The sequence below is a fragment of the Ammospiza caudacuta genome, chromosome Z (genome assembly GCF_027887145.1).
Source record: "Ammospiza caudacuta isolate bAmmCau1 chromosome Z, bAmmCau1.pri, whole genome shotgun sequence".
NCBI classification, from domain to species: domain Eukaryota; kingdom Metazoa; phylum Chordata; class Aves; order Passeriformes; family Passerellidae; genus Ammospiza; species Ammospiza caudacuta.
In genome coordinates this window covers 23,655,388-23,726,381 of record NC_080632.1, presented here as the reverse complement: position 1 = coordinate 23,726,381, position 70,994 = coordinate 23,655,388, and the positions used below count along the sequence as shown (strand labels likewise).

At 42.3% G+C, this 70,994-nt stretch overlaps 3 protein-coding genes across 3 annotated transcripts; 1 reads left to right on the top strand and 2 right to left on the bottom strand.

Moving 5' to 3' along the window:
* Positions 1-13,285: 13,285 nt before the first annotated feature.
* Positions 13,286-34,566, top strand: PDE6B (phosphodiesterase 6B). Its single transcript, XM_058823960.1, has 22 exons — positions 13,286-13,696; positions 15,604-15,756; positions 16,090-16,179; positions 18,424-18,564; positions 19,717-19,791; positions 19,881-19,945; positions 20,910-20,976; positions 21,118-21,165; positions 21,367-21,516; positions 22,509-22,652; positions 23,221-23,286; positions 23,814-23,960; positions 25,489-25,596; positions 26,429-26,538; positions 27,569-27,656; positions 28,223-28,323; positions 29,726-29,833; positions 31,159-31,222; positions 31,978-32,052; positions 32,865-32,948; positions 33,221-33,377; positions 34,508-34,566. Exons 1-22 carry the CDS (start codon positions 13,286-13,288, stop codon positions 34,564-34,566), a joined length of 2,511 nt encoding a protein of 836 aa, XP_058679943.1.
* Positions 34,567-40,421: 5,855 nt separating this feature from the next.
* On the bottom strand, positions 40,422-42,768 carry ATP5ME (ATP synthase membrane subunit e). The gene is made up of 4 exons (XM_058824241.1): positions 42,632-42,768; positions 42,434-42,488; positions 42,068-42,166; positions 40,422-40,561 (listed from the first exon to the last, which is right to left on the bottom strand). The coding sequence occupies exons 1-4, from the start codon at positions 42,665-42,667 to the stop codon at positions 40,536-40,538; spliced, it is 216 nt and encodes a 71-aa protein (XP_058680224.1). The 5' UTR covers positions 42,668-42,768; the 3' UTR covers positions 40,422-40,535.
* Positions 42,769-44,194: 1,426 nt separating this feature from the next.
* On the bottom strand, positions 44,195-56,374 carry TMEM175 (transmembrane protein 175). Its single transcript, XM_058823627.1, has 10 exons — positions 56,208-56,374; positions 55,840-55,878; positions 54,819-54,916; positions 53,680-53,731; positions 52,806-52,841; positions 51,325-51,408; positions 50,549-50,713; positions 48,714-48,792; positions 46,908-47,049; positions 44,195-46,375 (listed from the first exon to the last, which is right to left on the bottom strand). Exons 1-10 carry the CDS (start codon positions 56,337-56,339, stop codon positions 45,712-45,714), a joined length of 1,491 nt encoding a protein of 496 aa, XP_058679610.1. The 5' UTR covers positions 56,340-56,374; the 3' UTR covers positions 44,195-45,711.
* Between the last annotated feature and the right edge of the window lie 14,620 nt (positions 56,375-70,994).

Here is a 70,994-nt window from a genome sequence, read left to right as displayed (position 1 = left end):
TAAAGATGTTGTTTCTAATTATTTCACAGTGAGTGTCCACTTTGCTTTCAAGCCAGCAAAGCCATGTTCCTTATCTCCAGTTCTGCTCACCAAAACAGGCCTCTCCTGGGTGCCCACTCTAATGGCATAACACATCTTGGTATTGGCTGCCCTCTGACCATTCCTTCAACAAACATGACAAATAATATTAATTTTCTAGAGGCTTGATCTGTCATTGCACCACAACCACTAGGTGATCATGGCTGTTTTTCTCCTGGGGTATCCCACCTCATCCATATGCCAGCATATTTGTTTCTCAGACTTCAGGAAGAGAGAACCTTCATTACACATTCTTGCAGAGTATTTGACACTGAATACCTGTCCTAATGCCAAGATAAAACAGTTATCTAACACTTGTCAGCACCATTCAAGCTGAGCTCCCAACCCAGAGCCCAAACACCCATGCAGAAACACTAGGTTGTTCCTAGCTGCTGCCATGCAAGCTGCATTTCCCTGCTGCAAGATATGCCAGTCTCATCCACCTCTGCTGAAGAGAGACCTACCTGCTGAGTGGAGATGTTGGAGATCCTTGAGACTACTCTGCTTCAGTCTTTGGACTGCAGGTAGCAGGAGGGTTTTGTGTCAATTGCCCTCCAGCTCCCTTTAAATAAGGAATCTACAAAGTCACTAATTGGTTATTTTTGCTCGTGTGCCTGAATAAAACACTTAATCTTGGATAATCCATTATGTAAAAACCAACTGTAATCCTCACACTGGTGGGTCTGACTGCTATACTAATACAAACACAGCTTTTACATAATGGGAAAAGCTGCCCAGAAAGCTAATAAATCTCATGATTTGATTGTGCCACTGCTTTGTCTCATTGAAGTCTTTCTGCCTCTAACACATGTTAGGAGAATAAGAACAGAGCATTAATTAGAGAAACACTTGGCCTACACACATGCATCTGCATAGGCACGTGTTTTAACAGCTTGCATGGAGCAGGTACATAATTAGCTTTTCTCATACCTGCATCATCAAATCAAGGTGATCCTTTCAAGAGCAGGAAGACATTATGCATTACCTACATGGGGGAGGGGACAAAAAAGTGCAAAAATACAGTTTAGCCTTCATGTTCATATTTGAATCTTGAGACTCCTCCGTTCTCCTGTGCAGTGAAACATTTTTATGTAAATTCTTCCTAGCTAATTTTGTCAACATTTCCAGTTACAGAAATATTACAGCTCTCTCCTTCCCAAAATGTTCCTTCTAGTAGCCTCTCATGGGAATACAATACATCAGAAAAAGACAAGAAGGCAGAGATCACTAGAAGAGTACTTTTGACAGCAAATCATGCCTACCATTCTCAAGTGCCCACATAACTTCTTTAACTGCAAAGGTTGCTCCTGAACTCTTTCTCCCAGGCTCACCTGGGAGGTCTAAGACTTCAGACATTCAAGTAGGAGTTGATGGTACTAGCAGCTATTCCTCACACTGGGTGCTAAGTGCTGGGGAGCCTTGGGCATAACCACTAGGGACAACCCTATAATTCCTATGGAGTCAGCCCAGGAAGTCCTGAAGCTTTTGATTCTGATCCAACAGCCTGGACTTCTAGAGTGAGACCAAAGCCTGCTGGATGTTTTGGGCTTGCTCCAGTGACCACTTACTGCCTCTTGCCCAGGACTTCTTGAGCAGAAGTGCACAACTTTGCCCTGTAGGTTCTGTGAACTCTGTTGCTTTCCAGGCAGCTTGTCTAGGGCTGCCCATTGCCTGGAAAAAGCTGTCCTTGCTTGCTGCCAGGGGCAACTTTGATTTGGCCTCTGTGCAGCTTCCATTTACACTTCAGAGGGAGGCAGTGGTACTTTGCATGTAGAGCAGTGACTGAACCTATCCTGTTCACTGTCCTCAGAGGCAGCCTGGGCAAGCCCACACAGGAATGAGCTCATGGCACCTGGGACTGCTTGGCCACTTAAAGAGTTGCATAAAAAGTAATGTCTTAAACTGCACCTCAGGGCTAGATGCCCGGTAGGTTTTAAAGGGACTGACACTGAATATAAAATACACTCTTTCACCCTGACATGGGGATTTGACAGAGAACAAACTGCAGTGTTTTCTGTAAATTAGGAGCCTTCCAAACACTTATCAGTTCATCTGTTTCCAACAAAAGAGATTAGTTTATGTCCATGTGAGACATAGGTGACACCTGAAGCCATGCTTAGATGGACCTCTTAATCCCCTGGGGATTAGACACATGCTAATAATAGCTAATCACAGCACAAGATTTTGGTTGGTGAGCATAACATCTGTCACTACATTACTTGCTGTTTAGAGCAAGAAGAAAACAAAATGAAATTTACCTTCATTTCTGCAGTATTATGGCCATTTGTACTGGGCATAGGGGAAAAAAAAAGGAGGAATCAAAACATTGAAACATATTCCTGGGTTTGTTGAATTTGATGTAACATGAAACAGATTTTATAAAACAAAGATGTGTTTGGCTGTCAAAGAAGATACCCAAGAGCCTGTTACAGACTTGCTCACCAAAACCAGCTGGTTTTTAGTAGAAGAGATGGCCTGACTGTTCAGTGTACTGAACTCAGCACAAGGATAGCTTTTAATGCTAGTTTTAATGACATGTAGCAAAACAGGTATGCAAATGAGATGATTAATCTTATCTTCTTCCCTATCCTGTGAAATACGTCACCAGCAGTTTCAGATTTCCTGCACCTAGCAGATCCTCCTTTTGCCTTATTATTGGAATAAGCATTGGGTAAACTGCTCTGGGAATTGCTGCAATTGCACTGCAATCTCAGATTTAGTAATTTGTGCTGCTAGCTCAGCAGCCGATGCCACAGGATGAGAGCTCTGAACATGCTCCTGCATCAGGCGCTAAGTTCCCTGCTGTCCAGCAGGTGATCAAATTGTGGGTTTGTTTGCCAAGGCACTGGAGAACAGCAGGTGCATTCTGAGTTGCCCCTGACAGCTTCTGCAGTGGTTATTGCCCCATGACCTGTGGGAACTTCATCCTCCCGTTTTCCATTTAATTAATGCTGCTGATGCCGGGCTTTTTTTCAGGGGTGTCGCATGGCAGTGCCTGCATTGCTGAGAACACACATCCCAGTCCCAGGTTTTCCAGGGGCTGGGAGGGCAGTGGTAGTCTGCTCCACTCCTTCGTTGGGGCAGGACACAGGAGAAATAAGGCTTCCCTGCAGTGGGACACCACGTCAAGGCTGCGGACACAGAGGTTTTCAGTTTCTGTGACTTCTGCTCAGAAATGTGGACCTTTTCCAAGGAAGTGAGTGGTGCAATAAAGGTGAAGAGGAAATTGTTTGAAGTTTGTTCTTCTATGGTTCAAGGGTAAGATTTGTGGGTGTGTTATATAATTAGGTTAAAAAGGCATCATAAATCACTGCATTAGGACTTTCAAGTCAATATTCAAATACCTCACAGTTTTAAATGACAGGAACTGAGATACACGTTTCCCTTCTGAAAAATGATAGTGTAATTCTTGCTGACTGTATTGACTGACAATTGGCAGAGCAGGGCCTCACATGCGCCTGTGCACACAACACATCTCAGAAAAAGGCACACACTTTTCACTATGTTTCTAAGTGAAACAGGGGGGCTGCTCAAAACAAGAGAAGTCAAGAAGCCTCAGCTTCTCTGCCATGATGGGCAGTCAGCCCGGAGGGAATGGTTTTCTCAGAGCCTTGACAAAAGCGTGCAAGAAAAATTAAGTTCCAGCCTCTCTTCCAAACCCTTCCATATCTTGCTGCCTTGGTAGAACAGGGTGAATGCAGAGCTGGCTAAAATCTCTCCTTCAGTGGGATTTTACCACGCAGTGATCTGCTGGCCAAAGAAGCAATTTAAGGTTTTGTGCCATCTGCTGGTTTCTGCACAACTGTGCAGATGGTGGTTGCAGCTTGATCAGTGAGCTGCTGGATTTCCTCCCAAGTTGTGGCAGTTCCCCAAATGGCCTGCTGCTAATCTCTACCAAAAGACAGCTCAGGCCTAAGGCAACCTCATGAAAAAGAGTCTATTTGGGGCCCTCAGATAAAAATATGAACTTTTTGTTTGTAATTTTCTAGTACTTACTATGAGGTATACTGTTGACATATCTCTATACCTATCTAATATTTACTACTGCTGAACTGATCCATTTCCAGACATTGGCAGGTTTATTCTCTTTAACTGCAGCATTTGTTTAAAGATACAATGTTTGCCTTTTTCATGCCTGGCTGCCAGGCCCTGGAGGGCAAAGACCAGCTTTTTCAGCCCAAGAGGACTGTAGAGCTTGCCATTTCATCGTGGACAAGGAGGCAGGTGTGGTCATCACAGGGAGGCATCTGCAAAGAGGAAAGGAGCTCACTTCTCTGGAGATAAGGTCTTTACACTTGAAAAGATCTCTGATATATCTCTATGGCCTGATCCTATTCTTCTCTTGGGGGAAGGCAAGGGGAAGGCGAGAGGAAGGAGATTGTTTCCTTCAGACAGGACTAGCCTCTCCCACATTTCTAAATGAGCTAACAGACCCAAGTTAATTTAATTCCTGGTGTTATTCCCAGGATGCCTGCCAAAAAGAAGGAGGAACAGAGATCATGTGAATATCCCTGAAGGTATAAGCCATGTGTGTAGTATTTTCTTTCCTTTTCTGTTCCTGCAACAGAAACAGTGTAACACAAAAAAATGCAGGAATAAATCTGTAGGCTCTAACTGGTTGCAAAGCATGATGTAACAAGAGACCACGTGTCCACATGTTTCAGACAGTAAATTCTGCCTTCAGATTATTGCATCAGATTACTCCAATGGGATATATACAGCTCTTTTGTAGCACGCACCTCAAGGTGTGTTACAAAAGTGATACTCCTGGCACAGAGCTTGAGTAGTTATGGGTAAGCCAGGATGTCCATGCCAGCCCTGATGATGGATTTAAAAGCTAAAACCAGAAGCACAAATTACAAAAGCCAAGGAAATCTGTATGGGCACGCAGTCAAAAGCCATTGGCCGGGCACCTGGCCTTAGTGGGTGTTAGAGGACACAGTTTCCTTGTGCCACAGAAGGTGCAAGGAGGGAAAGTTTAGGTCAGAGCACCTTTCTGCACTCCAAAGGGAGGGCAGCTGTGAACACAAGGCTGATTAGTGAGGCACAGAGCAAAGAGAATAAGCAAAGGCTTTCACATACAACTGCACTTCAGATTTCTACATCTGCTTCTTCTGCAGGAGAAACGGATGGAAATATGGAGCAAGGGGAAAGAGAGGAGTTCTCTAAACTGTCAAAAATGATAGAATGACTTTTTTCATGGAGGATTTGTTTGCTTTATGTTTTCAGCAGCTGGTCTTTAAAGCTGAAAGACCTCAGAGAGCCTAAGCCTTCCATGGACATGTTTTCACCACGGCACACTTCTCATCACTTACACACAAAAAATATTTATTTTACAGACAAGCCCAGAAGTTCCAGTCAAATCTCAGAGTCCCATGGTGTTACCACCTCTGTAAATTTGCAACTGGAGTACTCAGCCTGAAGACCAAGCTTACATCTGCTTCAGACAGGGTGGTGGTGTTCACAGGGCTCCCAGGAAGAGGGAAGAGATGAGAATCTTGACTTCATGTTTCAGAAGTCTTGATTTATTATTTTATGATATATATTATATTAAAACTATACTAAAAGAATAGAAGGAAGGATTTCATCAGAAGGCTAGCTAAGAATAGAAAAGGAATGATAACAAAGGCTTGTGAATGACTGAGACAGTCTGGACAGCTGGACTGCGATTGGCCGTTAATTAGAAACAACCACATGAGACCAATCACAGATGCACCTGTTGCATTCCACAGCAGCAGATAATCGTTGTTTACATTTTGCTTCTGAGGCCTCTCAGCTTCTCGGGAGAAAAAATCCTAAGGAAAGGATTTTTCATAAAACATGTCTGCGACAAGACAGAGCCACAAACCGGAAACACTGAAAATTTCAGGGCTGCCTCAAAGAGAGAGGCCCATTAAAAATACCACCACAGCAGCCGCCTCTGCCATAGTGACTGGACACTAAGCATCCCTCTGCCCACAAGAAGAGAAGGAAGAGGGGGCAGACCACAGTGTGGCCTAACATCGCCAAAATCTCTGCAGGACTCCCTGCAATCCTGTGCCTGGCAGCCTAGCATGGGGAGCCACGGCTGCTCCTGTGAGGGCCAGCGAAGTTCCTGTAGGACCATTCCTGCTGCTGGTCACTGGAATGACCTCTCTGCTGCAGCCTTGTGTCTGCCAGTGCTGAAAACCTCTTTATACTGTTCTGACAGGTGCACGGATATTACACAGACTCTTCCAGCTTCTTCTTGTGATTTTTTGGTTTGAATTCTTCTTACTCATGGTGGCTATGCTTGTTCCCACCCTTCTGGTTTCACAGCTTTTTATAGACTCAGTAGCCTTTTTTAATTCCTCATTACTTGCTCTTCCATTACTCTTGAAGTTAGAGTAATTTTCTGCACTTCCTTCCTTGTCTCCTGACCATCGTGCTGTCTGTCTTTTCCCCCCAGTTGTGGCCTTGTTTCCCACAAATAATTTCTCTCATCTGTCATGCTGTCTTCTTGTTCTGCGAACTTCTGCAAATCTTTCCTTAGAGTGTCTTCTCCTTTTTTCATTGCTTCCTCATGAGACTGCATAAGCAAACTTACTTCTGGGTACATCTGAGCACATATTTTGTGTCATTTGTGTTCCTCATAAGAGTTTTCATATGTCCTACACCACTGTGCTTTCCTTAATTCCATGCCCAGATCATTTTGGGAAGAAACTTAAGAAGGAAGTATTTTGTGCACATGGCTTAGTTTGACAAGGGTTTAAAGATGATTTTAGTCCTTCATCTTCATAGTACATTTGATGAATGAAGTAATCTTCTTATTCAAGGTCCAGCGATTTGTGCTAAGAGCTTTGGATACAATCTGTCAATAGAAACACAATAAACTCATGTACACTTAGGGCAGAAATTGCCACTGCTACGGTATGGTTATATTTTTTAACAGAGCCACCTCTCCATCAAATTAAGAATAAGATAATCTGTGCATATTTACAGCATGTAGAAGGAGGAGGAAGGCATGAAGGCACATGCAGGCTGTGGTGACTTACAGGCTCAGTAACATTTCCAGTCTTCTGGCAGAGATACATTTCCTCATAAATATCTCTCACAATAGTAACAATCAGACTTGACAAACACCAAACTGACCTGTATGCTCTCCTGTCCCTTCTACAAGAACCTCCAGATGGAAATCCCTAATTCCTGCAATCCACCAATGTAATACGAAAAGTTGTATGCCACTTTTAAAAGAATTCTCCAAAGTAATTAATAAATTGAGGGCTGATGTTCTTTTGTCATGACAAGGTGGAGTCAACATTATTGCAAACATTTCATGCTCTGGCTACAACTCAACTGTCCACTGTCCTGCAAGCAGGGAAATACAGCTCTAGCAAAACCAGCTACTGCTGAACTGCATTTTCTGCAGAGCTAGGGTCTGCTGCTGTGCTTCTGTGTGTGAGTCAGGCTGCTGTGTTTCTGTGTGATAGTCAGATTGCACTACAAGTACATCTCAAGCTATGCTCATGCATGTGTCCCAGCTGACACTTGTTCCCATGGCTGGCAACCTGCACCTCTGGCGGGCTCCAAGTGGCTCCGGGGGCAGCACTTGGTGCCTGCCCAGGCTGGAGGAGGTTCCTGTGATGAAGAGTGGCCCCAATCTCTGCAGCCCCAGCCTGGTGCCATCCCCAGCCTGGTGCCACCCCCACGGCCCAGGTGCACTCTGTCCCGGTCTGGCCCCAGCCAGCTTGGCCATGTGTGTGGGCAGGGAAGCTGAGGCAGTAACCCACCCGCTGGTGGCTGCGCTGCTGGGGCCACAGACCAGGACTGGGGCCCAGCAGAGTCCAGGGTGAGATCCCAGATGGTAAGGTTGGGCTGTTGTGGCATCTAAAGGTCCCTGGAAAGCCACAGGGGAGAAGGACAGGGGGAGGATGATGAGCAAGAGCCATAAGGTTTTGCATGCCAGTCTTCCATGTGAGGAGTGACAATCCATGTGCAGCTGAAGCAGGGGGTCAGACTTTAGGGGACAGAAGAAGACCCTGGCCCAGGAGGGGCAAGGGAAATGGCTCTGATCCTCACTGGGCTTCCATGGCTGCAGGCAGGAAAGCTTATTCTTGTACAGAAACAGGTGGCTTGAGAATATTATGTGGTAAATCAGATAAGCTGCAATCTCGTTATGCCAACAGATGAGTGAGTCAGAAAGGTTTGAGTATAGCTGTCAATAGAGCATCCTGTAAGGATAATGTTTAATCAAATTAGATTAGACACTTGCAGCTCCCATCCCCACAGCTCCTTGTTTAGGGGGAAAAACACTGTTCCCATGTAGAAGGAACACAAAGCATCTCAGCAGCCTGAGCACCCTCAGCATGTCCCATGCCTCTTTTTGCTTTCCAGGCAGTGTTTGCCCCCACTGCTTTGGACACAGTCTCATAAATGGCCCTAACCTTGCTGCTTTTCCTGGGCAGTATGTTTTGCAGCACATCAGCCAGATGATTTTACTCCACGAATTTTGAGTAGTTTTCATGCTAGGGAGAGACTGTCATATGAGTTGTTGGGAGGGGAGGAATTTTAGTCCCAGAAACTCCACCTTGTTTTCTGAGCTATCAGGCAAGCCTTTGGTACAGCTTAAATACTTGATATTTCTAATTGGAACACTGTTTCAATGACATCTACCAGCATGTGAATAGCAGGGGTTTTATGCCAATTTTGCAATTTGTGTTTAAAGCTATTGGAAAAAAGTCTGTGCAACCACACGTGTTCAGATGTTGTTATGCTGTGTGACAGTCTAGTGCAGGTTTCCTAAAATAGCAGCCTCATCCTCCTCCAAAATCCTCCATTGTCTGCCTAAGGCTATTCAAAGAACATTATCCTATTGCAAGCTTAGACTGTATCTACTTCAGTTATCATTGTTGTGCCAGCAATGGCTGTCATGGTGCTCCTCGAATATCCCTAAAAGCCTAGGGAACACTTATACCTGTTTGAGTCATGCTTTTAATTCAGAGTACATGAGCCCACCACAGGGTTGCCCTGGCCCTGCTGGCTCCATTTGCAAAGCTCATTTAGATTTCCACCTGCCATTCCTCCATGGTTTCAATTGCATAGCAATTACATGGCCCTGGCTTGCCTCAAGAAGTCCTGCCTCAGTTTCTCCAACTCTGCAGCTATGAATATCAGTATGTTAGGACCTTCATTCTTCCTCCTTGTTAAGAAGAATTTTCTTGCTAAATTTCAAACCCTGGGTGCAGAAGCAGGAAATGATCTTGGATCTTTCATTTTTGGAGCCCAGAGTATCACTGTTGGACACTGTTTTTCTTATGAATGTTTTGAAACAAAAGCACTTATCTTGAACTGAACATAAACTTTCATACCAAATGAAGTATAAATATCTGGAAGGTTTGGATCCAAAAGAGTGCCAATTTTGATTCAATATGAATAGTTCATGCTTTTGCAATTTTTCAGCTCCCAAATCACAGCCAAAAAGCACATACAACAATTTTCATAACCTTTAGTGCATCCACAAAACCCTTTTTTTTTTTGTCAGGGAAACACCACATATTATCAAGCACAAAGGACCTTCTGTTCAGACACAGGGCATCCTGAGTACATCCTCTTACTGTATAGCTCTGTCCTGTGATATCCACTTCATATCATCCTTGGACATTTGATCATTCCTATGGTTCCTGGACTTCTAATAATTTCTGAGAAAGGAGACTATGAGCTCCCAGGAGACTTTCTCTCCTTTGACAAATTTGACCTGGCACAAGGAGGATCCAACAGATCATAAAAACTGTCAGGCAACAGTATGCTGGACTTTAAGAAGAGCTAAACTTCACTTCAGACTTCCGTCAAAGACCTGGTGAGAGGAAACTTCATTTCTTTGGGATCCAAAATATGTTAGTTCCCTTGAAAGATATTAAATTGGTTTTACTTCAACCTTTTTCCTCCCTGACACCGTGGGATGAAACAAGTCTTGTATTTTACCAAGTATTGGAAGGGCCCAGATTGCTACTGGAGGAGAGACATTGAAAGGCAGAAGGCAGCCTCCAGCTTTCCTTTGTTAGTCATAAATAAAATTACTCCCAAATTGGAGGTTTGCACCACTGCAAATGAGTTTTTACTGGTGTACAAGCAATGGTTTCCTTACATATAACTGGCCTGACAGGCCATGGGCAGGAAGGCTGGACCCACAGAAAAATATGTTTCCCTCCAGCTCTAAGAAGTTGTTTGTCTACATCAGTTCCAGCTGGCTGGCCTGCATCTCTTCTGACTAGAAACGCTTCTTGAGAAAAAGGATGATACTCCTGTTTCTAAGGTTATCTTGCACAAGGTGAGAACAATCTCTCCCAACTGTTTTGGAAGGCTGTTGTCTGCAGGTCTAAAATCTACTGTCCTATAAGATTGTGGAGAACCGACTGTTCCTTTTTTCTTAGCCGTAGCCTTTTATACAGTTGGGGACTGTTTTGTTAGAAAAGAGATGACTCAAAAATAGACATGAGAAACCTGTCTTTCCTCAAAGGTCACATTTTCCCAGTGTATTTCAGGTGAGACATCTGTTAGAACACCATGGCATAATCTGTTATGCAAGAGAGGGCTCATCCTAATGGATGTACACCTCCTTCTGCCTGGAAGTCTCGACACATTGTGCAGCCTTTGTTAAGCTGAGGTAGTGGCTCATCCCCAGGAATTCACCAGGTGTCTGCTCTCCATGTAAGTAGGAGTTTCCATGCCTCCTTGCTGAATTCTAGTCCTCTCATCCTGAATACAAATGTCTTTAGTTTTGAGATGGTGCTCGAACACATTTACAGACACCTGACCAGGGCTTACTCACTGGCTTAATATTTTTACACCTATCACTGGAAATACTGATGTGTTCTACATCTGTTAAAGCCTCCACAGAGCATCCTCCCCAAGAAATTATACATTTCATTAGTGAGCTTCTAAAACAAACTATTTGTCTTTCAGATTCATTTGCCACCCCTTTCTCACTGTCTTGTCTAAGCCCTCACTGTAAGACATAAAATATCTATTATGTTATTTCCACATCAGTCAAGAGTTGTGACAGCCATTACTTTCCTTCTGTCCAGACACTCCTGACTCTGCCACAGAGGAAACTATGCTGTATGACACAGTTTGCTCTTGACAAAGTCACACTGGCTGTTATTTGTCTCCTCTAGTTATGTAGATAAACAGGTTTGCTTTTGTATTTTCTTAGAAATCAAACTTTCAAAATAATCTATTGTAGAATTCTCCAGTTCTTTATTTTTTCCTATTTTGCTGAAAGCATCATTGCATCTACTTTTCCCCAGACTTCCAAAACCTCAGAAGATCCTCCATTAGTTGTCAGAAAAAGTCATCAAGAGTTTAGACACAATCCTCTAAAAACTCCATTTCTTCAGTACTTTTCTTGATAGTCTTGCCCTTCCTTATAAGATAAACCAGAAAATATCCATTGCTTTTTGTGTTCCTAAATTTAACCTCGTGTTTGATCTTGAGTTTTCTGACTTTTTATTTTTACTTGTTCATGGTATTTTTATACACATCTTCAATAATTTACACATTTTCTGTGTGTTTTTCTCTTGTTTAAGATTAACAGGAAGACATAATTTACAAAATGGCCTGTTTTTTCCAGTTTGAAACTTTCATTTCATGGTCTCATTTACCTGAGCTGTCTTCCACCTTCATTTCTCTGCTAGTTCTTGCTGTTGTCTCCAGTCAAAATCAAAGAAAATTGCCTCTTGCTCTTTCTGCCACTCAGTACACAGAAAACTGCTGCCACATGTGAAACTTTGCTGAGCTGCCTGAAACCTGAATTTCAGCCGTCCCTGCTGAAATTCCCCATTGCCACCAAGCCCTGTGCTTGGGAGAGTCCTGCCTGTCCCAAAAAGGCTCCATGCACCCCATGCTGGAGGCCTGGAGCAGGCCCCACCACGCCAAGCCTGAGCAGGCCCTTGTTCCTCTGCTGGAACATTGCTGGGGAAGGCAGTGTGGCCACATCACCTCCTCCGAGCCTTCTTGGGCAAGAATTCTGTTCTAATATCCTGGCTGAGAATTACCACAACAAGCCACCTTTCCCCAGGCTGGATTGGGCCACTCCTGGGAGAAGTGACAATATTCACAGACACAGGCAGCCTGGGCCCTTAGACCCTCACTCCTTGAGCAGGTGAGGGTTGCTTATTTTCCAGCAATGTAGTAGATGGGATTCATCCCTGTTCTCCAGTAATGAAACCTCCTCTGTGTTGTTGAATTCTTCTAAATTCCCAGCATCACACTGATCCAAACTGCTGTTTGCAGTGTTGTGGCTTCATTGATGTGAAACAACTCCTTCTCCTCACAATCATAATTCTCCCCCTTTCTCCGCAGATAATAATGAGGGAAATTTTTCTACCTTCCCAGATTGCTTGGGTTTTGTTTGGTGTTTGGTTTTCATTTTGTCTGCAGGGCTGCTCACATTTCCTCAGAGTGCTTCAATTCAGCAACCCCAAACAGAAGCTCTCCAGGTTCCTTCCCACATGGATGCCATGCATGTTCCCTGTCGTGGCTCTCACTAGCAAGAAGCAAAGACCATAGACCTTGCCAGTTCAGTATAAACGCTGGACTAAAGCATTCAGGATTGGTGCTTCCCTTAGAGAACAACCTTACAGGAGCTGCTATAGAGCTAGGCAATAGTAGAGAGGGTCCTAAAAAAGCAGCGTTAATTTACTATTTTTATTTTGGCCACTGACTTTTGTGAAGAATGCACTTCCTACTATTGCTGGGAGCTGGGAGAGCAGAAATAATAAGATGGTCACCTTGTTAGCCAAGGATTAGGCCCAAGCAGTATATATTTAATTAGACTTTAAAGAGCTTATTTCAATGTTAGGAGATGCACTCCTTCCCTGTTGCTGCTGCCTCAACGGAATTGTTTCAGTAAGTCTTCTGTTTATCAAGAGACAGGAGAGTGTTTTCAGACATTGTGAGCACTCAGTTTTTGTTTGCAGTTAGATTAAGAAGAGGAAAGTTGACCCAAAGCTCTTGAAGAGCTCATCTAATCTCTTTGGTTGAGAAGATCTGTCCTCCTACAGACTCACCTTCAGCATTATAAAGGAATACATCTTCCTGATGACAAGCTCTCTTTGCAGGGATACCTCAAACTTGGTTAATCCAGAAGCAGCATCTTCAGTTACAAAATTTTAAGAGACAGATGAGAAATTAGAGTGCTGTTTGCACATCTTTTGACTTCCACCTACCCACAAGGTCTAGGGCATTCACAATGAGCATTAGTGAAGACGACGTGGAGAAGTTTCTTGATGGCAACCCTGCTTTTGCCAAGCAGTATTTTGAGAAGAAACTAAAAATGGAGTCCTGGGATAACAATGAGAGTGAAATACTTTTTGAGTTGATCCAAGACATGCAAGAAAGCATCAACATGGAGAAAGTGGTTTTCAAGACCCTGAGAAGAATCAGGTCCCTTATTCACGCTGACCGCTGTAGTCTCTTCATGTACAGGCAGAGAAATGGCACTCCTGAACTGGCAACACGGCTTTTCAACATCCAGGAAGGAAGTACTCTGGAGGAATGCTTGGTGGCCCCAGACTGTGAGATTGTCTATCCACTGGACATAGGCATTGTGGGCCATGTTGCTCAGACCAAGAAAACCATGAACATCAAGGATGTCCGTGAGGTATGTTTGATTTATTTGTTATCTGGGGAGAAGAGAGGCTCGCAGGGGTCAAGAGGCAGCAGCACAAGGGCTTGGTGAAAGCCCTTGTGGTGTAACTGGAAACGAGCAACAAGTCTGAAAGTTCCTTCCAATTTCATTTATGGGGTGAGGTGAAACTAAGAACATTGATTACACTAGGTCGTAATGCTTGCAAACAGTGCATTGCTGCACCTTGCCTAACTAAAAAAAAAAAAAAAAAAAAAAAAAAAAAATCAGATCTAGTCCAGCAGAGGAGAGTGAAGTTGTCAGATCTGAAATGAATGCACACAGAATTTTCCATGCAATTTTATATTCTATGAGTAAGTGGCAGAGACAGAAATTCTTTACAGTGAATCCAAAGAGGGTTTTCCACGACAAAAGAACTTGGAAGATATTTGCTTGATGAAGGCTCAGCTGAGGGCATTTAGAGGCACCACTATCAAACAGAGGGAGTGGACCCCAGAGCAGTTAACTGCAAGCTGTGTACGGGTGATCTTCATCAGAAGCAGCAAGAGACAATCTTAGACTAAAAAAACTCTTCCAGCAAAAATTGCAATCTGCAATATCAAGAAGGACCTGAGGGATTTTAATCTTTTGTGTTTGTGCTTTCATGACAGTATTTATTCCCCATACTTCTGGTTCAATCATGTAAACCTGGATGGCAGGAATAACAATCTGCTTGCTCTAATCATAGGTATAAAACTAAAATCCATGTGACCCAAATATGGCATTTGGGATTACTCCATCTATTGTTTGCTAGTTACAAAGAGACCATCTGTTTATTCATTCACTTGTTGCTCAGTGCAGGCATATCTCAGCCCTTCAGCAAATCTTTCCTTGTCTTCCACAGAACACACTGAGACACTGTTTTGGTTCTGCAGCCTGGGTTCTTTTTTGCTGGGCATACTGTTGATGTTGGGGGAAGCATCAGAATGTGACTTAAATCTTAAAGTTTTTTAATTTCTGACGTTTCTCCAAATACAGGGGAGGATTTCAGGTCTGTGAGCCAAATGCTGTGCTCCAATTCTGGTGCTTTTAGACATTGTCATAATACAATTCCTTTGAAGAAGATCCAGAGACTAAATGCTGGGTCTAGCCCATTTGGCAGAAAAGGCCAACAATGGGGAATGTATGGGGAGAAGATTCATTAGGGAGTGATAATTTTTTCTGGTGCAACCTTCTGAATATAATCAGAGTTGTGTGGCTTTTTCTAACCCAAACAGAATGACTTACAGATGACAATTTATTCACCTGAGCTGGGAGAATATCTTTGGTAGCAAGGCCATCCCTGCACTTCCCCATGGCAGGTGATGATGGCACCAATGAGGCCCTGTGTAGGCAAAGTGATTGGCCATCTGCTTGCCCTGGACTACTCTTTCTCCACTTTTAAAGAGAAACTAGGGGTAGATGCTGCAGGCTGACAACAAACTTCATGGTAAAAGTAGAAGAAAAATGAGAGTGTGTGAACTTGCCATTGAGTGCACTAGTTTATACCCTGTTGCTATGCAGTGCTACCTGGCTCTACCCACTCCGCAGTGCCAGCAAGAAGTCAGAGGAAAGGATGGAGGCAGCACCATGAAGAATGCCATTGATCTGGGAATAACCAGTGGAGAGCCCCCTTGTTCTGAGAGAGTTTGACATGTTAAAGCTTATGATTGGCAAGATCTTCGCAGAAAGTTAAAAGTGCACGTGTTGCAGTTAAAAGCCACATCCTCTGCTCTTGGTATTAGCTTTATGATCTGTATGTGGTTTTCTGCTAACTCATTTCTTTTCCTCAGTAATTTTTAAGCAAAACTTTCTTTAGGCAGCTTACTTTAAGGGGCTGCGCTTGGACTTGGTTTCAAGACGCATTGTGAAAAATGCTTATTTGTAAATTCTCTATTAAACAGTGTGCCCAGTTCAGCCCATTTGTTGATGAGCTCACCGACTACACCACAAAAAACATCCTTGCGACACCCATCTTGAATGGCAAAGACTTGGTTGCTGTCATCGTGGCTATAAATAAGCTGAATGGCCCACACTTCACCAGCTATGATGAAACAGTAAGTGGTCAGTAGCTGAATTCCTATCAAAAAGTTTTACTTTTGTCGTGTGATAGAAATCCTTTTACCCTAGTGATGCCTGCTTTAGTGAAGCTCCACTGGTGTGAGTTTCCCTTAAGGGCACTCACACACTCATAGAAGAGGCTTATATTGAGAATGTTTATCTCAGATCTTTCAGGGAAGGAACAGTGGGATAAGTCTCATGTCATGGCAGTGCAAAGCAAAGCATTTATCCTGAGAAATTACCCTGATGCTTGTAAAGCAGTGCTATGAAATACAGTACACATGAAGTTGCTACTGCATTCAATTCAATCTCACAATTTGCCTTTTCAGCTTTTTCTGAAGTATCTGAATTTTGCATCCTTGAACTTGAAAATTTATCACTTGAGTTATCTTCACAACTGTGAGACTCGAAGAGGCCAGGTAAGAGTGAAAATGCAGTTTGGCTATCTCAAAATCAAATTATTTCATTCTTCTGATTTAAATGGTGAATCTTATTTTCTTCAGAGATTTGTCCCTGATGAGCAGAAATAAAGAGATGCCCTCAACTGCTTTCAGACACTGCTTCTTTCCCAGAGTCCTGCATTACTCTCTCTCTCTTCTGCTATTGGCAAAACTGCAGGACCTCAGGCAGTGGCACCAGCTTCAGCAGGACTGACCTCAAGGTGTTTTGTTTATTTGAGCCTGTGAAGCACTCTTGGATCATTGCAGAGAGCAGCAACAAGGGACTTTCTGAAACACTTAAGAATGTGGTATTTTTCCCCCATCCGCTCATTAAAAGTGCCACTGAATTTCCTCTTAGAACCAGTAAAATTATTGTCATATCCATGTTGTATTGGCCTCCATCAGTAGAAAAGAACATATATTAGGGGTTTAGGACATTCTGGATTGAAATTCTGGCACCATACTTTCCTATTAGTTGGGTTACAGTAGGACTGTCGGATTTATTGGCATGGATGTGAATCCTTGCAATAACTTTCTGCAGCAGGCTGTAGATGTCACTCAGGAGGACGTGGAATTGCATCTGTGCTTCATGGCAGCCACGCTCTATTCTCCAATGAGATTGCCATGGAGAGAGAATAAATGCCTGTCTCAGCAAAATGGATGCAGAATGAAAGTTGATTTTGGAGCTCTGGGTGGCACTTATACTTTCTAATTAATTTATTATGCTTTGCCTAATTTTTTCATTTATCAAAAACAAGAATGATGGCCCAGTAATATCAGCAATGAAGAACCCTTAACTAAGGTAGACCTAGCAAAGGCTTTTTCTCTGGACAGCTTAGCAGTAGGACTAGTCAGGGTAAGAAATGGGCTAGAAGAGAAAGTGGAGGCCCATAAGGTGAAAGCCTAGTGCTTCTGGTATGGGACTGGACCCAGGAGTCCTGTGTTCATATATTACTGCTGTCTGAGGGACAAAGGGAGGAAAGCAAGAAGGAGATGCAGGACACACTGCTTTAGTTCTGCCAATAGCTCAATTGTCCAGCCTCTGACTAATACAGGCCTTCAGGGCTGTGTGAAATTATTATAGTTCATTGTGCTAGATTTTAAAGTACTGAAGTACAGAGTGAGCAAATTACATTCTCAAAAGTGGTCTAGGATTTTAATATTGCAAATCCCAACAGCAAAGACTGGGTGATACTGTGGGTAAAATGGCTTGTGCAAAGACAGGTCAGTCTGCTTGTGCTCAGATACTGTGCAAAAGTCCTATTAGAACACCATATAATAATTTTTTACCAACTTCTTTATATCAGTCAGATATATTTCAGCTGTTTCTCTCAGATCTTCTTATGGGGCTTGTGGCTTTCAGTACTTATTGCATGCTGTAAAGTGCCAAAAGGCTAAACTGCTGCTCATGTTTATCCAATGGTTGGCATGACAACATGACTCTCCTGTTTGAGGGATACTGACACTGAACTCCGACTTCTTACAAGTGGCAGAGTTGTCCCAGTTTATGGACCAGTGCAGCTCAGAATTGTTAAAAAAAATCTACTAGTGCCCAGTGAAGAGGTGAGATGCACTTTTTCCAGTTGTGGCCATGTAACAGTATTTCTTGTTCAAAGCCCAGTCTGCTTCAAGTTGCAGCTTCAGTGCTTCAGAAGCATGGCTCCTCATATGTCCTGGGATCAGAGAGCCAGACACACATCTGGGATACAGGCACACATGCATTAACTAAGCTAAGCAAGAGTGTAAATTACTTCCTTACCATTTCAGAGCAGTATTTGTGTAACCTCTGCTTTTACAAATGAAAAAGCCTAATAGCAACAGCTTTCTTGAGGATGTTACATTCTGTAGAATGTACCAGAAGATGGGTAAAAGCATCATAGGCTGTTGCACACATGAAACAGCTGCTCAAACACTTCCAGGGAAGTGTTAACTCAGATATTTCAAACACCAGCCTCTGGAATTTGCAATGGGTTTTGGATGCAACATTTTATTAATAGATATAAAATTTAAGTGGGGACAGCTCTTTGCCTGACACTGCTACTTTTTTTATGCTATATTGGTGACATTTGACTCCTACACAACACTGTGGTGACCTGACTCTTTCTCCCTAGTAATTCCCAGTGGGAACAAGCGGGTAGGTTTCCTGCACCTTTCAGAAACCATAACCCAACAAGCCCATCTCTCCAAAAAAGGCTGTGCTTACATTTTCATTATATCCTGCAGGTGCTGTTGTGGTCAGCCAACAAGGTTTTTGAGGAGCTGACGGACATTGAGAGGCAGTTCCACAAGGCTTTTTACACAGTGAGGGCATACTTGAACTGTGACCGATACTCAGTCGGTCTCCTGGACATGACCAAGCAGAAGGTGAGTGTTCACATGTGTGCTGCGCATCCTTCTGCTTGCTGCTATCCACCGAGGGGTGATGCAGGCAGATAAGATTTACTGAGGCAGTAAAAGTGCTAGCTAACCTTCAGCCACTGTTCCTACTTTGCTCGGCACTTTTTTACTGTGCAAAGATTAAGATAATGGGTTAACGAAATCAGAGGAAAGGGGAAGAGCTTATCACTGAAATGGGAGAGTTGGAGGCTGAGAAGACAGAGGAGGGGAAGAGGTGTCTGACTTTGGCAATCCTGGTCAAAGTCTGCAGCACAAACAAAACCTCACGAAGTCCGTGGGTATCAGAAGTATAGTGAGACACCCATGGAACCATAAGCAAACAAGGGCCTATTTATACACAGTACACCCTTGCCTGGAGTGGCATGAGATCTGCAGAAATCTGAAGTTCCAATATTAGCAGAGAAAAGAGCTAGGCCATATGACAAGGTGACTTGTGACCAAACAGCCACCTTCCTCAAGGACTCATTCATGCTCATGATATCCAAGTTTTCAGATGAAATTTGGCTTCATGAAAACAAGCTGACGGAATTGAAGTTACCTCTGATTTGGTCTGATGGTTTGCACCTTTGGCAAACTTTATGTGGGGGTTACACAGCATCCTTGCCAGTGGAACCCTCTTTGTCCCAGGGCCAGGCTGTCTTGTTGACAGAGCTCTTGCAGCACATTGTCTTGTGAAGAGGTATGTTAAAAGATCCCGTGTAAGCTAAAGGCTCTTTGATCAATATTATAATGTAGCATAAGAAAAAAAAACCAAAATAAGTATTTATCTTCTTCAAACTGGCAAGTAGTAGGTCAGGCAATAGTCACACTTTGGAAAATTAAGAACACAAAAACATGGTTGAAGCTGTTTGCTCTGAGTACAGTGCTCACTGTTCACTGAATGAATCAGCACTCTGTGTATAGGCAGTATATGGTAATATGCAGCCATAGAAATGCACCTGACACGTCCAGATTTGGATATCTGGCTATCATTCTGCTGCCTAGTATTGAATTAGTTTTATTATTTCATGCCTTGTTTACACAACACCAAAACCAGCATGGTAGAGCGATGCTTGCATTGAAGCTTAAGACAAAATGCACTTTTCTACTCTAAACATACGTTTTTAATTTTAAAACCAGGAGTTTTTTGACCTGTGGCCAGTCCTGTTGGGAGAAGTACCTCCCTACTCAGGACCTCGAACCCCGGATGGCAGGGTATGTGAAGACAAGATTTCTTTTACTCTCCCTTCTCCAGATGGATTGCCTCACCGCTCATTTTAACACCACTCTTTTCTCACTTGTAGGAAATAGTCTTTTACAAGGTCATCGATTACATATTACATGGAAAAGAAGACATTAAAGTCATCCCGTAAGTGCCCAGTCCCTGAATGCTAGGTACTGACACGGGGTGTAGCTGAAAACAAGGTTTCCCATGTTTTAAAGACATCCATGAGGAGAAATGTAAAGGACTGATAGAGGATCGAGAGTCAGAATGTAAGTTGGTGCCTCAACTCACATTTCTGCAGGATAAAGATTTCCTCAAGGACATTGGGATCCTGACTCGGAAGTTAGGCTCCAAAATTCACTACAACCAGTGATTCTTTTCAGGTGGAGAAATGAGCTGCCTTGATTGCCTGCAGTTTTCTGCTGTCCTTGCCAGGTAGAGGCATCACTCTCCTCCATGCCTTCCCTGTATCTGGGATTTATCCAGGATGCTCTTGTGCTGAGGTTTCCTTGCTTTTCTCCACTCCTTATATCACTGACCCCAACTTAAGGCTACCTCTGGCCTTTTCTCCCATCCTGACACATTGGGACTCCCTCTTTCTAAAAACTGCTCTCTCTTCTTGCCACTGAATTTTTCAGTGGAGCCTTGGGCAGCTTAGGCAAATCTGACATAAGAGAGGTTTTCCGAGTTCTGTTAACACCACTTTACTCTGGGGTTTGTGCTGCAGAAAAGGTCCCCATTTCTTGGGTACAGCAGTGTTCAAAGTTCAGGCTGGCAGGCATCCTTAGCCAGGAATCTCCTTTTATCCTTCTTTGTGTTGAAGTTCTGAGGCATGGCCTTCACTTCTAGGAATGAATTTTTATAAAATATCTGCAAACCGATATTTTATCAGTTGTTTCGTTTTGAATCCTTGAAGCGAAAGTATTTACTTATGTGGAAAATTTTTGCTTGTGCGTGTGGATCCTTTGAAAGTAATAGAACAAGTTATGAACTGGGCGTTCCAGGTCTAAACTTTGATTATACAATCAATGGAACGCACTTCAGCTCCATGATCTGTTTTCAGTAAATATATACCTTTAATTTCCCTTATACATTTTTCTTTCATTAGAAATCCTACCCCGGATCACTGGGCACTAGTTACTGGACTGCCAACCTATGTGGCTGAAAGTGGATTTGTAAGTACTTAATCTGGGATTCCTCAAGTCTTTCTGACACGAATAATACTCATGCAGCTTTCTCAGCAATTCAGTGCTTTGTTTTGGCAGTTTAACTTCTCATTGCCCATACTGTAATACCTTTTCTTTGTGATCCCCTAGATTTGCAACATTATGAATGCTGCTGCAGATGAGATGTTTAACTTTCAGGTATTGTGAAAACTTCCAATTCTATCAAGGATTCAACTTTATTTTTTTGCAAAAAGTGTAATGTAGAGTCAATTTTGGGCATATAAATACTTCTTTTGCTTGTAGTCTGAATGTAAAATTGGAGTGCTCGTGTATTTACATGAGCATAATACGTAAAACATATTAAGTTCATGATGTCTCTCTGCTTGCTGTTGCTTCAAGGAAGGTCCTCTAGATGAATCAGGATGGACTATCAAAAACGTTCTCTCCATGCCAATTGTGAATAAAAGGGAAGAAATTGTTGGTGTTGTCACATTTTATAACAGAAAAGATGGGAAACCATTTGATGAGCAGGATGAAACCCTCATGGAGGTATAGTTTCTTGCTGAAAGAAATTAATATAATTGAAGAGGTCACTATTTTTCCATGTACATCTGCAAAGCATCCGGAGTGTTATGCAGCTAAATGTGTATCTTTGTTGCTTAGAGGGGTGTTATACATCAGCTTGAACATTGTGAAGGCAACGGTTTGACATACTGGGGGAGTTTGGTATGAGAAACCCGACTATATTCTTGTGATTTTTTTCAGCATTCTTGGATTGTACTCCTAGCCATAAGCATCTACTGTGTGCCAAAACAACCATTCTCACCTGTATTCACATAATTACCAGCTGGCTCTCACTGGCTGGGCAAGTCCCACGAAAAATGACACAGAAATTGTCTATACAGCTAGGACAAAAAGAGAGGCCAGCTATTAAATCTACCAACAGTGGCTGTGATTAAAGACCTTGCTCCTTAGAAATGTTCCTAGGCTAGTTTCAATGAAATATAAATATTTAGCTCTTGGCACCTGTTATCAATCAGGACATTTCCTGAAATCGACTTTTCTTATCAAACAAAAAGACCATGGGGAAAAAAATCAGTTTGAATTGGCCACTGGACAGCAAACAAGTTGAAAGCGAGCACAGGATGTGAGGAAATACATGTGAAGGGTGATGAGGGCCCTTTGCTCTCCTTTGATGTGAGAGCTCCTGATCTGCTATCACCACTGTGACAGAAACATTTCCACAAACACCTGCAGAAACACAGAAATAATTTTCTGTACTCTGAACTGGACAGAGGGTCCTTCAACCTGCACAGAATCGATGCTGTCAAGGCCTGGGCAGATTTAACATGAGGGGAACTGCTTTGCTGAGGAGCATGTCACAATTGGAAGCAAAGATGTGATTGCTCATTGCTAGAATTTTGGACAAAGTCCAGCTTGTGTTTCTTTAAAAAGGTATCACACAATGTCATACTTCTGTGTTTCTTTGAGGAGCAGATGTTATGGCTATATCTCTGTTTCCTTCTCTTCCCCTTACCAAGTCCTTGACACAGTTCCTGGGCTGGTCTGTACTCAACACAGACACGTATGATAAGATGAACAAGTTGGAGAACCGTAAGGACATTGCTCAGGACATGGTGCTCTACCACGTGAAATGTGACAAGGATGAAATCCAGGAAATTCTGGTAATGCCTCATGATGTGGAGCTCACACCCAAGTGTACTGGCCTGGCCCATGACCTGTGGCACAGACACAGGTCTCCCGTTTCACAGAGACACTTAGCCACCACGATGTGGGGGCAGCACCTGGGCCCTAGTAACTGCACAGGGACAGAATGAGTCTTTCTTTTTGTTCTGTGGTCTGCCCTCCTCCTTGGCACACTGTGCCACTGTGCTCTTTCTAACTTCCTCAACAAAGCCAGCCCTGGAGGTGCTACTCAGGGCAGGGCTGTAGGAGTGGAACAGAAACTGATTTATTCCTCAAAACCTCCTCTGTGCTGAGGATGTGAAGTCAGAGGACCCAGCTGTGACGTTGGGTCTAGGGGGACATTTGCAAGTGAGGGAAACACAAAACAAAATCTAGGAGGGGGAGAACACTACCAGGAAAAATGTGTTGAAAGACAAGAAATTGAAGTAAGGTCCAGGAAAGAAGCACAATTTGGATATGAGAGTTGCCCTAGATTGCCCCAAAGCTGCCCAGTGAGAAATCCAGGGGGGTTCGGTTGCCTCCTTAACACACCCATGCTTTTTGCAGCCAACACGAGAAAAGCTGGGGAAGGAGCCATGTGAGTGTGACGAAGAGGAGCTGGCAAGCATTCTGGTAAGAACAATGCACTGCTGGAAACAACAGCCCTGGCAAGCAAATTCTGCCTGCCTAGATGTAGGGAAGAGTTCCCAGTGTTGGCATGCTGTTACCTGGCAAAGGGTGAAGGCACAGCATACCCTGCCCTCCTTTGCTGACTGAGTTTGAGATTATCATCAGTATGTGTCAGCACGTGCCTCCCACAGCTCCTGGGGCGTCCCTGCTCTCTGCCTCTTTATCTCAAGGACTTCAAAGTCCATCTGGCTTGTTTTTCAGAGTAATTAAGGAGGGCTGTAATTCTTCCTCCATTTTAAGTCTTCAAACTATATAAAATCAAATGCTTAACAGGAAACAAGCGATGTTTCCTGCACAAAACTGCCCTCCCTCTTCCTCCACTAAGGGGTTATCATGAAAAGCTTCATTTTGGTTCTATTTATGTGCTGTATTCCAAAAGAAAAGCAGTGTCAGACTGATACATTTTTATTCAGCAAAGCTTAGGAATGACATAAGCAGCACAGCAACAAACCAGCCCATCTCTCTTACAGAAAGAAGAACTCCCGGGGCCCACTAAGTTCGAAATCTATGAGTTCAGGTTCTCTGATTTTGACTGCACCGAGCTGGAGCTGGTGAAGTGTGGCATTCAGATGTACTACGAGCTTGGCGTGGTGAAAAAGTTCCAGATCCCGCAGGAGGTATGAGATGGCAGAAGCCAGCACATCTCCCATCTCGGATGTGCTCGCCCATGCCGCGGCTGGCACTGCGGGCCCCGTAGTGCCCGGCACGGAGCAGCACAGGCCCGGGCTCACGGGCCTCGCAGGGAGGGATCGGCCTCCTGAGCCCCTCACCCCGCCGAGGGCAGGGAACAGCCTCTCACATGGCATTGGAGCGTATCTTCTGCCCTCTCCTGCTCCTCACTGCCTGCCACAGATGTGGTTTGCCATGAGTGGCGGACTCTGCAAAACTCTTCTTGCACGTTGTGTATCCAATGCCGCTCAGCCGCAGTGTGGAAACACAGCTCCCGGGCACGACACGGGAGTGCCTTCCTGTCCGCCCCTTTCCTTTGACAGAGCATGCAATCTGCAGCTTTCGGCCAAGACACGCTGAAACACACTCTGGCAAGCCCCTTTGTTTCTCATCCCCATGCAAACACGGATGTGCCTTCATTTGGCGCAGCTGGCACCAACCTGTCGACAGGAATGGTGTGACCCCCTGGAAATAAGGACCCCACAAACCCTGACTTGCCAGCTCACGACTTTTGCAGTTCAAAACCCTGTAGGAATTGCGAAACGGGCATTTCAGCAGCCCTGCTGCTCCCGAAGGGATTTCCCTGCTCATGGTGAGAAGTCGATTTCCCTCTACTGGGATCTGGGGGTAACTGCAGGAAGAGTTTTCGCCCTGGAAAGGCAGGATGACGGTCGGGAGGGAAGTAAATGCGAATTACCTCTGTTCTTCTTACCCGCAGAATGTCAGCGTCAAAAATATTAAATATACCTACTCTGGAACAACTAACCTCTGGAAGAGGTGTGAATAGCACCTCTTAGTGATTCTTATATTTGAGATTTTAAGAAATGAATACTCATTAATACATAATTGGCTCTTTAATGAGAAAACTACATAGCTACAAGAGAGAGTACACACGGAGAAGTAGACTGCAGCGGAAAGAACAGTTTTATATTTAATGCCCTATATTGTAGTTCTTTAGGTGATATAAATGTAATTCTCCTCTACATCTATGGATCCATATCTGTTGAAGAGAGACATGAATATTAATAAATCACAAGAAAAAGGGACAAATCTTATAAGTGATAACCTAGATAAACAGAATAAAATCAATACATTCACAAACAGTAAGATGAAATCTCTTTTCCTCCGGGTGGTGCTGATTCTTGTTTACCCCAGAGGCATGTCTGTGAGATTAAATTAAAAAAAAAAAAAAAAAAAAAAAAAAAAAAAAAAAAAAAAAAAAAAAGAGAGAGAGAGAGAGGGGGAAATATTAGAAACCAGCTACATTTTAGTGTCCACTTTTGCTCTCTACTAGGCTTTACTCTATCAGCATTGCCAGGGTAGCCTGATGATATATGAACCTTCTGATCCCTTTCTGGGCCTACCTCTGCAGAGCGGGTTTGAACTTCATCCATGATTTCTGTACATGACCCGTAATCCAAGATGGGCGGGCAGCAGCTTCATTACCCACACTAACATCCTCTTCCCCACCGGCAGGTTCTGGTAAGGTTTGTGTACTCTGTCAGCAAAGGCTACCGGAAGATAACTTACCACAACTGGCGTCATGGCTTCAATGTGGCACAGACCATGTTCACGCTCCTGATGGTAAGGTAGCACCACCCTGGTTAGTTCTGCAGCACAGCTTCATTTACAGCAGGTCTTCTGTCACACCTGAGAAATATGCAGGGCTCCCTTCGAACCCTGGTGCAGGAAAATGTTTTGTCGCTCCTGGCACAGGTCCTGCTAAATGAGGTCTCCATTAGCCTGAAGGGTCAGTCACTGCATGGCACATGAAGGAAGCTTTGGTCAATACTGGGCAATGAACAGAGAGCTTTAATTCTCATAGATACAGATATGCATGGTGTTGAATAGATTCCAGATTAAATCCTTCTGCAGAGTAGAGGAGAGACTACAGGATTTCCACTCTTCCAGTAGATTCTGACAGTAAGAGCCAGACTGAAGTCAGCTGGTTGGGATGGACACAAACTCATGCTTTCCATTTCCATCCAGAACAAACACAGGTGTGGACAATCTTTTGGATGGTTCAGCTTGACAACCCCATTGCCCAGAAAGATGCAGAGCCCTTTCACAGAGTACTTTGTGTCCAGTGACTGGGAGGGGCGCTTCTGAAAGCCTGGGTGAATCCTGGGGCCAAGGCTTCTATAGCAGTGGGTAGCCAACCCACTATATGGGTAGCCAACCCCGCACATATGCATCAAACACATAAACAGCACAGATGCACCTGCCTGGTCTGAAATATTTTGTTTCCAGCTGATTCCCCATTTTAGCCTAAGTCATCTGTGTACTGCGTTTGAGTTCACAAATATTTTCAGTTCTCCTGGACTGTCCCAGGACATCCCCAGCACAGAGCAGTCATCGCTCAGTACCTTTTCCTGTCAGAGATGTTAACATATGGAATATAAATTCTCTCCCTCAGACTGGCAAACTGAAGCGTTACTACACTGACCTCGAAGCCCTTGCAATGGTAACTGCGGCTCTGTGCCATGATATTGATCACAGGGGAACCAACAACCTCTACCAAATGAAGTAAGCATTTTCTTACCACTTCAAACCATTTTTTTTTTGCTCCTGCTTGGAGTGGAATCAGGCTGTGATCACACCCAACTCCAGTGCAGCTCTGTTTGACACACAAGGGTGACAACCTTCTTGTACAAGAAAAAAGCCTTGCTTTTCAGCTTGCTGCAGTGTTTGGGATTATGCTTTGGCCAGTGGGGACAATTTGCCATGCTCCCTGGGGCTTTCTTTACCTCCTAGCAAACTTCCCTGAGTTAAAGCAGAACTCTACATTACCATTACAGTGGGAGCAGGTGCAGAGCAGGCACTCAGTATCCTGAGCATTACAGGAGACTTAGGATGCCAACAGAACCATCCTGGACATAAGATGATGAATTTTTACTGTATCTATGGAGAAAGCACCATGTTTGGCATTGCCCTCACTACCTACAGAAACAAAGCACCTATGAGAATATTGCTCTCAGTAGGTAGTCATTAGCTACAGATAAACAATTGCATAATTTTGTTTCCTTGTCAAGGCTCTGTTGCTCACTTAAAGGAGACAGATCACAGCTCTTCTGCAATGCTTGCTGCCTAAATCTTCTTATATATCCTGAAGCTTTGGAAAAACATTAAATAAAGTTTTCGATAGAAGAGGGCCTTGCTTTTCAGCAAGGTGTCCAAGGATTGCAGATGTCCTTGCTTTTTAGAAGGTGTCCAAGGATTGCAGTTTTTTCTGTTCCTATTACCAGATATCAATATGTAGTTATTCAGGACTTAAACAAACTTACTAAGCTGAGTAATTACACTGCAGTCATAAACAATATTTGGAGTGAAATTTGTAGTTGGAATACTATTTTTTCACAGTGTCTAAAGAGTTATAAGCAATGTCACAACTGTCTTTTATTAGACTGAAGTCATTACTTATTAAAAAGTTCAACTCATAAGCCTTTTTTAAAAAATGGAACTTATATGTGTGACAGAAATTAAATACAAAATTAGACATTTCTTTTCATTTTTAAGTGCTGCGCTAATGTCTTCAATTTTTCCTTTATGCAAACAGATCTCAAAATCCTTTAGCTAAACTTCATGGATCCTCTATTTTAGAGAGACATCACTTGGAATTCGGAAAATTCTTGCTCTCTGAGGAGGTTGGTAATGAACTGCAGTATAAGGGCACGAATAATTTCCTTTGACTGAAGTTTTTCGTTAACAACAGAGTTGTCAGTACAAGACCTTTCTTTGGATTGGATGCCGAGAAACTGCATCCTTTCCATCCTTGGATGCCTCATTTCCAAAGGGCTCTAAGCCCACCCAGGACTAAAGCACATAGGCTTCCTAAATGCATGTCTTGGTTTCTTCAGTGGCCACATTTTTATCCCTATAGGAACAGGTTAAATACAGCGTTGCTCTCCTGTATCCCCTCTGATAGGGCCAAGGCTGAAATATTCCCACAGCTAACTTTTCATTTCAGGCAAATTTGCATTTGAGTCAGGAGATGGGGTTTGGGTAGGCACTGTGTAACAACCTTCCCCTGCTCAGTGAATTAAAGGGAAACAGCACTAAATGTGGTGTATGGGCTCACACCCCTTGGACACCAGAGGAGCAAACTGAACTACTGAAATAAAAAAAAGTGACCATATTTGGGAAAGGGAGGTGGCCAGGAACTCATAACATAGAGCTTGGATTTTTCAATGCCCTGTCCTTTGCTTTTCAGTCACTGAATATATGTCAGAACCTCAACCGCAGGCAGCATGAGCATGTGATTCACCTGATGGAAATTGCCATTATAGCCACAGACCTGGCACTCTACTTCAAGTAAGTCAGTCACACACACCTTGTGTGAAAGGCAGAAAGCAGCTGGCACTTTACAAAGGCCAGATGTGATCCTTTACTCTGAAAGCCCCCACCAGTGCAGCTGTTCTCTTCACAAGCACTGGCTCTGGGAGGCTGCCTTTAATACTCACCTCAGACCTGAGGGGAGAACTCAAATAATTCAAAAGAATTTTGAACTTCTACTCAATTAAATCACATACATTACTTTTTAACCCTCTATTGCCAACAAGGCAGGGCTATTTGATCCCCTATAGGAAGAAATGTCAGGATTTGGTTTGGTTTACTTACCTAGCATTTCAGATCTGAAAATACTCATAAATGACAAATGGACTGGCCAGGACTGTACTAACTTCTCTGTGACAGCAGAATGACACAAGTAACAAGTAGTTCATTGTAGGTGAATGTCCAGCTCATAGTCTATTCCACACACAAGGGCCTAAAAAGCCAAAATCTTGGAGCAGTGCTTGCTTTCTGGGACATGAGGCTGAAAGTCAATGACATATAACTTCCTAATTAGCAAGGAGCTTTCAAAATGTGCTTTCAAAATACAGTGTCAAGACCAGAGACTGCTTCTGTGTTTTGCACTGCAGTATAATTACACAAAATTTAAACAGTCCAAAAAAGAAGAATTTGAGGGAAGCTAGAATACCCAGAACACTTAGTGTGGAGATCCAATATCTGTATGGTACCATCATCTGTCTATACATCACCTCTTCCTCACCACTTGGGAACAAACTGGTCCTTGCCCTCCTTGGTCCATGAACTGCAAGCAGAGGCTTGGCTGAGCTAAGACACAGGATTACTGATGATAGGACACACACACAAGTCTCTTTGTGGTATAGCCTAACTCTTTTCTCTGCTAATATTGAAACCTCTGATTTCTCCAGATCTCATGCCACTCCAGACAAGGGTGTATTGTGTATAAACCATTACTCAGAATTCCCTATATACATTTAGATTATATAAATAAAGTTAACAATGCCTCACTAAGTACATAAAGCCAGGTTGCTTTAAAAATACTCCAGCTAGCTCGAGGCTTCTGCAGTTAGCTTCACATGTAAGGAAAAAGATTTCTTTTACTGCAAACAAAGGTGTAAGCATTTCTCAGCATAACTTGCAGTAGCTCGTACTTTCGAAGATCTGCTCATACCTCACCACTATACTCATCCTAAAGGCATTTACAACAGTTAAGGGAGCAGATGATGGTGCTTGGTTTTGTTAGGACATAAGAGTCAGGACAGCAACTAATGGGAACCCTTCTGGTGGAGTTAGCAATACCAGAATCAGCCACCTGTTTTTGACATATTTGTTTCCTTGTTTCATAGATTTTCATAGATTTTTCTTCTCCTCTTTTTTTTTAACCCTTCCTCCCTACCCCCCGAAGAAAGCGAACGATGTTTCAAAAGATTGTTGATGAGTCTAAGACGTATGACAGCGTGACTGCCTGGACTGAGTATCTGTCTCTAGAGACAACAAAGAAAGAGGTTGTCATGTGAGTAACTAGCTCTGGGGAAAGGTTAGTGATGTGGACACCAGGTGAGAGCTCCAGGATATGCTTTGTGCTGCAAAGTCAGCAAATGATACATTACTGGCTACTCAGATTTGATCTTCTGGAGAAGCAGGGAAAAATACAGGGGAAAAAAAGCTTAGAGTGGTTCTTCATCCAAGTAAGTGTCCTGTTGGTCATATACTCCCATGGAGATGCAGGATCCCTTCTGGCTATACACTCCTACCACATCACCCTGTAGGCCACAAACAGGGGCATCCAATCCATTAGCTGTTCTTCCCAGTGGCAACTAGCCTGAGTTTCATGATGCTGCTGCTGTAACCAGACAGAAACTTTGCAGGATGCCCTGCACTGGTGGTGAAGTGCTCTCACCACCTCACTGCAGACTGCGCTGCTACACACCCGTGGGGGAGCCAAAGGTGTTACTCCAAAGTCAAGGAGTTCAGCCCAGCAATCACTAAAGCAGCAAACATTTTAGCTCCAGAAGCAAGTAGTTCTCCATCATAATTCCATTTTAATCAAGAGAGCAGCCTTTGATGAGTGTCCCAATCAGAACCAAGGCTGTCACAGCAACACATCTATCAGTTTGGAAGGGGCCATGGGATACCTGATACAGTACTGGTCTCTGTGCTCGGCCTGTTGTTTCTGCCTGGTTAGGCTTAGGATGGCCTTGAGGCAGCCTGCACTCCAAAGGACGAAAGCACTCCTCAGATTTTTCGGTCTTCAACATTGTTTATTAATTCTTATCTACAAAGTTGTCTGCCAGCCTGACAGAGGTTTGCCCAGCAAGGCAGCCATGGGCACACTGACCTCCCACTGGGCAGTCGTCTATTTTTATACTAAAAATTACGCATAAGATATTTACCTTTACCTTCCAATACCTTTTACTCTTATTAACAAGTGCAGATTTAATGTGAACCAATCCCAAAGTGCCAGCATCACCACCAAAGATGGATGACAAGAAGAAGAGGAGAAGGACAGGGCATGCCCTAATTCCTCCATCTTGTCTTCAAACAACCCCCCTGTACCAAGATCCCAAAACCTGTGTTTTCACCCTGTAAATAATCCATTCCTCCACCACTTATTCCCAAGTGATCCTCTCGTCCTCATTTAGGTGGCACAACCCGTGCAGGGTCAAAATCCAACCACCAAGCACTTCTGGCAACATTCCAGGATTTCTGAGCCCCCCCCAAGGGTTACCTCGGCAACTCTGGACATCAGGAGTGATGTGCTGAGTTCCCACATACTGGGGTATGAGGGTCCTGAACCTGAAAAAATAGGGAATAAATTAATTTCTTTCCTGTTTTTAGGGCCATGATGATGACTGCCTGTGACTTGTCAGCTATCACAAAGCCTTGGGAAGTCCAGAGTAAGGTAAGGTGCTTGATATCCTGATGGAATTCTGTAGCTTACACTTCAAAGTAATGCAATTTCTAAGCTGCCTAGAAGATAAATCAAAATCTCCTACCAAAAAAGGAATAGCTGTGGTTTTGACGTATTAACCAATCTTTCAGACTGTAGTTGTGAATTCTGTACAAAATTCATGTTTACAAAAAAAATCCCAACAAAACAAAAAACAAAACAAATCCCTCAGTTACATAGATTTTTAGGTCACAGTAAGACTTTTTACATGTAACATATGCATCGGCTTTATTATAGCAATACCTACCTGCAGTTTGCTCAGTTGTTTGATTTCCTTTAAGAGTTCATTCCTGAACTGTACTTGAGCCATTGCTAAATAATAAACACTAGATTTTGAAGGAGGGTAAAAGAAATAAAACCTACGTCCTGTTCAGCATGAAGAAAGGACAACAGGAAAAAAAGAAAAATAGACACCCACAAGGTGACCAGTAGGCAAATCCTCATGGGGAATACATTCGAAATATTTCTCAATAGATGAGCAGTGGCCTAATGAGATGCAGTGCAATATGACTGTTGAGCTGTCCCTAGACAGGTGAAATCCTGCTGCCACAGCTGCCCTTCTCAGGAAGAGGAATGAGGCTATGGTTGCACAAGAAGAAACAAAAGGATAAGAAGTGAGATTTGATTCAGAATGGAGAAATGAAGTGCATCAAGTTATGGGGCTGAAGTTGGTACTAACTTTTCCTTTTCCCTCTGTGTCAATGTAGGTAGCTCTCCTGGTAGCAGCTGAGTTCTGGGAGCAAGGAGATTTGGAAATAAGCGTCCTTCAGCAACAGCCCATTGTAAGTAACATGTAAGAACCAGGCAGTTCAGTTCAGACAGCAAGTCTCAGCACAAGCAGTGCTGCCCTGAGTGCTCTGTGTCTGCCTGAAATCACAGTGCTTGCCAAAATCCTTTAGAAAAGTATGTTTTGAGATAGTGAAGAGCATCCCTGACAGTGACAAGTGCCTCTTGTCCAGCTGTCCAAATAGTTAGGTGGGTTCAGTGGCTGTGAAGCATCAAGGGGTGATTCACCCTGGAGATTTTTGTGTAGGTCCCCTACAGAAAAAATTAATAACTAAATAGACAAGTCACAGAAGAAAGAAGAGTTTCTAATAAGGAGGAAAACTGCAAACACAGACTTCGCAGAGTCATAGAATTATTGATAAATGGAAGGGCATTTCTAACATTTTTTTAAATGAATAAATTCAACATTGAAAGAGCCAGGAGTCATTCCTGTAAGTGTTCTCCACCTGTGTGGTTTGGGGATTTTTAAAGTAGACTTTCATGCACCCCCTCTACCCACAGTGGCATCACAAATTATATAGTAATCAACAAGATCTTGTAAAAATATAATTTCCACAAGGGAAAAACTTGTTCTCCTCCCCATCCGTGGACACTTGAATTGCAGTCTAAAATTTCTGCTAAAATGGCTATGGAAATGAGCCCTCTTTCTTCCTCTGCAGTTGAGGAGGAGGGCTGTGATGGGTGGTCTTTAGGACAGCATGACAGAACTGCCAGGCTGACACAAGAGGGCAGTTTTGGGGAGAAAATAGAGTTGTGTTTTTCAATTAAGTGTTCTCATAAACCACGATGAATTTGTGTCCTCCCACAGCCGATGATGGACCGAAGGAAAGCTGCTGAGCTTCCGAAGCTTCAAGTGGGTTTCATTGACTTTGTGTGTACATTTGTCTATAAGGTAAGCAAAGTGCAGCCTCACACACCCCACCCTTATCAACAGGGGTTCAAATCCCAGCTGAGTCCTGGGGCAGCAGCACCACGGGGAGAGGGACAGGGACACAAGTGAAAATCTGCCCTTTTCTGAGGCATTGCAACGGGCTGCCTGTTTCTGCCATTGATGCTTTCTGCAAAGCATCAGCTTTGGATGCGAGGTGTCAGGGTCTATCTTGGGGTATGATGGACATGCATTCCCTCTGCACTGCATTGCACTGAAAGATGTGTTTTGATTAGGAGTTTTCCCGTTTCCATGAGGAAATTCAGCCTATGCTTGATGGGCTGCTGAACAACAGAAATGAGTGGAAGACCCGTGCTGATGAGTATGATGCAAAAGTTAAAGCACTGGAGGAAGAGAAGAAAAAAGAGGAAGAGAGAATGGCTGCAAAGAGAGGTCAGAAAAAGTAATTAGCTTTTCATTTCTAACTCAAAAACATGCTTATGAAACACTCACAGATTACAGCAAGTTTTGCTGACACAGCAGAGTAAGATTGGCTCCACTGGCAAGGCTGAAGGCAACTTGCCTTCAAACCTGACATGATGACAGGTTGTCAAGAAGGCCACCAGTTTAAAATCCCAAACACTATTATCTGAGAAACTACTGAGAACACATTCAGCATGAATTCCCATGCAGCTGGGGAAAGCAAAATGTCATGTACTGTCCCTGGAAAATAGCAGGTAAACAGCCCTTTGGCTGACCTGCTGTCCCACAGGTTATAAAGCAGAAGCTAAGAAAAGCTTTATGAAAAGTTAAAAAAAGTTAAAAAGGTCCTAAATATTCCTTGAAGAACATTTGAGAAATAATTGTTCATCACATCGCATTTCTAGCCCAGATTAGGTACTTCCTAGTTGCAAAGAGTAGTGGCAGTGCCCAGTAGCATTTTATTTTGGTTGAACATGGTTTTCTTCTTCTGTGGGCCCAGCCTGGGCAGTACTTAAGACCACCAGCAGTGGTGGGTACTGGTTGAAAGTTTTTCTGAAAGCCTGAGGATTTGTTTGACTCTCAAAGGGGCAGAAGCAGAAGGTTCTCCTGGCCTATTCCAAATGTCTGATCAAATACCTGCCACAACTGGGTGCCTTCACTCCACAGAGACTGTGTCTGAACTCTTCTTTTGTTCTAAACTGGACCAAAATTCTAGCAGCCTGTGGTGTGGACATTGCTCAAATGACGCAATTTAGAAATTATTAGAGCTGTCTAGATGTTTTATCTCAGTTTGATTCACAGTAGTAAACTTAAAATAGCAAAAGGAAGTGTTTTAACTATGATCTAGAAAATCTCTGAAGAATTATTTACTGAATAAGTAATTGATATTCAAGCAAGGAAAATTTCCACTAGCTCTGCAATGCTCTTTCCAAGCAGCCTTACATGTACAATCACTTTGTGCAGCAGACAGCTCTATATAGGGTGCTATAGGTATATGACCTAAGCTGATCATTGGAGAAAAGTTCTAAAAAACTTCTGCAAATGACTGAGAAGGAAATTATGACTGTGTGTCTAATTCTATGTTTCTTTTTATCTGACAGGTGAAATAACCTGTAATGGAGGAACAGCTCCAGCTTCCAAAACCTGTAGCATACTTTAGACCTATTCTCACTGAAATATATGCCACACAAAAGGAGAACACCCTATAAAAACAACAACAACAAACCAAAACTAAACAGCAACAACAACAAAAATAAAAACCCAAAACCCCGCAAACCCCCCAAAAGAAAAAAAAAAAAAAAACCCCAAAAAACCACCAACAACAAAAAACCTAAAAAAAAAGTACAAATACATTCCTGATTGGACTATTCTGATAATTTATTAGGCTTGTGACCAACCAGGGAAGGGCTAGATCTTGTTTGCCTTAATTGCAACTCTTCCTGATGGTAGGGAGCCAGTTCTGTCCTGTCTCCTGTCCTCCATTTAATGTATCTGATGTCAGATGGCATGTGACAAGTCAAGACAACATTTGGCCCAATAAATCAGGTTGTAAGATTATGGAACAGCATTTTTCCTGAACTGAAAAACTTCTTATCCCAAAACTGATGGGGATAATCCTGCTCCGTACAACCTCCTGAGACTGACAGTGAATGCAACCATAGCCTTCACAGTGGGAAAAACGAAAAAAAGATAAAGTTATCATATCTAAGTCTGTATCTGTCTGGACATCAGAAGGACGCCTGAGGGTAAGGATAAAGCATGAAAACTGACCACAGTAAACATTTGAACTGCTCTAAAAGATTATGATTCCACTTAAATCCAAGAAACGCTCTGATAGATAATACATCTGCATTCACTTCAAGAATCTGGATAGGTTGCTATCCCAAAGCATGGAGCTATTCATGCAACACACAGTAGCTGCCTTCTCTAGGAGCAGGACCCACATTGTATACTAATTGAAGCTTTATTCCTTCATTAATAATTTTAAGAAGACAGTGTTATCATTGCCCATCACAGTTCCTCTTACAATTAACTAAGCAACCTGAGTTGTGAGATCTCATAAATTTGTTCTGTTTTGCCTCATAATGCTGTTACTTAACACAATGGATCAGAACTAACAGTCCTTCCTTTCCGCCTCCTGCTCTGTCTTGTTTTTAGATAACATGCCAGACTTGTAACTCTTATTTCAGATGAAAGTAACTTTTCACGTTTATTCATGCAAAAATAGAACATTCGATTACACTCTTGTAGTAATAGACACAACCCCATGTCCTGCTCCCTCCTCCCACCCCCCTTCTTTCTTTTTTAAAATTGTTTGCAGATCTGTTTTGCTGGGGATTTTCTTCTTCTATTACTCCTGTTACCTTCAGGATTCTTACCCTTCAGTATATTGTTTTGCATTACAAAAATACTGCAAGTAAAAGGAAAACTAGAGCTGTGTTGGTACCTGTGATCATTTACCTGTCTCAATGTAGTTAGCAAGATGTAATCCTCAATCATTATGCAGCAATTCTGTGAGAAGCTATGTGTCTTTCAGGAAAATACACAAACTTGTCCACTTGCATGAAAGTTAAAACACAACAGGTAGTGACTCCATGTTGTCTGTATCATTTTATCACAGAATGTCAAAGGCTGGGAGGGACCTTCAGCATCATCTAGCCCCAGCCTCACTCCATGGGCAGGGACAACTCTCACTAGACCAGATTTCTCAAGGCCTTATCCAGCTTGGCTTTGAACGGTGCCAGGGTCGGGGCACCCACTGCTCCCTGGGCAACCTGTTCCAGTGTCTCACTAACCCCACAGGAAAGACATTTGATGTAAACTTCCCTTCTTTCAGTTTGTACCTGTTACACCTTGTCCTTTCACTACAGTTGATGATGAAGAGTCCCTCTCCAGCTTCCCTTCAGGACCCTTCAGATACTGAAGGATTGCCAGTAGGTTCCCACACAGCCTTCTCTTTTCCAGGCTGAATAGCCCCAGCTCTCTCAGCTTGACTGGAGGAGGTGCTCCAGCCCTCTTATCAGTGTTGTGGTCTCCTCTGCACTTGATCCAACCGTTCCATATTTATTGCTTATGTTTGGGGCACTGGAAATAGTCTCAGACTCCAGGTGGGGTCTCACAAGAGCAGAGGACCATGTGGGAGGTTTTATCATACAGCAGAAGTTGTCAAATAAATTCTGTTCTTTCTTTTCTTTTTTAAGCAGGAAAAATGCCACAGGTTATTGTAATGCACAGTGGTAAGTAGTGGGATTTTGATGATCACCACAAGACACCATACACTTAAATACTGAGAAAAGCTCCTTATGTTCTCAAATGTTTTCTGGGAAATAAAACCTGGAGGCTGACCTTCCTGCTCCCCGTAACCAGCGTGAGGCACTCAGAGCACTGCAGGGTGCTCCAGCAGGGCTGCTCACACAAGGAGCACGGTGTGCCTGCCCATCACACCCTGTGAGCTGTGGGGGACTGTGCCCTGGCTGCCCACATACACTTGGGAGCACAGCTGGTCCTCACAGCCTCAGGGTGGGCATGCTGCCAGGTATTTCCAAATGGGAATATGCATGCATGCATGCAGGGGATGTCCATGGACACTCAAGTGTGGGGTGCCAGTGGAGGAGGCTGTTTCTTAGGGGTGGACCTTTGCCATGGGAGCAGTGAGTGAGGGCCAAGAAACAGATTTGTCCACTGTTTTCTCAGGTGTGGTGGACTGAACTTTGCTTGGGTGGGCTGGTTGAGCCAGTTTCCACGATAACCTGGGATTGATGTCTTAAACAAAGTGTTTTCACATCAGATAGGGAAAAAAGGCACATCAGAAGCAGATCCTGCAGAGGTAGGGTAATACTTTTTATCATGCCAATCTCCTTCCTTCTGGTGAGGCACAACTGTATCTAACAATGCAAAACTCTCCCTCCAGGGCAAATCTGGGAGCAAACCTCTAAAGGGGTTCCTCTAGAAAGCAGATTCAAGTGGCCCCTCCCCCAGCTGGTTCAGGAAAATATTTACTTGGGGAAAAGTGGAAAAAACCGTTTATTTAACAGGCAAAGTATTCACCAGCACAAAAACAAACAAACAAACAAGAAATTATTTAAAAAAATCCCGTATTAAACAATAAAATCTCTTGCCACTCTGAAGAGATGACAAACTCAGAAAGTCCCTTGGTGGGCTGTACCTCAGCTCACTCAGTCTCTGATCAGTCCCTCAGGTGCTGGAAGTGCCGCGGCCCAGGCCCGGCCCGGTGGGCCACAGGTGCAGCTGCTGGTGCTCCCCTGGGTGTTCAGTCCAGAGCAGGTTTGAACAGGTCCAAGAAAAAGGCAAAAAACCACAGGCCAGGGAACTTCTCTGCCTCAGCTAGCTAAAACTAACTAAAAGCAAAAGAGAGCTCTGTCCCGCTGTCTGTGCTGCAGACAGCACAGTCTAGGAGAAGGACGTGGGGGAGCAAGTGCAGTTTCTGGTAACAAACTGCGCACTTCTTCTCTCTCCCTTCACTCTCAGAACCAATCTTAAAGGTGCAAAACTTATTTCTGGGCTAAACACATGAATGGGGATACAAGCATTATAAAGTCACCCCTAAGACAACATGGGAGTGTTGACACATACGCCTGAGGGTATACCTTCTTTCTGATAAGGCACAACTGGCAGAACTATGCAGCTGCCAGAGCAGGGCCAAACAGCAGTTGTGCCATTAGAAGGCAACATAAGCCATCAAAGAGAAGTGGGGGCACATACAAGGCCTCTGCGGCTGTCAGAGCTGTGAAGGTCGCAGCTCTGGCGGAAAGGGAGGGAAAAACTGACAGGGAGATTGGAAAATGCCTTCAGCCACCTCCTGTATATCTGAAAGAAATGCTTACCGTTGTCTTTTCTGAGCTGGCCACAGCCTGACTTGAACTAAGCTTGGGAAGTGCTCCTCTTCCCCCAGGCAGGAGGAACAGGAACAACTCAACATTCAATCAGTTCTTCAAATAAAGAGATGGGATTGAACACCACAGGGAGGGTATGGATCCCAGCTCCATCTTTCAGGCAGATGGATTGCATGTCTTGGTGCTCTGTAAAGGGGCTTTGTCCCACCAGCATATCCAGATCCTGTACAAGGAAAGCTCAGAGAGTACTAGATCCAAGATTTTAGATTCACTCAGTCTAGGCTGAGTTGTTTCCATCCTCTATCATAAAACTTGCAAGAGGAAGATCTTTTTTCTCTGTACCTCTTCCTCTACTCCTTCCACAAAACTATAGGAGTAGAAAAAACATTTATTAGATTCAGTAGGAAAGCATTCCACTCCCTTTCACAAAGCAGCAGAGTACTCAGGAGTCACACAAATGTAGTTCCAGCAGAACATGTGGATGTAGTGTTTTCCAGAATACAGAATAAACATGAAAGGTCTTCCCCCTCAAACCCTTTGAGAGGAAAGACTTATTTTCATTGCTTCTTTCCCTTTCTTGGCCTTTTTTTTTTTTTTTTTTTTGCTCGAACCTAGACAGTCATCTATTGTCTAGCCAGAATGGGGGGGCAGAGAACTAATTTGGTCCCTCTGGAATGGCTGTAAAGAGATACACAGTACCTTTCCCAACCCACTTCAGAATTCTTCCCAATCTAAGAGGAATTACAAGGACAGCTTTCTTGCCCAAAGCCAGTTCATGGAAAGCGTGTGGAAAGCGTGGCAGACCTCTCTTGCATAATTAAGATGTGTAGCAGGTCACTCCTTATGAATGAGATACACTACAATTTGTCTGTAACTTAGTTTTGAGGAACATCTGTCCATCTGTACTGTTTAGAATATCTGACTAATGAGTCAGCACCAATTCCTCAGGTCCCAACATAGCTTGACAAGCCAGAATCAAACCTGACTGCCACATGAAAGAATTGAGCAATAATTGAGCACTGTGATAACAAAACTGAAAAAAAAGATGACATAAATGCAGAATTGTGATTCACTGCTCATTGTCCATGCAGATCGGTGGCAGGTGATATCCCTCTGGGGTCAGTCCAGGGGCCAAAATACTCTTCAACACATTTGTCAGCAGCATGTACAGTGGGATCAAGGGCACCCTCTGAATGTTTGGCACCAACACCAAGCAGTGTGGAGCACCACGAGCACTCATAGCCCAGGAAGGCAATAGGACCCTGGGCTGTATCCAGAGCAGCGTGGGCAGCAGGGCCAGGGAGGGGATTCTGCCCTTCTGCTCTGGTGAGACCCACCTGGAGTACTGAGAACAGCTCTGGTGCCTCTAGCAATAAACATGGAACTGTTGGATCAAGTGCAGAGGAGGCCACAACATTGATAAGAGGGCTGGAGCACCTCCTCCAGACAAGCTGAGAGAGCTGGGGCTATTCAGCCTGGAAAAGAGAAGGCTGTGTGGAAACCTACTAGCAATCCTGCAGTATCTGAAAGGCTCCACAGGGAAGCTGGAGAGGGACTCTGCATCAGCAACTGTAGTGAAAGGACAAGGTGTAACAGGTACAAACCAAAAGAAGGGAAATTTATATCAAATATTGGGAAGAAATTCTTTTCTGGGAGGGTGGCAAGATACTGGAACAGGTTGCCCAGGGAGCTGTGGGTGCTTGCCTTTCTGGACTGCCTTTCTTTCCCATTGCCTTTCTGGGCTGTGAGTGCTCATGGCTGGCACTGTTCAAAGCCAGGTTGGATAAGGCCTTGAGCAACTATGTAGTGAGAGGTGTCTCTGCCCATGGCAGTGAGGCTGGGACTAGATGATGCTGAGGGTTCCTTCCAACCCTTGACATTCTATGACTCTATGAAACTCCCCAGTCAAACCATTTAAGTAACAGATTCAGGCAGTCAGTGCCTTGCCAGTCTCCTCCACCTGCCCATATACATAAAATTTTACGTATTTTCTGATCACGATCATTACCTGTGGATAACGGGGGGAGCAACTGGCTACTGCTGGGAGAAAACAATGGTGTATTTCAGTTGCAACAATACCTACATTGTGACAGTTGCTTCCTGTCACATTCTGTCCCTATATTTGCTGCTGTTCTGGGCAATTCACTCAAAAAATACCAACTGAAGTGTAGTAAGTACTTTATTGATAGAGTATCACACAGAATTCAAAAACCATTGGACAGCTCAGAGCCTAGCCATGTACTTCCATGTGCGAAATTCAGATGAAATCTGTTGTTTACTTCAGTATGGAATCTTCACTTGCTAAAAGGGAAGAAAACACAAAGATGATTAAAGCTATTAGCCACGCAGAACAAAAACATGCAAAGCATTAAAAAAAAAACAAACATAGAGCCTATCCTTATGTAATTTCCTTTTGGCCAGTATTTATGATTCCCACTTCTGTTTATTCAACAGAATTGTAATTAACAGCTCTGGGGTGATGGCAAACTTTTAAGTTTACTCAGTGGTGAAAGACAGTTTTCTGAACTAACAAGTGAAATGAACTCAGAAAAAGCTACCACTGCAGGTATGTCCATTTTAAGGAATAATCTTGAGCAACTGCACTGCACATAGAGTTTAACAACTGCTTTTCTGAAAAAAAACAGATCAAACCTATTGTTGAGAACAACAGACCTGTCACCTACGTGCCATTTTTAAACAGATTAAACATTCTAAAGCAATAATCATGAAAATTTCCTTACTAAGTGGCCTGGCAACATTACAGCACAGCCTCCACCTCCAAAAATACAGAAAGTTTAATCTACCTAGAGAACATCTTAAAGATCCGTTTTTTTTTTTAGTCCATGACCAATAGAGATGATGTATTTAAGAAGGCAAAAAGCTTTCTCTCCAGTAAGTCATAGACAAAACATATTTTAATTTCTGTATGTGTAGTTAATTATAGTGTTTTGTTCAACAATAATTTTGTTTAGAACAATGCAAATGTTCTTTTGCATGGAAAGAGTTACAGAGCGTGTATCTGCACCAAGAACAGCCCGAGTTGTTAATCAATTTTCTTAAAATTCTTAGTTTTAAGTCTACCGAAAAACCCTAGGTGAAACAAAGCTAGAAAGTACATTCCTCTGTATGGGAGAGGGGAAGGAATCCTCTGTTAGACCCATACAAGGAACAGAAGAAATAATCCTAAGGACAAGGGAAACAATGCTGCAGCAGGAATACTGCAGCTGGAATACTACAGTGGAAGGGAATGAGAACAAAAGCAGCAGTATTAGCTGCAAATGATGCCCTCCAGCACACCCTCTGCATGTGAGATACAACAAAAGCAGCTCTAACACTGCAAAATACAAAAAGACCAAGCTGACCTCTAGCAATACACGTGTGATGCCACTTAAAAGTCTCAAGTTGCAATTACGTACCATTGCCTATGCCCTATATTTAGTCATATTTGTGAGCTTCCTACACTTCATGGAGCAAAGGGCTTGCACATCCAGATGAAGAGACAAGCCAGCATAGTTGATATATAGATTCAGTTTTCCTCACAGAACAACGAGCATCTTTTAGTAGTTTGTTTTCTTGGTGGAAATTCAGCCATTTAGCAAAAGTGTTACGTTTTGCTCTGACAAGCTTTTCAAAATGCAGGCATAATGAGACAGCAGTACTATTTACTCCTCACACGGCCCTAATCCTCGCCTCCAGGGATTAGCTGCAGGCCCCAGTTTCTCTTAAGAACACTGCGGTGGAACACCAGTCCTGCAGCCTAGCGCCTGCAACACAGTGTGGGATGAATACACTAAACCGAGGAACTACCTTCTGCAAGCTCTTTTGCAATTCGCTCCAGTTCTTCACGTTTCTTTTTCTCCTCCGCCTCTACTCTCCTCTCTTCTTCAGCAATCGGCTTCAGGTAGTCTGCCAACAACAAGCCCTTTAAAACACAACTTCCCGAACCCCCGGCGGAAAGCTCCGCTTTTGCGGGCTCGGTCAAAAAGGAGCAGAAGCCAGTTTTGCTGGCAGAAAAGCACATTTCATAGGGATCTGTGCCTTCACACCAGCAAGGCCGCCCGGCAGGGCCGCGGCCGGGCCGAGGGAGGCAAATGGCGGCCGTGACATTTGAAGGTGCCCTTGCGGGGCGGGAGCGGGGAAGCGGGCAGCGGCCGCCCGGGACGTCGCACTCACCGTATCGCTTCTTGCCGTAGATCATCCCCACGAGCAGCGCCGAGTACCGGGTGAACTGCGGGAACAGAGACAAGGACGCGCCCTTCGCTCAGCCCACAAGCACGGCCGGCCCCCGCAGCCCCGCGCCCCGGCCCGCCGGCCCGGGCGGCCTTCCCCGCGCCCCCGGCACAGCCCGGGCGATCTTCCCAGCGCTCTCACCTTGATGAGCGGGGACACCTGCACCGGCGGGACCATCCTGGCGGCGGCGGCGGCCGGAACTGAGCGTGGCTGCAGGAAGGGGTGGGAACAGCCGTGACCGGGAAGCCAAATGCGGCACCGCCCTCTGCTTCCCGAGCGTCGGCGGGTCCCTCCCTCAAAGAGCTCCGGCGGCGGAGGGACCGCAGCGTCTCCGCCACAAGCAGGGGCTGAGGGAGCTCCGGTGATGCAGCCTGTGAGAAGAATCGAGGGGATCTCATCCATGTTTTTCAATGACAAATGCACACAGACTGAACGGCAGGAAATTCCTTTTAAATGGAACAAAAGATAACCACTCTTTTATTTTTTAATTTTTAATTTTTTTTTAAACTCATTGGGGTAATTGTACATTAAAACCTGTTGAGCACTTTGAAAACATATACTAGAAATATTTTTTCATTGTCAGGGTAGTCAGGTATTGGTGTAGGTTGGCCAGGGAGGTGGTGCAGTCACCATCCCTGGAGGTGTGCAAGAGGCATGAGGATCGGGTGCAGGTGATGTGGTTTAGTGGTCTAGGGGTTACAGAGGCACTGCTGGGTGAACAGCTGGACTGGATGATCTTAAGGTCTCTTACAACCTTAATGATTCTGTCATTAAATGGTTGTGGTGTCTCTGTGCAGATGCTCAGTCCGACTGAACAAAGACCTCTGCAACCAACCCATCTGGCCCACCCTGCTTCAAACTGGAGGGTTGGACTAGATGGTCTTCAGAGGCCCCTTCCAATGACATCCATTCTATGGTTCTGGGATTGTAATTACTGCATTTCAGTTTAATTTTCATAGATACAATACCCTGTGGTCATTAGCAATTCTATCAAGAACAACTAGTTACAGTTATATTTGGGAATGATCTCCTACTTGAAAGTGACAGAATTCAAATTGATGTTTGTTTCTAAAGAACCTGAAATGATGCTAAATGACCTCACTTTATATAAAGTCTCATATCATGTTTGTCCTTAGATTTAGGTTCTGACATATTACCAAATTTGGGTTGAATAATGCTATTTTGACTGCAAGCAAAAATAAAACTGAATAAAACTGTTCTTTCTGCAGAAGTGCAGAACAAATGACTTATTTCTAAGTGGGGTAAACAAAAAAAATCAGAAACAAACCAACCCAGAAAAACCAAACCAACCAAAATGATGCATACACACCCCCCCCCCCCCCCCCAAAATCCCCATTATTGAGCGAGTACAGTGCCTTGTAATATTTATACATGGCTTTATACAAAGCATCCTTATAGACACTGAAATGAAACTCCTTGGCTAGTTTTTGGGTTTCATTCTCTTCAGGTACCAGGAGAAGTAGAATCAACATTTCTTTACATCACATTAAAAACATTTTGGTATTTTGTAAAAAAAAATCACAAAACTGCTGAGGTTGGAAGGGACCTTGGTGACCTTATAGGAAAAACCCACCTAACGTAATTTTAATTACAGACATTGGCCTTAAAGTTCACTTACAGAGAAGAAATAAATGGCTTGAAGTTTTGTTTCTTCACTGATTGCAATTTATTACAAATACACATATTCACTACTATGTGTCTGCTGCACATTAGAAACAAAACCATACAGAACCAAAAGTGCTTTTATTAAGTATCAGAAAAACTGCTATACACAACACAATGGAAGTAATTTAACCACAACTAGGTATAAATCCCCTTGAATAGCTGAACATACTCTTCATGAGAAGTATGTAATATTCACAATGACATATTCGGTATCAAGGTGCTTCAAAACAAAAGCACAAGTGCTTTCAAGACTGATCTCAACTGAAACGAGATATTTGTTTTTCATCTGTAATTTCTTCAGGCATATTTTGCCACTTTTTTTTTTTCCATGATGAATAACAAAATTCCCCAAATGCCTTTAATTATGGCATTAAAGTTGTCAGGCACTAAGATAATTCAAGATACAAATTAATCACTCTGCCAGAAGGAAATGTAATGGCTTCTAAGGCAGCCAGAGTTTAGATGATTTGAAAAGCACAATACTTATCCAGCTCTATGTAAGTGTAAAAAAAAAATAAAAAAATTCAACATTATCATGGACAGGAAGTTCTAGGGGTTAGTTTCTTCTGCTGTCTTCCTGAGACTCAGAAATCTGTGGGACCCCTTACTTGTCCACAACTCAAGAGAAAGCTTAACTCCTTTATCTGATGTGGAACTCTCACATATTGCAGTCTCATACTCTCCTTGAATATGACACCATGCCTTCTGAGTAACAGAAGAATGTTCCATTGCCAGACAAAAAACAGACACAAAAAGCCTGAGAAATTAAAACACTTCAGACAAGAAGCTTCTGCAGAACAGAAAAAAACTTACATCTAATCACAGAGCTCTTTTCCCTCAGAAAATATCAAAGCTAGTTGAAACTTGGATGCAAAGCCAGATGATTCCTCATTTGTTACACACTTTTAAAAAAAGAATAGATATGGCCAAAGAACTTGTGTTCAGATGGCTTGGAAGACTGCTATCACAATTGCAACTCCCATCTAAACTCACACAGAGCCACTCAAACAGCTAGATTTCCAACTGCTATCCCCTGTTGTGACTATGCAGGACAGACCATTGAAAAAAAACATTAAAAAATTTAACATTGAAAAAAAAAAAAAATTAGTAACTTGTATGCACACATGTTCTCCTATGATGTACCATCCAGAAATCCAGATGTCTCTGTGTTTTCCATGCCTCACATTCTCTTACATAGAAACTCAACCAACTTCTGTGTTTGGCTGCCATTTTCCTGGGTATCTGCGCACTTCTTAATTGATCATTGCTGCAGTTACATGTCAAGCAGCATTTTTTTCTATAAGGCAATACTAAAAGAAGGGGAACATGCTTTTCTTTGCATCCCCTCTTTATCCAATATTTTCAATAGCAGATTTTGGAGAAAGGGTCTTGAGCATGGTCAGCTTAAACATAAATATGCCCCAGTTATGGTCAATACAGGCTTTGGTTTACATCAATATAATCCACACACAAATATAATGCAAGTCAGAGGAGCTGAAGCTGATCTCTTAACTTCACATGCACCGCGCAGAAATTTAGGACAGTGTTTCGTTTGGAGACAAACATGCCTCCTCCTCTTCTAACAATACAACCTTCCGTCTGGAGAGAGACATCACAAACTTTATGGCAGTTAAAGAAATTCTAACAAAAATGCGCAAGGCAAGAAAAGCAAACGGGATTACAATCTGCATAAGATGGAAAATTGCAGTGCTAAATTCACTTAACAAGCAAGTTAGAAAGAAGGCCCCCAGGCTTACGCAAGGGTAAAGAGCCAGCTTGGCAAACATGAAGGCATGCTCTTTGCCACCATATCTAGCAAAGGCATGCAAAGTTTCCTCTTCATTGAGAAGGGCTGTAGTCCATATTGCAAACTGAAATATGCTGGCAAAGAAAGTGATCACACAGCTGACCTGAATGGCTTCTATTTCATTATGAGACTTTTCTGCAAATTCACTGGTCAGCTGGTAAGCTAGTGGAAGCCCACCAATGAAAGCCAATGAAAGTATGTTGAGCAGTCCCATTAACCGGGTAGCTTTTGTTACATAAAGGAAAAGAGAGTGATGGACAAACCACAGGAGACCAATTGTAACAAATGAGCCAAAGTAAGCAAGGTAGTTTGGCCCATATTCACTTAAAGCTTCAAGAAGACTGCCATGGAACTTCTCCTCAACTTCTCTGGGGTCAGGAACATTGTCTTCACTGTGGAGAGAAAAATTAATTTACTTCGCATATTCCTGTTATAAAAACACACCTGGAGCAAGACTGAATTATGCTGCTTTACTTTGAGAAAGTAGTGAACAACAGGAATCCACCCTGAACTTCTCTAGTAATTTAGATACAGTGTTTCAAATAATATATATATAAGGAAATCTGAATGCAGGTTGGCATTCCTTTGGGTTAATAAAGTTTATACAGAGACTAAACAGCTTTTATTCACAAAAAGCTTTCATCTGAAAACATAACTAAGCAAAAAAAGGAAGCTTTGTTCTTCAAGACTCTACATCCCAACATGTATTATGCACACTGATCATCATTACTGGAATGTGGATGTTAAAAAGTATCTTTGGTTTGTGCTCTGAGTCCTTCCAGAAAATCATACTTTAAAGTAACCACTGCAGATTTTGGAAGTTAAACACAATGTTTGATTAATTTTATTTCCTCAAATGTTACACACAAACAGAAGTTTATATATTTTACAAGACAAAGTGTAAGAACCAGCACAAAGCCTTACCATATATCCAAAATGAGCAGGGTTGCTACAATGGCATAGACTCCATCACTGAATGCTTCTACTCGTTCCTTACTCAGAGGCTCACTGAGGTAAAAAGTGAAGGTTTCTAAGCTATGAGGTTCCTCCTCTTCACCTCTCTGACCTGGAAACAATCCAGAGGCTTAATCATGAAAACAAGTATAAAATAAGGTAGTTCAACAACCTACTGTGACCACCTTTTTTCCCTATCTGCCTAAACTTTTCTTTAGACAAAAGAATGCCAGTCACTCTACTGACAAAAGGATGTCAGTCACTCTACTTTTTTTGGCATATGTGCCTCTCCCTGAAATTTATGTTTCTTTCAAGACAAGTGCTTCATGAACAAAAAAAAAAAAAAAAAGCTCTTTCCTTTAAACTGTATGGCAAGCCATTAGTAATGACTCAAAGCTGTAATTGAACAAATCAGATGCTGTACTTCAGGAAGGCCTAATAGCTTTAGGGCTGCTACGACAGCTTGGAGAACTTAGACTACATGGTAGTAAAAACCTGTCTTGAAAAAAACCACGGGGGCTGAACAAGGATATTGGACACACTTAAAATAATTCAAGCCTTTTGTCAAAAGGTGTAGTTTTTATAGGAAATGTTGAACACATCTCTAAAGAGTGAACTCAGAAGTGCCTACCTAGCAAAAATACACTGCTTCAGTGTATATATATAAAAGGTTAAGGCTCCACAGGAATGCAAAGCAGGTGTATTCACAAGAAATTCAGTAAAGCAGTATTTCAGCCATCTGATAGGGTGAGGTGGATATGTGACCTGACTGCAAACCACACTGGCCCCATCACAATAAGCATGGACAATATTTGTATGTGTTTATTCTAGGCTCTGAGTCTGGCTTCATCCTTTTAGACCATTTCTGCCTGTTATTGCTGCCACATGGGGACTGAAGAGTATGCTCACACTTGCACTGGAAACAGACAGACTTGTACTAGTCTGAACAGCAACAGTAGAAGTACAAAAGTGTTATTCTTCTGCCCCAGCTTGGGAGTGTCAGTAACAAAGACATTATCTCTTCAGTGGCTCTATGCTCTCTCTCAGAGGGACACTGCACCTTTCAGCTAAGTAGGTTGCACGATATCCCCTGCTCCTTTTATTTTAGCAATGCCAACCTCTTTCTCAGCAGGATTTAAGGGCAGCTCAGGTTGCTATGGTTGTGCAGTTGTTACTCCTGACACAAGGAGGGCAGAAAGCACATGAGGGAAGGAATCATGAGTTTAGGTTAACTTGAGACATGTGTGAAGGCACATCTTTAGATTATAGCAGTTAGATTAATGAGTAATTAGTAATACCCTGAACAGTTAACTATTGTGAGAAAGTTTGATTTACAGGTGCAGTTCTTGCCTGTTTGAAAATGTGTGACTATTCAGCATTGCGGGGAAGGAAGTGGTAAAGGCACAGAGCTTTCTTCCTTATGTTCTTCCATCTCCATGCTCCCTCTTGAGGAGGGAAAAGGGATAGATGGCCTGCCACTGTCATTCATATATAGTGTGTCCGTATGCACTAGCACTATCAGGACAAAAAAGAAAGGTTTTGCACTGGAAAAATGATCTTACAATGTGTTGTGCCTTACACAAATCTCATCGCATGGGAATGAGGGGAAATTAGGGAGCAAGGGAGACACTGTTTAGAAGCACATCAATAAACCCTAAAATCACTATGTTCCGAGACTGAAAATGAAAGCAGAACTGAAATTACTTCATTCTAGGCTGTCTGCATAACAGGTTGACAACCTAATCTGAACATATGCCTAGGAATTTTGTTACTTACCAAGAATTTTGTTTTTACACCATGTAATTAATCGACTGAGATGCGGAAAAATGATTACAAGTCCAAGAAGTACATAAGACTGTTGGAGAAGAAAATGAACAGTTTAAATATAGTTATCAAAAATATAAATTACCTTCCAGATTTAGTATGAAACTATAACTCTCAATCTTAGAACTAATAACACTGAGAAAAAGAAATCTTGACTTTCAAAAAGAAAAAGGCTCAGCTGAAATGCTCATTTACTTCCTGAATAATGTATGTGGAACCAAATACTGTTTTTTCCTAGCTAATTTAGTACCAGTAATGAAGCAAACTAAAACAGGGAGGGAAATAATTCTGCTGACAAAAAGTGCAGGAATAACTACTTTGGAAGTTGAAGAATTATCCCACATAATCCTTTATGGGTTCTTCCAATTCATGATACTTTAAGATTCTACTATTTGTGTCACAAAAACACATTGGTTCACAGGTTTTGCACAGGTCTAAGCATAGGAGCAACTTGGAGAGTAATTTCACCATTGCTAATATTAAAAACAAAAACCAAACTACAGTGAACGGAGTGAGGAAGAAGAGGAAAACATATTTTCAGACAAAACTAGGCCTTTTCATGTTTAGACTTATAACTGACCCTTTCATCAAGAGCAACCTGATTTCTCACAAACTTAGGGATTATTTAAATACTGCCAATTCCTGTGGAATCTTTCTCAAAATCCATCTTTTCCTAAAGAACAAGAGGAATGGAAGCTCAGCGTACATTCAAAAACTAGATTTCAGTTCTGAGTAGGGGTTCCAGAAAAGAGTTAAAGCTGTATTAATAAGTAGGAGCAACTCACTGACATCAACTAAAGATGGAAGAGAAAAAGGCTATGTAAAAGCAGTCCTTGACAGGCAGGTGGCCTAACTGGTCTCCCTTCTCTGTTTGCTCTTACACTCTAAGTTAGTGCAGCAATTGCATTCTTCAGTTTGTGCAATGTGGTGTTCATTTCACATAAATTTCCTCAACTATTTCTGATGCACAAGATACTAACATAGAGTTTGGAAGATCTGCTAAAAACAAACAAAAAAGCAGGCACAGCAAGTAATAATTTAGCAGAACATTCTTTCTACACTATACAAATTCATGGATCAAGTTACAGGTTGATATATGTGATTAAATACATTCAATGCAAAAAACAACACCCTAGAATGTAGCACACTCCATAGAGGTTGGGAAAGCTCCATGGAGGATTGAGGCTTAACAGTAGGAACTCCCGAGTCATGATGAGACAGCAAAATAAGTTCCTGTCTCTGACCCTGCGCCCCAAAGCTTATCTCTGTAACCCCATGGGTCACTTTTCCCTAACCCCCACTATTGGATATATTTGGATCCCCCTTTATGCTATAAAAAGGGGCTGTTTTAGCCCATTAGACAGAAGAAGAGCCATCACTGGACCCTTCACAGACTCCCCAATAAACAATTGCTGTGGAACACCAGGACTTCTTCTCTCTCGCATCTGCTTCAAGCCTCAGCCAAGGGCACCCCAGCAAGCAAGCAAAGAGCTGAGATCCTAAGAGAGCTGATAATCGCTAAAGAGCTGACAATCACTGGGCTTGCTAAGGGTAGCCATGGCTGCGAGCTGCCTGGGCATTTGGGCTCTCGGCCTCCCAGACGGACGGGGCTCCCAGGTCCTTGCATCGCTCCATAATAAGGCCAAGATTGAGGCTTTATTATACCAGAACTAGCAATGAAGAAAGTGTGCATAGTTAACACAGACATCACTATTTTCATACACAGTCCTAAAGACAGCTAATACAAACTGCTGCATCAAAGTTTTCTGTCAACCGAGAGAACTTACCAAAGGAATAAAGAAAAAAGAAAATATGGCTGCTAAAAAGCATAAAATTGGTCCTCTCAGGATAATCTTTAAGATATGACGTTTATAGAAATTCTGATTTTCAGATTCCTGTATCTGTTGATTCAGTAAGTGTGGGTGATAGAATCCATATGCTACTATCACAGCCTGCAAGGAAAAGAGCATTACTGAACTTATTACATATAAATATATGAAGGATTTCAAACATAAGACATAGAACTATAAATCAACACATTCTGAAACACTTGCAAGCTTATTCTTCACTCCCATATGGAAAGTTGGTCCTAGAAACTCTGAGATTTGACAACACACTCAAAGATTTATGTGAAGATTTTAGTCTCCTCCTTTGATCCTTGATGAAGGGGAATGAAGACCTCTGTAACAAGGAACTGAAAGCAACAAAGCACTGCACAGGAGGAAGAATGCTGCTGGACTTCAGACTGAAAACCTGTGTTCCGTCACCCACTGCTGCATGGAAAACTCAACTGTTCTTTCCTCAATGCATTTTTGCAAAGAGTGGGAAAGGAATTCTGTGAACACTGAGATCAGCTGATTTAGTTGCATAAAACAGCTTAATGGGACAGGGAACTTCTGTTTTACATACAGGTACTGTATTATCATAATGGGCATAACTTTGAAAAAGAATGCTATACAAATAACATATTTAGCAATTTATGCGACTCACTAAGAAGCTTAATTTCAGTTCTACACAAGAAAGTCTATGTAAAAGTGAAAATGCTAATGGAGAGCTCCAATACCTGTATAAGGCCAATGACAACAGCACAAACACTGAACAGGAAGATGCCAAAAGGTACCCCTGGAAAGGAGGCCATTAAGGAAAACTAGAAAAAAATCAACAAGATCATATATTTAATTAAGAAGCAATGCAGGAATAACAGTAGAGAAACAGAAGCACTCTTCATTCAATATTGCAAATATTCATAAATCTACATAATAATTTGCATTTCATCATAATTCCATTAAATGCTATTTCTAGCCACAAATACATGCAGGCATCCCAACCAAAGGCATCTGGAGAGATGGTTCTGCTCTGACATTGACAGTGCTAAACCTTAGCCATTCTGGCACTGTGCCTCCATAATAAAGAGCCTCCAGAGTGGCTTGTACCTGAGCATAAAGCTTAACTGGTTTTGGTTGACATGACATCATAGCTGTGAAAATTCTTGATATTAGGATACCTTTTTGAATCCTTTATTTTGTCTACCTCCATGGCTCCCTGTTGTATTAATTTTTGCAGCTTCTTTAGAGGAGGATGAAAAAGGAAAAAAAATTTAAAAAAAGGAAAAGAAGAAAAGCAGGGTGTAGTGTTAAAGTAACATGGACAGCTTTCTAAAAAAAATTCCAGCTTCAAGGCAAAATGAAAAGTATGTTCTCTTGCTGATAAACATCGTCTTAGTGACCACAGCCTCATTTTTTGCAGACTACATATAAGACATACATACCCACATAGAAACAGGTGCCTGTCCTACTTACACTTACAACTGTCAAGATGCATTTTAATCAACTGTTTTGTTCTGTTAATATAGTATTCATTTGCAAATATTCTTTTAAGGTCATATGACCAAAAATTGTGCAGATTTTAAACATAAACCCTCAGCTGCTAGAATCAACCTTGCAGAGCAAATCAGAAGTGATACCACAAACTTGGTCTAAATTACAAAAGGAAAATGTCCTGCCATATAAGGAGGAGTTTGAAACACAGTTTTATTTATCTTACCAAAATTCTTATCAGATAACGTGGACCTTCTTCAATACAGCTGCTTTTTTAAAAGAAATCATGGAAAATTTTTTACCAGGAGGGTGGTAAAACATTGGCACAGTTGCCCAATCCCTGGAGATGTACAAGGTGAGGTTGGATGGGGCTTTGAGAAACTTCATCTAGTTGAAGATGTTCCTGATCTTTGCAGGGGTTGGACTATAGGACCTTCAATGGCCCCTCCCAGCCTGAACTATTCTATGATACTATGACTTCCCATAACTGTAAGTTTTGTTGCTGGAATACCCATTTTCTGCCAGGTCTAGAACATGAAGTATTTGAAGGTTATAAAATAGCTTCATGAATTTTAAAGAAGCAACAGTTAATGATGACAATGGATTGAGGATTTGTACTATAACAACACTTTCCTGCGTTTCTGAATACTTTGGTAGAGTCTTTCCAAATAAATGAAGAAACAAACAATGTAATTAAACAAATTTCAGATTTTAGAAAATTACTTACTGTATATGGCAAGAAGGTTATGATCATCATACAAGCCTAAAACAGAAAAAAAGCATTTTGAAACAGTATGTACTTTCTGAACACATCTTTAATGAGGGCATTGCTTGCTTTGTATTTTACAAGGAGATGTTTGTGCTGCATAATGAAAAATACCCATATTTCTGAAGTTGCAAAGTTTTGACAGCAAATGGCTGCTTTTGTACACATCTTACATGTTCTCTAGGCAAAGTGTACAAGCTTGTTGTAGAAAACACTACAGTTTCCTGTGTTACCAATACCCCAGGTAAAACTTTGCTATGGTTTTTATGAGACATCTTTCTAAATGCTAAATTTACCACACTCTCTAACCAGTTGTTTCTGATTTGTCGAGAACGTTAATAGCTGATCGTAACTATTTCGCATCTAAAATGCAAAATCAAAAAACCCAACCCAGCAAACAAAAGTATAAAGAAACACATTGCTTTGAAAGCTACATTAGGTAAGAATTAGATGCCTTAGGCTATTCTTCTAAAATAATTTCCTCTAGTTTTATCTCATGGAGCTCCAACAGTGCTTTTATTAACAAAATTAGAATAACTGTGTGGTTGCATACTTTCAGAGAACAGAGTTTGAAACAACATTGCAAAATACTCAGTTCCCCCAGATGAACTTCAGACTAACCTGCTGCAGAGCTTCTTTTGGTTTACAGTAAAACATTTGCAAGTTAAAAGCAAGTTATTTATCAATCAGTCACAGTGAAACTAAAGATCTTTGTATTTTCCTGGAAATATGTCAAAGTTATGCTATTTAATGTAGAAACTTTTGGATATTCACAGACACACTTAAGTGACCTGTATCTGCTTGTTAACCACCCAGCTTCTATGACAACACTCACCAGATTTAGAAGAGCCAGGACATCATCTATATGTTCTATCACCTGAAACAACCTGTTAAGGCAAGGCAAAGTATCATGAACATGCCAACTCACAAAATATATTCTACAACACTACATATAAATTGTACATTTATGGTAGTATGGGGGAACCCAATTTCCTTCTCTACAGAATTAATACAAGTATTCCAGGTGCCACCAAAACTCATGAGGCTCAAATGTGAGAGTAATTTGTTAGAAAAGTCTTAAAAGTGAGATACAATGAAATTCAATCATGGAGCAATTATTAAGAACCTGGTTTCTATTTGAATGGCAGAGTATTTTCAAAATTTTAAGGCTTAGAATAATTTCTCCTGAAGAGACAGCGCACAAAGAAAAAGCTTTCCTTGCAAATGTCCCTGGATTTTGTTACTGAAACTCCTCATTCACAAAACTATCACTTAGAATAAACAGGACCCATCACCCTCCACAAAACCCTGAGACTGTACCTCAGCATTTACTTATACAAGCAAAGAAAAGCACTGGAGTAAAGGAATGGATGTGGGGATTCAGCTTCAAATACTCAATTACAGGTTTCACACCTTTATTGGAATGCAGCCAATCTACTTGCATAGCGACATTTGTAAATTTCAAAATCCAAACAAAAACTGCTCTGGTTCCAGCATGATGCCTGCGTGCCAATTTCTTTTTAACCACCAAGACATGGCAGGTGGGAGTGTCCACAGCTCTGTGAAGTACAGAATCTGCAACATTACAACTGACTTTGCGACAACTACTGCTGAGCACAGATGAGATGAGTTTTAGGCCAGCTGTACTATAACAGTTCCTTTGTTGTGGAGCATGCAAGTTACAAATTCACGTTCTTTTCAGCAGAATTAGAAGTCTAATTCCATCTAGCCTTCAAGGTAAGAAGAAAAGTAACTCTAAAAGATACATAATGCTTGTTTTACTCTGTATGACTATGGCAGTGGTGTAAAGTAGCTTTTCACTGCTAAGAGTAGCATTTCTTTACAATGGTTTTCTAATATTATTCAACAAAAGACAACTCAGAAGTCTGGCAGCAAGACAGAAATACATCAGAAACATGGTTATCTCCTGCACTTTCTAGCTTTTAACTTTAGATTTAAACATCATGTTCCTACCTTACATGAGCTGCCCATGCCACTGTGACTATTAAAAAGGTCATCAAGTAAACGGCAATTTTTGCTAGAAGAAGTTGCTGAACACTTTCACCTAATTTCTGAAACAGAAAGTGACACCCAAGGAAACAAAATATAAATGTTATGTTACAAAATTATTACCAACATCTGAAAAAGAGATGTACAACAATATAATGTATTATTGAAAAATGCCTCCCAAAAATGCAGTTCCCATTCAACAAACTCATTAGTACATTGCAGAGAACAGAGTTTATTAGGAACTTGTAAATAGGCTGAAATATGGCATTTGATGTATCAACACATCTCATCAATCTGTAAAAAAAAGCCCTTTTGGGCTTCCCAATGCTCTATTCACCTTGTTACTCATTTATGCATTCTCTCATCACTGTTACTATAATAATGCATTTCAGAGGACTGGACACAATATGCCTCTTTTACTTTCACAGCACTGAATTCTGTAGTAGAAGCATTGAAGAGGTTTCATGTGACCATTGTTAAAAAGCAGTAAGGAGAGGGCTTAATCTCAGCAAATTTTCCAAATACGACTACAGTGGCTTAAACAGACTCATATAGTATATTTGCTGCAATACAAATCTTATCTGAACTTCTTAAACTAAGATTTATGTCTATTTAAGAGTAGAAAAATAAATAGCAACAAAAGAAAAAACCTGTAAATTTCTCAAATTATTGTTTCCTAAAATTCCTGGGTATCCTCAGAATTAATTTCTTTCCTGTAGTCTTCTTTCTCCACCTTTGTTTATTCAAATTACATTTATTATGAACCTGACTTTAAAACTAGCATTCAGATTGTGCTATGTAAGCTTCTCTCAGTGATGGTTTATTACCAAGAAGACCAGATCCTTTTTGAAAGATGTTTTGGCTAAATGGGCAATTCATGTCTCATAGAAAAGTAATTATAATCTATGGCGAGGATGTTACGTGCTAAACGAGGGTGTTACATCTACTTGGGAGGACACAAGAAACAACAAACGGCACGTGATACCTGGTCAGGATGTATTTTTGTGTGAGCCACCGGCAAAATCTGAAATAACAAAATGTTTATTAGCACATGACGTTCTTTTCCTTGTTGAGCACTTCCCTAAAACCACGCAACCCTCAGGGGCCAGCGGATCGCGTAACCAGGAGCAGCTCTGGAAGTCACAGCCGTTCCCTGGCCATGGCCCGGCCCGCCGCGGCGGCACAGCCGACACCTCTCCGGGACGGCCCCGACACATGGCGACAGCGGGGCGGGCGCGGAGCCGGGCGGGCCGGGCAGGCACGGGCGCCCCCCAGAAAGCCGGGACCGGCCGCGGCTGCCCCAGGCTTCTCCCTCCCTGCCTCCCTCCCCGCCTCCCGCCACCGGGCGCTCACCATCACGGTGGCGATGATGGACAGCAGCGCATCGCTGTAGGCCAGCAGCCGGTGCGATGTCTGCGTGCTGCCGCCCGGCTCCGGCCCCGGGCCCGGGCCGCGCTCCCGCGCCGCAGCCCGCGGAGCCGACATGGCCCCGTGAGCTCGGCGGCGGCGGCGGGGGCGGCGCTTCCCTCGCCCTCAGAGGGGCGGGAGCCGCCCGCTGCCCCTGCGGGGCGGAGGAAGGCTGCTCTCGGAAGCGATGCGGTGCATGTCCCTGAGTGGCCGAGCCGCCGCCGGGCGCACAGCGGCTGAAGCAGCAACCCCGCCTTTAAAAGGCGTTCCAGCTCACCTCTCCGTTTTCCATAACAACATCCTGAATCCAGTGACACAGACAGTGTGTTCTACATAGGACTGGTCAGGAAACATCAACAGAAGAGGCAAAGGAAAGCACCGCTCTTAGAGAAGCAATTTATATTCCTCAAACAAATTCCCTTTTTAAAATGGGAATTTCAGCAATTGAGGGAGGTAATCCTGTCCCTTTCCTCAGGCCTGGTGAGGCACATCTGGAGTGCTGTGTCCCAGTCTGAGCCTCTCGGTACAAGAGAGACATGGAGCTTCCGGAGCACGTACAGTGGAGGGCAACAAAGATGATGAGGGGACTGGAACATCTCTCTCACCAGGAAGAGCTGAAGGAGGTGGGCCTGTAGCCTTGAGAAGAGGCAACTGAGAAGGGAGCCTCAGGAATGTCTATAAATATCTAATGAGTTGGTGCCGAGACGATGGACATAGGCTCTTCTACGTGGTGCCAAGCAATACAGCAAGCAGAAAAGCTGCACCTCAGTATGGGAAGGGCTTCTTTACCGTGTGGCTGATCACAAAGAGGAACAGTGAGATTATTGGGTCTCCTTCTGTGAAAATACTCAAGAACCATCTGGATGCTATCTTGTGCCATAGGGTCTAGAATAATCCTGCTTAAGCTGGGATGTTGGATCAAAATGACCTGCTGAGATTCCTTCCAACCTTAGCCATTTTGTGATTCTGTGATCTTGTGAAATAAGGACCTGTGGAACTACAGGCCAGTCAGTCTCACCTCTGTGCCTGGTGAAATCCCCATGGAAACTATAGTAAGGCATATGGAAAATAAGGAAAATGGAAAATGGTTAGTGACAGCCAGTGTGGCTTCATTAAGGGCAAATTATGCCTGCCAAGTGTTGTGGCCCTCTGCAATGGGGTTATAGAGGTGATCATTGAGGGGACAGCTGACATCATCTGCATGGTCTTGTGCAAAGCATTTGCACCCAATGGATTGGGTTGGAAAGGACATTAAAGATAGACTGCTCCAACCCCACTGCAGTGGGCAGGGGCACCTTTCACTAGACCAATTGCTGAAAGCCACATCCAACCTGGCCTTGAACACTTCAGGCATGGGGCATCCACAGCTTCTGGGCAACCTGTTCCAGTGCCTTACTGCGGGGGATGGGACAGGTATAAGTCCAATGGTGTCAGGAACCCACGCCTTAAAAAAGGAACCCACTAGGCCGCAGCAATATATCCAAATATGGATAACATTGTAACCAGACCAGTGAAGAGATTTTTGCTTTTATTTCCAGCACATCAGTCTCAAAATACAAAATGGAGACATGACAGCTCACTGATCCACACCAAAAAAATGTCTCCCCCAACAGCGCTGGTACAACAATACATAAAATCATCTCAGACTAGAATTCAGCCAATCAGACACAGAAAACACATATTGACAAGCATTCTATCCAATCTTATAAAACATACGTAATCGTAGCTAAAACAAAGACTAGTTCATAAGAGACAAAGAACAGAGTTCTATTCATGCTAACCTTCTAAAGATATACATTAAATAACCTTGTTGCCATCCTAAAGCCAATTCCACAAAGACCTATTGTGGTTTGTCACGTCTACTGCTTGGGAAACTTTTCTGCTTGCATGGGAAACTTTTCTGCTGTATTTGCAATGCTAACAAAACTTCAGTCTGAGGCCTATACTTTTTTAACCATTTCCTAAAAACCCTCTAACCTTAAGGATTCCAACATTTCCCCATCTCTATTTGACCCAGAGGCTTTCATTTTCTTGTCGCTTGCTACTTGCGTTTCATAGCTCTATTGCAAAATTTCTGCTTATCATCTGTTGAAAACCTATTTTCACTAAACTGAAGCATTGCTATATTATGGCACAGCAACTTAATGCTGTGAAGACCCAATCCCTGAAAGAGATATGAATCACGTTTGGCAACAGTCACAAGTCATCGTTCAAAAAACTCTGGTCGATTCCAAGGCCTTAATTCAAAACCTTCGTTCATGTCAATACCCTCATCTACTGCTTTCGTGAGATTTCGTACACTCTCTGTGCTTCTATTTCCTAATTCTCCTGCTTGAATGACAAAAACTTCTCAGACTGTTTTGTTCATCATTCGCTGAACACAACAGAGTATACAAGATACCACTATCAATATCAGTATTAGAACACCTAATACGTAAAGATCTATCTCGCAAAGTTGTCTTAGCCAAGGTGCAAAACTCCAATTTTGAAACAAATCATCCAACCAGGAACCTCCATCTTCTTTAATTTGGGCTGTCAGATCCTTCAGTTTTTGAATGCTTTTGTGAATGGATTCAGAATGATCAGACAAATTCATACAACACAATCCTTCAAATTCCTCACAACCATGTCCTTTTGCCAGTAAAAGAAAATCAATGGCTGCTCTGTTTTGAAGAGTCGCATGTCTAATACTATCAACATCGGTCAACATATCACTGATTGCGGAGGATGTGGCATTAGCTTGTTTGCTCAGCCAACATCCAACTCGATCTAATTGTCTCAATGCCACAGCTGAAGCCAATTGGAGTAAAAATATACCTGCTGAAACCCTTCATGGGTTTCAAAACAATAACCTAAATTTTCAGCCAAAAATTAGCTTTGTTAAACAACCATTCAGCATTCAATTAGCATACTCATAAATAACATTGGCACAAAATCAGAGTTCATGGGTTCCACCGATGCACAAAGAACGTCAGGCACAAGAGGCGTCAGGCGAGACCTGGGATCCTTCGATTCGGTTCACGTCTGCGTACTTGCTCCCTCGGTTCTGGGCTCGACAACAGGTTCTGAAGTGCGATACGGTTTGACGTTTTTGGCAGGAACCCATTTAATTCCAACACCTGTGGAGACAAAAGCATACCCTTTCCCCAAATTATTAATCAAAATGGACCTTCACTTGAACGGTTTAGAAAATTAAAAACATACAGAGCCTTATTCAGTCTCATCTGTGGGGTGATCTCCGTTCCCCCTCTCTGTTGATCTAATATGCGTTTTAGAGTTTGATATGTTCTTTCAATGATTGCTTGGCTTGTGGGAGAGTGGGGAATGCCAAAAATGTGTCGAACACCCCATTCATTTAAAAATGTGGCCAATTTTTGAGATATGTATGCGGGACCATTGTCAGTTTTTACTTCTTGGGGTACACCCAATGAAGCAAAAGCTTGCAGGAAATGATGACAGGCATGACTGCCAGTTTCACCTGTGTGAAGGGAAGCAAAAACTGCACTAGAGAACGTGTCTATGGAAACATGAATATTTTTAAATTTATCAAAAGAAGGATATTTAGTAACATCTGTTTGCCACAACTGTAGGCTTTGTAAGCCTCGGGGGTTGATTGCTCCTGTAGAAACAGGAGGTTGTACCAATTGACAGTCAGGGCAAGTATGAATGATAGCTTTAGCTTGACTTTTAGTGATTTGGAACATTCGCATGAGTGCTTGTGCATTTTGGTGGAAAAAGGCATGACTCAATTTTGCTTGTTCAAAAATATTTGGTAATGTGTTAGAAATGACCATTGTCAACTTGTCTGCTCTTGCATTTCCTTCCACTAAAAATCCAGGAAGTGAAGAATGTGCCCTAATGTGAGAAACAAAATATGGATTAGTTCTATATTGCAAAGTTATAAAAAGACATGAAAGCCAACGATGTAAAGTCTCATTATTAACATCCTTTAAAACTGAACCTTCTATTCTCCTGACTACATTACCAACATAAGCAGAATCTGTGACTAAATTAAAAGGCTGAGGAAACAGCTGAAAAGCTCGAACTACTGCAGCAAGCTCAACAATTTGAGGGGATCCCTCTACTGCTTGAATATCAGATTCCCAAACATTAGTCTTTTGATTAAACCAAGTCACAACGGACTTGTGGCTTTTACCAGAGCCATCAGTGAAGAGAGTCACAGCATTTAAAGGTTCTTCACTTAATTTAGGTTTTTCTCTGAAACTCAATTTTGCTTGCAGTAGTTTGTGAGCTGGATAGTGTATGGAACAAACACCTGGAAAACCTAAGAACGCATATTGTAAATCATCAGAATTTCACATTGCCCAATTGAAATAATCATTTTTCAATGGCAAATAGATAACTGAAAATTCTTGACCTGCCAAAGTTAACAATCTGGTTCTAGCCTTAATTATAATGCATGCAATCATTTCTAAAACTGAGCAAATGGTCTTTGAAAACCTGTAGGGAGGAAAAACCCATTCCATTTTTAACAAAGGATCTTGTTCTGTGGCATCCCACTGGAAAATGAGACCACAAAGCTGCATCTTCTCTCCTAAAATTGCAAGAAAAAAAGGATTTTCAGGAACACAGCGATGAGCTTGTCTTTTTTGAAGAGCTTCTGTGACTTTGTTGAGAGCAGCACGAGCTTCAGGGGTTAAAGTTCTTGGCGAAGTAATGTCGCAACTTCCTCTCAGCAAATCAAAGAGCGGACTCAGTTCATCATTGGTGATTCCCAACATCGGTCTGACCCAGTTGATTTCTCCTAGAAGTTGTTGTAACTCTTGTAGGTTGTTGACTCTGGTTCGGATCTGAATTTTCTGTGGTGTTATTGTTGTCTCAGTCATCTTCCATCCCAGGTACTTCCAAGGTGAAACTTCTTGAATTTTCGTTGCAGAGATTTCAAGTCCAGCTTTTTGAATTTCAGCAACAACACAGTCGCGAGTTTCTTCCATCTCTTCCTGTGTAGAGGCTGTGATGAGAAGGTCATCCATGTAGTGTAGAATCATGGATCTTGGAAATTTCTGACGAGCAGGATGCAAAGCTTGGGCAACGAAATGTTGACAAATTACAGGTGAGTTTTTCATTCCTTGCAGGAGTGATTTCCAGGGGTATCTTTGAACAGGTTCACTTCGGTTGATGACGGGAACTGAAAAAGCAAATCTTGGAGCGTCATCAGGGTGAAGTGGAATATGGAAAAAACAGTCCTTTAAATCAATTACAATGAGAGGCCAATGCTTTGGGATCATGGGCAAAGAAGGAAGTCCAGGTTGAAGAGGACCCATGTCTTCAATCACTTCATTGATTTTCCTCAGGTCATGCAGCAACCTCCAGGAATTAGATGTCTTTTTGTGGATGACGAAAACTGGAGAGTTCCAGGGACTGTTCGTGGGAGCGATATGACCTTGCTGTAATTGTTCTTTTACCAGTTTGTTAAGAATGTTCAGCTTTGTCTCTGTCAAAGGCCATTGATCGACCCACACAGGATGATCAGTTTTCCAGGTGAGCTTCAAAGTTGCAGGTTTCGACGAAGCTTTCATTACAGGCCCACTTCCAATCTTGCTCCCCATTGGGACAGGACGTCTCTCCCCCAGACGGTGAGAGGCTTCTGAACAACAAAAGGACGCACTGTTGCAGTTTTTCCTTCAGGACCTGTAATGTCAATCATGGATGCACTTTGCATACACACAGTAGCACCTCCAATCCCTGAAAGAGAACCTGAAGGAGCTACTAAACCCCAGTCATTGGGCCAAAACATGTGAGAAATCACAGTAACATCTGCACCAGTATCAGGCATTCCTGTAACATAAATTGTTTTACCACAGTGAGTCAAGCTACAAGTTAATTGTGGACGGTCATGGTTCAGACATTGCACCCAGAAAACCTCTGGACCTGAGGTACTAGGAGACACATTTTCAGATGCCAGAAATGCAATAGCAATAGGTGTTTTTGGTGGAATTACCACAGGAACATCAAATGCAAGAGCTAAAATCATCAGCTCTTCATTATGATTTACTGAAACAATAGTAGGGAAGATTGACAGTCCCAGAAATCTGTTATTTGCTTTGCCCAAAATTAAGAAATCTTGTCCTTGTTGACAAGAATTGATCAGCCCAGTGGGAATATTCACCCAGCAAAAATTATTTAAAAGATGAATTAGTTTTGAGGAACTCAATTCCACCCTTGTATTTGGAACTGCTGAGCTGGGATCATTTGAGGTTGTGCTGGTTGAGATACAAATGGCTGACGTGCCATCATCACTTGGTCTGAAATCTGATTGCCAGTGGGTACCACGATTTGTGTCTGAACGCGGTGGAACGCGCTGTTTCTGAAGTTTAAAGACAGTGGGTTGCCATTAATGTCAAATAGTGAATGACAGAATTTAGCAAGATGCCTTCCTTTTCGGCATCGAGGGCAAATAGAAATTTGATTTGATGTCCCACGACAATCCTTTTTAAGGTGCCCTAGTTTACCACAACCAAAGCAGACAGGCTTTTTATTAGAGTCCACTTGTACAGCATTAACTGAACTTTCCCAACGTTTTTCTTGTTTTTCTAAAAGCTTTTCAATTTTATCCACTCGTTGTGTCAAATTGTGTTCCAGTGTTTTTTCCAAAGCATTGACCTGTGAATTTGCAGCATTTTGTGAACCCATAAGTCTACTGCAAGCTGTTAGCATCTGTGTAATTGTTGGAGGCTGATCAGGCAAAGCTAAAATAATTTTTCTACATTCATTATTAGCATTTACAGAAGCAAGATTTTGAATTATATAAGAACGGGCTTGTTCATCTGGACATTGCCTTTCAACTGCTTGAGTTAATCTATCCAAAAAAGAACCATAAGATTCAGTTTCACCTTGTTTGATCAGTGGATAAGAGCTTAAATGTGAGCCAGGAGGCTCAAGTGAAAGCAAGGCCTTTCTAGCAGCATCCTTAATGTCTGTTAACACAGGCTGAGGCAGTTCAGCTGCTTGATTTTCAGGCTTATTGTAAGGTGAATCACCAGCTAGTTGAGCAACATCTAGATTAGCATAATCAGTATTTGCATATCCTTCAACCAACTTGTTAAGTAGTTTTTTCCATTGTAACTCCCATAGTAGGTACTGTGAATTGGTTAAAATCAGAGAAGCCACATTCCTGCAATCAGCAGGAACTAAGTCATAAGAGTTAAAAGTATTTTTCAACACACTATTAAAATAGGGAGAAGAAAATCCACTTTCTTTCAAAGCCTGTCGCAACTCCTTTATATCATGATGATCAAGTCTTTCATATTTTGGATTTCTGTAATTTCTTCCATATTTTACTGGTAAAGCAAGATATTGTTCTTTTAAATCCGAATCTTTTTCCAGTTTCTGATTAATGTATGACCAACCAGGTAAATTTAATGGAAAATCAAAATTGTCACTTCGATCAATGACAGATTGACCTTTACTTCTAACCAATATATTTTCTGATTCTGAAAAATCACTAAATCCAAACCTTCCAGGCCCTCTGCCCAAATCCAAATTCCTAACAGGGACACTGTACTCTTGTCCAGGAGTTCTGCCAACTCTGGGAACTCTGCCAGTTCTGGGAACTCGACCAGCTCCGGGAACTCGGCCATAAAAGGCAGGGGTGGACTCCCGCAAACAACCCAAAGGGGCCGGGACAGAGGCGTGTTCCTCTCTTCTGGGAACAGTGCCATTTAACCTTGAGTTCGATACTTTACTACAAGTTTCACATTGTCTCCCTGCCAAGAAAAACTCAGCTTGGGAGTCCCCAAATCCAGGTTTTAAACTTACATGGTTTTGTTTTAAAATACAAGAATTAGGATCATGACATTTTAAAAACTCAACCCGTGTTTTTTCAGGTTTTTGAGAGTTATCCATCCTTTCAAAGGACTCCACCCTTAAAGCCAATTCTTCTTTCTCTGTATCTATGGATTGACAAACACCAGAACAACCATGTTTTTGCTTAACTGAAAAAGAGTTCCCCGGAACCACAATTTCCCGAGTGGAAGCAGCCACCTCAGCCTCCACCCCAGGCCCAACAGAATCCAATTCAGGTTTCAGTGTCCCCGCACAAACAATTTTAGGAAGTACAGTCACTTTTTCATTCCCATCTTTTACACATTTTGTCCCATCCCCCTTACAAGAGACACATATTTTTACATTAACAGAACAACATGAAGAAAAGTCCGAAAGAGTCTCATTTTTTCCCAAAGAGAAAGAAGAAAGATTTTGTTCGACAGAGTTCAAAGCAAAACTTTCAGCATTTGCAACAACACTTGTAACATTCTCCGATACACACACAGTCTCCGGTTTACTGGAATTTAATGAGACAGAAGCAGAAGCTTTGTTTTCTGAGTCCAAGTTGATCTTATTATTATCAGTTTGTTTAAAACACTCCAACAGTGCTCTACAAACCGGCATAAGTTCTCTTAAGCTTTCATCTTTTTTGAGAGAGACTAGATTATAGATTCTCCAGTTTATCTGATCCCAAAAATGAAAAGTAAAAGCAGACTGCAAATTTAAATCTTGCGTATTTGCTTTAACCCAGATAAGTAAGTTTTTAAGCTCAGTTTTTGAAATTTCAGAGTGACCTTTTTCTTGTAACATTGTCTCTAATTGATGAAAAACATCCCATTCTACTTTTGTTAAATTCGTTCCCATTTTTGTATTCTTTTAATAATTTTCTTTTTCTCTATTTTTCTTCCCAACGTCACCCAAGCGCTCTCCCGAGAAAAGTTACTTACAATTTTCTTGACTTTGGTGGGAGAGATGATACAGTGTCCTCCTTGTTAACACTTGGGTCTCCGCGGCTGGTACTTCCACGATTTTTCTTTTTTTTTTTTTTTTTTTCTTCTATTCTACGTCCTCGGGCGGGGCACCAATATTCAGGGGATGGGACAGGTATAAGTCCAATGGTGTCAGGAACCCACGCCTTAAAAAAGGAACCCACTAGGCCACGGCAAAATATCCAAATATGGATAACATTGTAACCAGACCAGTGAAGAGATTTTTGCTTTTATTTCCAGCACATCAGTCTCAAAATACAAAATGGAGACATGACAGCTCACTGATCCACACCAAAAAAATGTCTCCCCCAACAGCGCTGGTACAGCACTACATAAAATCATCTCAGACTAGAATTCAGCCAATCAGACACAGAAAACACATATTGACAAGCATTCTATCCAATCTTATAAAACATACGTAATCGTAGCTAAAACAAAGACTAGTTCATAAGAGACAAAGAACAGAGTTCTATTCATGCCAACCTTCTAAAGATATACATTAAATAACCTTGTTGCCATCCTAAAGCCAATTCCACAAAGACCTATTGTGGTTTGTCACGTCTACTGCTTGGGAAACTTTTCTGCTTGCATGGGAAACTTTTCTGCTGTATTTGCAATGCTAACAAAACTTCAGTCTGAGGCCTATACTTTTTTAACCATTTCCTAAAAACCCTCTAACCTTAAGGATTCCAACACCTTACCACCTTTATAGTAAAGAACTTCTTCCTAATACCTAACCTGAACCTACCCCTCCTTTGGCTTAGAGCCATTCGCTCTTGACCTGTCACTACATGGTCTTGCCCAAATCTCCATCTTTCTTGTAGTCTCTCTTTAGGTGCTGGAAGCCCACTTTCTCTTTTCCAGGCTGAGCCATCCCAATTTTCTCAGCCTTTCCCCATAGGAGAGGTGCCCCATCTCTCTCATCATCTTAGTGGCCCTTCTCTGGACTCACTCCAGCAGTTCCATGTCCTCCCTGTGCTGGGAGCCCAGAGCTGGATGCAGGTTCCAGGTGGGCTCTCCCCAGAGCAGAGCAGAGGGGCAGAATCCCCTCCCTGCCCTGCTGCCCACGCTGCTCTGGATGCAGCCCAGGACATGTTTGGCTCTCTGGGCTGGGAGTGCCCATGGCTGGCTCATGTCCAGCCTCTCATTCACCATAATTGTCCTGATCCAGGTGGAGAACCTTGCACTTGGGATTGTTAAACCTCACAAGATTCCCATGGGCCCAATTCTCCAGTGTGTCCAGGTCCCTCTGGAAGACTTCCAGGTGTGTCAACCACATCACTCACCTGGGTATGATCTGAAAATTTGGTGAGAGTGCACACAATCCCTTCATCTGTATCACTAATGAAGATAATGGATAACACTGGTCCCAGTATGGTCCACAAGACCACCACTTGTCTCTAATGTTCCTCAGGACTCTGAGACATTGACCACTACCTTCTGCATGGTCAATGGCTCAAAGTCCTGATGGATATCCATGATAACTTCTGATACTATATTTGGACATATTGGAAAAGAATGTATTTCTGTGTGAACCCTTTGTGATCATGTATTTGTAGATAATATTGCCAGAAATAAAATTAATCACTTGAATATTCATGCTTGTATTTTTGTTAGAATTGTGTCCTTAATTATCCAGGTCCTGTCACATGTTACAGTTGTTATGACATGATGATTTACAACAACCATTAAAACAGACTCATGAAAATGGATAAAAGGCTCTGATCACTGTCCATCATAATACAGATGAAATACAAGGTGTCTTGGAAGAAGGATGGAGAGCATCAGTGATGGGATACCCTTTTCAAATGGTCACTCATTGCTGTGGAAATTTTTAGTAGACTGTTTCACCCTGTGGTTCTTTAAATATTGACTGCTTTGCTTTAATAACAGGCAGTTATGTAAAATCCCGTGTAATGATCCATCAGCTACACATAACATCTAGGTGGATGGAAATGGAAGGTGTTCAGGAGAGGGATAAGGAATTGCCCTATAGGGAAACCCCAAAAAATTGATTGTGTACAGGTGTGATGGAGGCCCTGAGCTGAAGGTGTGACTGCAGCCATGGCACAAATAATGTAGGAATGAGACCTAAAACCATGAGATATGATGGGAGATATTCAGTGAAGGGATTATGTGGGTGTGATAGCCACCTGATGGGAGTGATATGTCACTAGGCTGGATGACTTTTATTGCTGGATGACCATTATCACTGGAATCAGCAGTGGAAGACGGAGTGATGCTACTGGTTCTGTTCCATTTTGCTTAAACCCCACAGTTTTTCTCTTTGTAATTGTTAATGTCCCTTGATTTATATATTAAGTGTTTGCCCTCCCCCACCATTTAGACAAAAGCAACAGGATACTTGACTACAGTCTCACCCCCAGTTCTCCCAAAAGTGGAAATGGGCATTTGAAATCCTCTGCCATGCAGACCAGTCTATGAACTGGCTCTTCTTCCCAAGAAGAACACCTCTTTAGTGAGATACCTGCCTCGCTGTATCAGAGCATGCATCCAGGAGCACCTGGAACACTTGTATGTAGCCTATGCACTTGTATTTTCCAGGTCTACTGCCTTTATCCCCAGCAATCTAACAGGAATCTACACCCTGTTTGTTGTGGTCTAGAAATGGTACTCCCTAACTCAGTTTCCCCCTACAGACTCTTCCAAACCACATGTAGTTTGCTTGGCTTCCCCTCCCTTTTACCCCTCTGGGAATGGAGTTGAGAATTGAAGGCACAAAAGGTGAAAATTGCATTGAGACAAGACTAATTTGCTGGAAACAGCAATGAGATAAGGTATGATAATGAACACTCACAGCAACAATAGTAAAAAAAAAAAAGTATAAAGAAAAGAGAATAATTTGCATGCAAAAATGCTCACCATGAACTGGGAGAATGAACAATGCATGACAGGTTCCCCACACCACCATACTTTTTTTTCCTCCAAAAACAGATGCCCCCTCCTGCTGATTTGGGCTGGAACCAGAACACCATTGTTTCTATGAACCACACTATTGGTTCATCTGTGTTTGTGGAAGTTCTTTTTGAGCTTGACCAAACTTCCAGCAGTGAATTCATGAACCACACTGTTCGTGAATCTGGCACTGCTAGTGTGGCCGGGTTTCTGGTGTAACCCTCGCTATCTCTGCACCTGGGATCTCACTGAGCATGACCAGACTTACAGTGCCTGGTTGTTTACAACCAGAAATGAAGCTCAGATGCACTCAGCCCCTCGGATCTCCCAGGACCAGCTAGAATGCCAGAGGGGGTTTTTTTTTCTATATTTCTATAATCTTGATGCAGCACTCAGAAAAATTTACTTTTCTTTGTATGTATTTTTTTCCTTTTACATTCAAGATTGAAATTCAAGATCCATCCATCCATCCATCCATCCATCCATCCATCTTCCATTTCCTGAGCTTACCGATGAGCGCATCAGAGATTATTGAAATCCTTGCTGAAGTCATGGTAGGAAATATCCGCTACTCTCTTCTGTCCAGGTAGTTGTCCCATTGTAGGAGGCAATCAGGTTGGTCAAGCATGATTTTCCTTTAGTGAATCCTTGCTAAATTGTCCTGATCATCTTCTTGTCATCCATTTGGATAGAGGTATCCTTCAGGATGAGCCATTCCATCACCTCTTCACATAGAACAATGTAAAGCACAAGTATTTTAGAATGCAGCATAACACGAATTCCTGATGGAGGAGACTGAAATCATTCATTCAAATGTTTTCCCATGCTTTGTATGAAGTATTTTATGTCAAGATGTAGCTTGAGCTCGCCATGTATTTATTACACAGAATTGAAGTATTTCCAGGCACACAAATCTCTGTATAGCTAGTATAATTTTCTACTGTATTATAATGAATTCTGAAACTAAAGAAAGGTAATGAAATAGCTAGTAGATTTCACAGGGCATTTGTGATAGTTATCAACACAGTTTAAAGTCTTCCTCTATATTGCACTTCTCCACAAACACTTAAGCAACTGTCGTTTTCTGGAAAACTGGTGTTTTTTGGTGTTATGTGCTGAAAACTTTTGTTTCTAGGATTTAAAGGAAAAAAAAGGCAAGACAAAATCAAAAAAGGTGAAGATGATCTTTTTCCTTCAACTAAGTCCTCTACACATATCACTTTCCAGAGGGGTGGTTTTCCCTGTTAGTGACTGGCCTGTTGCAGCACACTAGCTATCACTTGCATTGCCGCAGGCTGTACCTTCTCCAGTCATTGCATCTGAGATATTATTTTGCTTTATTTTTTGAGGGTTGGCTTTGTCTCATTTATTTAAGTGCTCTGCCTTCATTACTGATTTTATTACCTCATGTACCTCACTACTGGGAAGTCTCCTAAGGTGAAGTCATGCCTCTTCCTAGCATTGAAGACTTCAGAATGAGCACACATCTCTTGTGAGATGTTTGCTGGTGGCCTGGTAAGGAATGTAGTTTACTCATGATGGACAGTTGTAAATTCTTCTGTTGTCAGTGAAGTTGCACCTGCGTTTCACTACCACTCTTGCTGCTGTTTAACACGCTTAGTTTTTGGAGCATCATTTTCAGAAGCGATAAGTGATTTAGAGAAGCTGAGCTCACCATGATGTACAGCAGCAGTGTAGGGCTGCTCAGAAGGACAAGGTTTTTTAAGACCAGATACAACTGTTGTTATTCCTAGGCAGCTTTCTGACACTGCTGGGTTCAGGTGTTCCAGTGTGTTGTTGCCCTATGTTCTGAAACGAGCCAAAGGGAAAAAGTGCTTCCAAATAGACTGCACTTCTTTGCTTAGTTTGGATACTTGAGTCTATCTGCTTCCTACTAGTGTGTGTCCATCAAGACAAAAAGTATGAGTCTTTAAAATTAATTGTGAGAGCCTGACCATTAACAAAGCAAAAATTTATTGAGCTAGGGTATAGCTTTCAATTTCAGAATTCAAGGTAATGAACTTGTAATGAACCCACTGTCTTCATCCCTGTTTCTGCAGAGAGTGCTATTTTGTTGCTCTACAGCTCCTGACTTAGCCACAGTATTGTGGAAGAAGAGACCAGTTCTTACACCTGGAGCTGTATTGAACATTTGTTCTCACATAAAGAGAGATACATTTCCACACAGCTCACTGCTGCAGCTGAGTAAAAAGTATGGATATTATGCCTAGTTGAAAACATCATTTATTCCTACAAATTCAAATAAAATTTGTGTTCTGTGTTAATATCTTAAAATGCTCTTTTGTTAGCACTTAGAATAAGCAGTAAGCATGGAGGCTCAGGGAAGTCTTCAAGAGCACTGATCTTTGGATTACCTATGTTCACATTTCTTTCATAATGATACATTTCTGCACAGTTTCGGAGGTTACCCACACCAAAGTCTTAGGAAAGAAATCTCTGTAGCAGTGCATATAAAAGCCACCTTACAATAAGCCACCTTACAAAAAGCCACCAAACAGTATTACCTATTGAACCTTGGGGGAACAAACAGGAGGAGCCATGACATCAGCTGTTTGCATTAAGACATTAACCTTTCCACTTCACCTTCTGCCTGTGTTTCTTCTGTAGTCCAGTTGCTTTGATTCTTTCTCATTTGCAGGCCTGGTAAAGATATTGAAACATGTCAAAAAAGAAGAAAAACTATTTCTTTTTACTTAAGAATCTGTTGCTGAAGGACACTCTGGTAAGTAAAAATGCTGATTGTATCTTTGCTTTTATTGATGCTCACAGAGAAGAATGCTGTCTGATGAAAGTTCAGTGGTATCTCCTCCAATGGAGAAAAGAAAAGACAAATTATTTATTTTGAATAGACTTTGGATTAGTGTCTTTGTTTGCTTGACTAGAATTCGTCTTATTTGTTTAGCAGGCAATGTAATCTGACATAGGTAAATGTAAACTTTTGCTCAAGAAAAGCATGGATCAGTCTACAGGTAGAAAAGGAACTGCCATGTGTACTAGTGTTGCAATTTCATTTTATTTATTC

What these genes read in the sequence shown, in the direction of transcription:
- PDE6B (XM_058823960.1), top strand. Translation starts at nt 13,286, where the DNA reads ATGAGCATTAGTGAAGACGACGTGGAGAAGTTTCTTGATGGCAACCCT. An exon ending in ACATCAAGGATGTCCGTGAG is followed by an intron (nt 13,697 to 15,603) that starts GTATGTTTGATT and finishes TCTATTAAACAG; the next exon opens with TGTGCCCAGTTCAGCCCATT. An exon ending in CTTGGGAAGTCCAGAGTAAG is followed by an intron (nt 31,223 to 31,977) that starts GTAAGGTGCTTG and finishes GTGTCAATGTAG; the next exon opens with GTAGCTCTCCTGGTAGCAGC.
- TMEM175 (XM_058823627.1), bottom strand. Translation starts at nt 56,339, where the DNA reads ATGTCGGCTCCGCGGGCTGCGGCGCGGGAGCGCGGCCCGGGCCCGGGG. An exon ending in GTGTAAAAACAAAATTCTTG is followed by an intron (nt 47,050 to 48,713) that starts GTAAGTAACAAA and finishes GATTGTTTCCAG; the next exon opens with GTCAGAGAGGTGAAGAGGAG. An exon ending in CTGCTCATTTTGGATATATG is followed by an intron (nt 46,376 to 46,907) that starts GTAAGGCTTTGT and finishes TTCTCTCCACAG; the next exon opens with TGAAGACAATGTTCCTGACC.
- ATP5ME (XM_058824241.1), bottom strand. Translation starts at nt 42,667, where the DNA reads ATGGTCCCGCCGGTGCAGGTGTCCCCGCTCATCAAG. An exon ending in AGGTGTCCCCGCTCATCAAG is followed by an intron (nt 42,489 to 42,631) that starts GTGAGAGCGCTG and finishes CTGTTCCCGCAG; the next exon opens with TTCACCCGGTACTCGGCGCT. An exon ending in TGCAAAAGAGCTTGCAGAAG is followed by an intron (nt 40,562 to 42,067) that starts GTAGTTCCTCGG and finishes CTTCCCTTTTAG; the next exon opens with CAAGTGAAGATTCCATACTG.